Source organism: Carcharodon carcharias, chromosome 2, assembly GCF_017639515.1.
Source record: "Carcharodon carcharias isolate sCarCar2 chromosome 2, sCarCar2.pri, whole genome shotgun sequence".
Classification (NCBI taxonomy): domain Eukaryota; kingdom Metazoa; phylum Chordata; class Chondrichthyes; order Lamniformes; family Lamnidae; genus Carcharodon; species Carcharodon carcharias.
Genome location: NC_054468.1, coordinates 130975488 through 131036435, shown reverse-complemented (window position 1 = coordinate 131036435; position 60948 = coordinate 130975488). Strand labels below are relative to the sequence as shown.

At 42.4% G+C, this 60948-nt stretch overlaps 1 protein-coding gene across 1 annotated transcript; it reads right to left on the bottom strand.

Annotated features, from left to right (window-relative positions):
• Window positions 1-6672: 6672 nt before the first annotated feature.
• Window positions 6673-46727, bottom strand: pcmt (protein-L-isoaspartate (D-aspartate) O-methyltransferase). The gene is made up of 8 exons (XM_041182394.1): window positions 46553-46727; window positions 35783-35887; window positions 34397-34428; window positions 25198-25302; window positions 21923-22043; window positions 21556-21641; window positions 19297-19503; window positions 6673-7451 (listed from the first exon to the last, which is right to left on the bottom strand). The coding sequence occupies exons 1-7, from the start codon at window positions 46716-46718 to the stop codon at window positions 19324-19326; spliced, it is 795 nt and encodes a 264-aa protein (XP_041038328.1). The 5' UTR covers window positions 46719-46727; the 3' UTR covers window positions 6673-7451; window positions 19297-19323.
• Between the last annotated feature and the right edge of the window lie 14221 nt (window positions 46728-60948).

Here is a 60948-nt window from a genome sequence, read left to right as displayed (position 1 = left end):
TTTTAGCAGAGCCTTCCAGCTCACAACTCACTGTGTTAAAAATATGTTTCCTTATCTCCACCCAACCCACCCACATCTCGCCTCCGCCCCACCCCCACTCCCCACCCCACACCCTGGTTCATTTAGCAATTGCCTTCAATCTGTGTCCCCTCTAGTTCCAGACCTGTTTTGCTTTCTTTCTCACCCTCTCTTGTCTTGCTTTCTTTCTCACCCTCTCTTGTCTTCCTCTGCCTCCGTGTCCCTCTTCCTCCTTGATCTCCCTCTGTCTTTCTCCCCATCCCTCTCTCTCTGTCTCTCCATCCTCCTTTGTCTTCCTCTCCCTCTGTGTCTTTCTTCCTCTCCCTCCCTCTGGCTCTCTATCCTTTTCTCTCTGTCACTCTGCTATCTTTCAGATCTCGCACTGATTCCCAACCTTGTAAATTTGTCTTTTACTGTCTGTCTGTCTCTTCCTCTCTCTCTATCTCTACCTTTGTCAATATAATGTCAATATCCGCCATCTTCATATTCACTTGCAGGTGTCCTTTTAGCGGGCATGTGGATGCCTAGAAGGTTGTGACCCAGTGGCCAATTCAATGTACAGGAGGTCTTTGGGTATACTGCTGCCATCTATATGATGAACGTGGCCAAGCCAGTGTATGCCATTAGCAAAGAGTGTATGCTGATGGAATTATCATGCTCTAGGATCTCTGAGTTGGTGATCTTGCCCTGCCAGGAGATGCTAAGGATATGTCTGAGGTAACAAAGGTGTAAACTGTTCCTTTTCTCCTGCCTATTTTGTCCCAATCTCACACTATTAGGAGTGTACTGAGGATGCAGGCCTGGAGACTTGTGGTTTAATTAAGGATGAAATTAGTACAACAGAGAGAGAGATCAAGATGTACAATTTAGGTAGAGATCAGGAATAGTAAAGCTAGGAAGTCACTTGTGGGAGTAGTTTATAGGGCCCCTAACAGTAACCACACTGTATGTCGGGGTATACAGGAAGAAAGAATGGGGGCTTGTGAGGAAGGTAAGGCGATAATCATGGATGATTTTAATCTATATATAGATTGAGTGTATCAGATTGGAAAAGGTAGCCTGGAAGATGAGTTCATAGTGTGTTTTAGGGACAATTTCTCACAGCAGCACATGATACAGCTAACCAGAGAGCAGGCGATACAAAACCTGGTAATGTGCAATGAGATGGGATTAATTAATGACCTTATAGTAAAAGTGCTCTTGGTAGCAGTGATCATAACATGATTGATTTTCGCATTCAGTTCAAGAGAGAGAATGGTGGGTCTAAGACTAGTGTTTTAAACTTAAGGGAATTATGAGGGTATGAAGACAAAGTTGGCTAAAGTGAACTGGGAAATTAGGTTAAGGATGAGTCAGCAGAGATGCAGTTGCAGACATTTAAGGAGATATTTCGTAAGACTCAACAAAGATGCATTCGAGTGAGTAAGAAAGACTCTAGGGGGAGGATGTATCACCATGGCTAACTAAGGATTTAAGGATAGCATCAGATTGAAAGAAAAAACATACAATTCCACACAAAGATTAGTGGCACATTAGAAGGTTGGACAGGACATAAGAAGCAGCAAAGAATGGCTAAAAAGTAATAAGGGAGAAATTAGAGTATGAGAGAATGTTAGCTAGAAATATAAACACAGATAGTAAGAGTTTCTACAGGTAATTAAAAAAGAAGAGTTGGTCCTTTATAGAGAGAGTCTTGGGAATTAATAATGGAAAATAAGTAAATAGTGGATGAATTGAACAGATATTTTGCATCTGTCTTCACTGTAGAGAATACAAATAACATCCCAGAAATAAGTGTGAATCGGGAGATGAAAGTGGGGGGGGGGGGGGGGGGGGGGGGGGGGGTGCAAGGATGAACTTAAAACAATTACAATCAACAGGGAAAGACTACAGAGAAAATTATTAGAACTAAAGTCCCCAGATACTGATGGACTTCATCCTAACGTCTTTGAAAAAGTAGCTGCTAGATAGTAAGTTTTAATTTTCCAAAATTGCCTAAATTCTGTAGAGGTCCCATCAGATTGAAAAATAGCAAATGTAACTCCCCTATTCAAAAAAGGAGGAAGACAGAAACCAGGAAACTATAGGCCATCTTAACATCTGTCATAGGGAAATGTTGGAATCTGTCATTATGGAGGTTATAGTGGGGCACATAGAAAATCTCAATGTGATCAGGCAGCATCAACATGGGTTTGTAAAATGGAAATCATGTTTGACTAATTTATTAGAGTTCTTTGAGGAAGTAACAAGCAATGTGGATAAGGGGAAACCTGTGGATGTGCTGTACTTAGATTTCCAGAAGGCATTTGACAAGGTACCACATCAAAGGTTACTACGCAAAATAAGAACTCAGTGTAGGGGGTATCTTATGTGGATAGAGGATTGGTTAGCTAAAAGGGAACAGAAAGTAGGTATAAATGGATCCTTTTGGGTTGGCAAGATGTAATGAGTGGACTGACACAGGAATCAGTGCTGGGGCCTCAACTATTTACAATCTAAATTTGGATGAAGGGACAAAATGCTCAATTTGCTGATGACACAAAGATAGGTAAGAAAGTAAGTTGTGAAGAGGACATAAGGAGTCTGCAAAGGGATATAGATAAGTTGAGTGAGTGCCCAGAAATTTGGCAGATGGAGTATTAGTGGGAAAATGTGAACTTGTCAACTTTGAAGAATAAAAAGCAGCATATTATTTAAATGGGGAAAGATTGCAGAACTCTGAGGTACAGAAGGATTAGGGTGTCCTCGTGCGTGAATCACAAAATGTTGGTATGCAGGTACAGCAAGTTATTAGGAAGGCAAAAGGAATGTTGTCACTTAATGCAAGTGGAATGGAATAAAAAGGTAGGGATGTTTTGCTATAGTTGTGGAGGGTATTGGTGAGACCACATGTAGAGTACTGTGTACACTTTTGGTTTCCTGATTTAGGAAAATACATAATTGTGTTAGAAGCAGTTCAGAGAAGGTTCACTTGACTGATTCCTGGAATGAGGGGGTGATCCTATGAGGAAAGGTTGGACAGGTTGGGCCTGTATCCATTGGAGTTCAAAAGAATGAGAGGCGACCTTATTGAAACATATAAGATCCTGATAGGACTTGACAGGGTGGATGCTGAAAGGATGTTTCCCCATGTAGGAGACACCAGAACTAGGGGACACAGTTTAAAAGTAGGGGGTCTCCCATTTAATACAGAGATGAGGAGATTTTTTTTTCTTTCAGAAGGTCATGAGTTTATGGAACTCTTTTCCTTAGACAGCAGTGTAGACAAGGAAATCAAAGGGTATAGGGGTTAGGAAGAAAGGTGGAGTTGAGGCCACAATCAGATCAGCCATGATCTTATTGAATGGTGGAGCAGGCATGTGGGGCCAAATGGCCTACTCCTCCTAATTTGTATTTTCGTAGTAAGTTCTTACTCAGGTTGCTGTTGTTCCACACTTTCTAATTCAGCTTGGACATAACAGTTGCAGATATAGCAGTATGTGTGTTGATTTCGGCATCAAGTGACAGATCGCAGTTGATTGTAGAGCCTAGATATGTGAAGCTATCAACAACCTCCAGCTTCACATTGTTAATGTTGATAGATGGCGGGATGGCAATATCCTGGACCATGACGTTTGTCTTCCTGATGCTGAGAGAGTCTGTCTATTTACCGCTGCAGGTGTTCCTCAGTGTGGAATGTTAGTGTGGCATCATCATGGTGGAGCAACTCTGACGAGGACTTGGCGTAGTTTTGTCTTCGATCTTAGGTGAGCAAGGCTGAACAGCTTTCCACCAATTCTGGCATGTAAATAGGCACCCTCTGTACTTGGTCTGAAGGCATAAACAGCAAGCAAAGAGAATTTGCCAGAGTGTTGGTGCCAGAACACAACCCTGATTGACCCCACTGTGGATCTCAAAGGGTTCCAATGCTGCCCATTCATGGCTGACCTTACCCATTACGTTATCATAGAAAGAGGAGATCAGACTGAGTAACCTCAGTAGGCAGCCAATTTTCTCCCATCAGTTAAATAGATTGTCTCTCCACACATGATCAAATGCTTTGGTGAGATCAATGAAGGCAATATATAGTGGTCTCTTTTGTTCACAAAATTTCTTATGCAGCTGCCAGAGAAGATCATATCAAGTGTAGATCTTCCAGTTCTGAAACCACACTGGGATTCTGGCAGAAGCGTTCAGCTAGGATCTGCAGCTTGACAAGGGCAACACAGGCAAATACCTTTCCTATGATGCTCAGCAGGGAGGTGCCTCAATAGCTGTTGCAATCGCTGCAGTCGACCTTGTCCTTATACAAGGTCACAATCTCTGCATCACGCATATCCTGAGGCACTGCTCACTCCCTCTAGCATAGAGAGAAGTTTGTGCAGATCCTGCAGAAGTTTCCATTTCCCTTGCTTGAGAAGTTCAGGCAGTATCGCACCAACTTGCTATTGTGGATTCAATATCCAGCTTTGTCATGACGGGCAGGCTTTCTAGGCTGTCTAGAGCTTCCTCAGTGTCAGTGTTCTTCCTAGAGTACAACTCATGGTAATGTCCCACCCACCTTTTCAATTGTTTATTGCAGTGAGTGATGATCTCCCCTGCCTTTCTTTTCTTTACTGGTGGACCTGGGGCCTTTTTTATCCCTTCATACATGCCCTTGACATTCCGTGTGTCGAAGGACACCTGGATGTTCTGGCAGAGTTGTAACCAGTAGTCGCACTGCCTAGTCTGCTGAACTTTACTTCAAGTGGCATTCAGAGTTTCCTTGCTTGGATTTCTTTTGCGATTAGTGAGAGCAGATTGCTTGGCTTCAGTGACAGGTTCCATCACAGTGATGCTAGCCTCAAAACAGTCAGCATTTCTCCACTTTTTCTTCCTGAGAATGCGGTATTGTAACTGGTGACTCAAAGTATGTTTATTTCACTTCTGCTGTGTGGGAATGCCAGAAATACCTGTTCAATTGAATTGTGGAACTGTTGGCTTTTATCTAGTGCACACCAGAGAATGATCTGTATCACAGTCAGCAATCTGGTAACTGTGTTTTGAGAAGGATGTTCAGAGACTTATGTCTGGTGATGATCAGATCCAACTAGTGCCAGTGCCTCCAGGACACCTTGTGGCATAGTTTGTTCTGAAAGGTCTTAGTTACACAAAGCATATGGTAGCAGCAAAGCTTAAGTAGACGCTATTGGTTCTCATTTATCTTTCCCAGGCTATGATGTCCAAGGCAGGAAGGCCATGTCTCGTGGTGCTCGCGCACTTGTGTTGAAAACCTCCTGTAGGTAAAGATGTGTTGACTTTGGAATTCTGCTGCTTGCAATGTCAAGCTCCTCATGGAACTGGTCTTTTGCCTCTGTAACGGAGTACAGCATTGGACACAATGGTCCCTCCCACTGTCAAGAGACTTTCCGTGGCACCTGTTCTCTACAGTAATCAAGTTGGGTTTATCACTCGTAACTGCCGTGTAGTGTTGTGTTAACACTGCAGCAAAACTAGAGCATCCTCTTCAGGATGCAAGCCTGGGAAAAACGTATGGAGACCCTGAACTGCCTAAACGTGAAGGTCCCCGTCTCAACCTCCCCAGTTGAATCCAAAGGAATGGAAGTCACTACGTTTGGCACCGGTTTGGTTGCAGGAGTAGCTGCAAAGATATATTTAGACATCAGTCCACCTTGGGCTCCACTCCATATTTTTTGTCAGGGTTTGCTCCCTTTGCCTGGGGCTGCAAGTAACCCAGTTTCTCTGTGTTGCCATAGGGAGGCACTGCTGAGAATTGATGGACAGGCTGTGTACTGACAGGGAACATTTTTAAGCTCACCTTTTCACATTGCTGCTGGCCATTGATGTGGGCTGAAAATGAAAAACAAGATAGCACACAAAAGCAGAAAATATGATAACTTGTTCCACGCACATTAGATGCATCACATCGACTTACTGGACACATGCAGGATGAGTCAGTAACCAGAGGGCACAGATTTAAGGTAGTTTGTAAAAGAAATGGAGGAAAAAATTAGGAGAAATTTTATTAAACATCAAGTTATGATTTGGAATGCATTCCCTGAAAAGGTGATGGAAGGAGATTCAGTAGTAACTATCAGAAGGAAATTAAATAAATAATTGCAGGGAAGAATTGCCAAGCTATGGCGAAAAAGCTGAGGGGTTAGTTTTTGGGGGAGGGAGGGGGTTTGGGGAACGGATGAGCTTTTTAAAAGCCAGCACAGGCACTACGGACCAAAAGAGTCAAGAGATATTACTATGATCTGTATGCAGGGGCCTATGCACCCAAGACGGAGAGGAATTTCTTCTGATCTTCTTGAGTTTTTGGAATTCTCTACTGCAGAGAGCTGTGGAAGCGGGTTATTAATTCAGCCTGGAATATATTCAGACATTTTTGAACTAAGGGAGTCAAGGGTTATGGGGTACAGGCAGGAAAGTGGAGTTGAGGCTGTGATCTTACTGAATAATACAGCAGGCTCAAAAAGGTTGTATGGGCCTGGTATTTTCCTATTTCTTTCCTTATGATTTCCACACCATTCATTAAGGATCACTAAATTGATCCCAGGTTGATGAATTTGCAGGGAGAGCAAAGCACTGATTTAGCCAATTCTATCATATAGATTTTTATATCTCTGTAATATTGCTGCTTAGCATAGTTCAAAAAAAGTACTAAACAACTTATCTGCTTTTAAAATTTATTTCGCAAAGCAATAATGCATACATTGAGGAAATTTTAACTGCGATCCATAGTGTCATAAGCTTATTCAGCATGGGTTATATCATTTCTACTACATTCAACTGTGAAGCAACACAAAATGAAGGAATAGCAGCACAAAACTTAACTAATTTTGAAAGCATCAATATGTTCAAATCTGTCCGAGTTTACAATCAACAGTGCATTTGCCACCGTCAGCATGTAGTGCTTGGGAGGTTTGATTCCAGGAACAAGATGTGAAACATGGTGATCTTGTTGGCAACTCAAGGCACGCTACAATCTTCAATGTTTAGTGCTTAGTTACACCTGCATACAGAAAGGTCTTGCATATGTTATGTCATGAGTGCACAAAATAAGTTTAAGTTGTAATGGTGCAGGATTTGAACACCTATCAATTCAAAATGAGGGAGGAAAAAAAAACTAGCCACACCACACATCTGCTGGTACCTCCTTGCTGCAGCTTCACTCTTGCCAGTTAAAAACGAAACCAAGCCACGTAAAACTTCTTCCAACTCTGCACTTATTTTTTTTTAAAACCCTTTACGGCAGCATCTTCCCAGGTTAAGTTTGTTGAATCATTAAAAGAACACTGTTCCACACCAGTCATTAAGTGTGTGTGTGTGTTTTTTTAAGTCCAAAACAAGCTGCAATGCTGTCATTTTCAAAGCATTTAGAATTGGAGATATGTACTCCACATTAACATCAGGTTCTGAGCACACAGATGAAGCTTCACATTTCATCCCTGTAGATTTAAAAAAAAAAGTTAGAAACTGTAGCACAATCAGCTCAGCCAAGTGATCACAACAATAAAATAAAAAGTGGTTGCGTTTTATTTAGCAGATTCTGCTACAGGTACAGTGTCTCAAAAGCAGCAACCTCAGGACTGAGGCCGTGCTGGATTTCAGGTCAATCAGGTCAAGGGTCACTCAGAGCATGCGAATAGACCAGCACACAAGAAGCGAAGGAGGTAACTAGCCAAGAGCCACACCGGACCAATGTTAGCTGAATTGTCCAGCTAAGATTTTTCTATTTTATGCAATTAAAATTGATGCATCACACATTTTAAAAACGTCCAGTTCTCAGTCAGCTCTGGTTTTTGGACAGCCTGATGAGACACTGTACTGTAGTCATTGTTCTTGGAGCAGAGATGCTGAGGGGGGAGATATAATAAGTGTTCAAAAATTACAAAGGCTTTCAATACAAGTTGATTTAGAAAAGCTTTACACTGGCAGGAGGGTCAGTAACCAGAGGACACAGAATTAAAGTTAAGGAATCAAAGGAAAATGAGGAGAAATTTTATTAAACAGCATTCCCTGAAAAGATGGTGGAAAGAGATTCAACATCAACTCTCGTAAGGGAATTGAATAATAATTGAAGAGAAGAATTGCCAGGCTATGGGGAAAGAGCTCAGGTGAAGGGTGGAACTAACTGGAAAGCGCTAAAAGCCAGCATTGGCATGATAGACAGAAGATTGTATTTTACCTCCACATAGTTTTCACTCTGCATTGCACTCACCCCACTGGATGAAAATGTTTACCTATAAAGAAGCTGGTTCCAAAATAGAAGTCAATCAATCTTAGTGGTCCTAGAATCTTCCATCCTAAATGTACTCATGAACTCAGTCCACATGGATATGGGTCGGGGGAAACGGGGGGCTCTGAAATAAGTTACTAACTCATGCAGTGCACGCAGATTTGCTGTGCTCACTGATACCTGGAATGAATGGATTGTCTTATGAGGAAGTGTTAGACAGACTGGGCTTGTTTCCACTAGAATTCAGAAGAGTGATGGGTGACTTGATTGAAGTATAAAAGATCCTGAACAGTATTTACAAGGTGGGCATGGAAAGGATCTTTCCTCTTGTGGGTTAGTCCACAATCAGGGGACAGTGTTTTAAAATTAGGGGGTGCCCTTTTAGGATAAAGATGAGGAGAATTTTTCTCTCAAGGATTATGCAACTGGATCTCTTTGCCTCAGATGGTGGAGGCAGGGTCATTGAATATTTTTAAGGCGGAAGTAGATTGATTCCTTTGCCTAACCCGAATCTAAGGTTATCGGGGGGTAGAAGAGAATGTGGAATTCAAAACACAAACATAACAGCCATGATTTTAAGGAACAGCAGAGAAGGCTCAAGGGTCTGAATGGCCTACTTCTGCTCTTATTTTGCATGCTCATAAGTGATCAACAGGGATCAGATAATAACAGTGGTGAATGTTACACACAGGAGGATGGGTCACTGTGAGCTCACCTCAACCTTCCAGGACCATTGAGGAATTTCTCAGTTTATTTACCTTCAATTTATTGCCTTCTTCAAAAGATTGTGTGGTAGCAAGGGGAGGCAGATGGTGGAGGGTGACTGCACAGAAATTGCACTGTAGCAGTTTACACATGTGCAATGGATCAGTTTGTTCTTCACCTATACTTCTTTGGGTTAAAGCGAAGTCCACCTGGATTCAATTCTGGGGTGTGGGGAGTATGGAACACATAGATGAGTCATTAAATCATACCTTACCTAACAAACAGAACTTTAAATCAAGATCTTTCAAGAAGCAACAGAAAGGGCTGTTCAGGGTTGCTGTGGATATGGACTCTCAAAAGGCATGTGATGAAATATCACATTAGACATTTTAGCATAATTGATGTTTGTGAGATTAAAGGACAGACTGCACAAAGTAGTGGTAAACACTTATTTTTCAAGCTGGATGGAAGTATAAAAGTAGTGCTCCAAAGGGGGTCAGCCTTAGGATCTCTTTTTAACATATATCGAAGACTTGGACTTAGGTATATGGGGCATAATTTCAAAGTTTGCAGAGAATATAAAACTCAAATATAAACAATGAGGACAGAAGCAGACGTTAGGTCAGACCAGTAAAATGGGCACATGGTAAATGAAATTTAAACACAAATGTGAAGTGATACTTTTCCATATGAAGAATGTGAAGAAGCACAATTGCTAAGGAATTGTAAGGTCAGAGATCCGGTGCGTATGCACACAAATCTTTTGAAGGTGGCAGGATAAGTTGGGAAGGCTGTTAATATAGCATACGGGATCCTCGGCCTGGCCTTAATACAGACATAGGACTTAGGAGCAAGAGTAAACCATTCAGCTCTTCGAGCCTGCTTAACCATTCGATATGATCATGACTGATCTGATTGTGGTCTCAACTCCACTTGTCTGCCCCCTGTAACCCTCGACTCCCTTGTCAATCGAAAATCTAACTCAATCCTGAATAAATCCAGCGGCCCAGCCTCCAGTGTTTTCTGAGGAAGAGAATTCCATGGACCAACGACCCTCAGGAAAAAAAAAATCATTTCCATCTTAGAAAGGGAAATTTTATTTTTAAACTGTCCCCGAATTCTAGTCAGCACCACATGAGGAAATATCTACCTGGTACCTCACCCTATCAAATCTTCTCAGAATTTTATGTTTCAATAAGATCACCTCTCATTCTTCTAAGCTCCAACAGGTAAAGGCCCCAGCTTGTTCAACCTCTCTTCATAAGTCTTTCATCCCAGGAATAAGTCGAGTGAACCTTCTCTGAACTGCTTCTAACAGAGACTACAAAAACAATCAAGTTAAGCAAAACCTTAAAACGCTAGTTAGGCCTCAGCTTGAGTATTGTGTTCAACTCTGGGCAAAACACTTCAGGAGGTATCATGACCTTGGAGAAGGCTTACTAGAATGATAGCAGTTATGAGGGACTTCAGTTATGTGGAGACTGGAGAAGCTGGAGTTCTTCTCCTTAGAGCAATGAAAGTTAGGAGATTTGATAAATGTGTTCAAAATTAAGAAGGGTTTTGATTAGAGTAATTAAGGAAAAACTGTTTCCAGTAGCAGACTAGTCAGTAAGCAGAAATCACAGATTTAAGGTAGTAAACAAGCTGGGGCAACATAAAAAAATGTATTTTTTTTTTAAAACAGTGAGCTGCAGTGATCTGGAATGTACCACCCGAAAGGGTGGTGGAAACAATTTCAATAAAAACATTCTGAAGTGACTTGGATAAATTAAGGAGAGATACAGGGCAATGTGGTTAGTCAGATAGCTCTACCAAAGAGTCAGCACTGAATGATTCAGCACTGAAGGCCTGTGTTTCTAATGTTACAAAAGCGCATAAGATTATTTATTTGGAAATTGTCATTTTTAAATAGGACAAATAAAAGAATGCCTGGCCCAAGGGCAGGCCTGGCTAAGTACAGTTCAAAGGGAGGCCAATGTTATGTTTGTGAAGCCATGGTGTGAGGTGTTAAAAGTTAACAATGAGAGCCTCGTTAACTTTCTCTTAAGGAGTAAGTGTGGCTGTGGGGCATCTCGGGAGAGGGTTTGAAGTTAATACCCCATGGGAGTTTAAAATATTCATGATTTCCTCAAATCAGAGTGAATAAATCTGTTGCAATTTTAGATGATGGAACCTGGTGAGAGGGTAACGGTTCTTTGTGTTGATGTGGTTGGTGACTCTGGCATGCTTTGCTCATCCTCACTGTTTCGATATTGTTAATCCCTGTCCAATACAGTTTCCCTTGCCAGACATCTCATCTGCTCTATGCTCACATGTCCCCTGGTTTGACAATATGTCCTGGCAAAGAATTTAAGGTAAAAGCACCTGCTTTCGTTTGGAAATCATGCCTCTTGAAATACCTAGTTCATCTCTGTACAGCCAAAAATATCTCCAGCTGTCTGACAAATCGTGTATTGTATCAGAACAACCTTCTAGAATAATTCTTCATATTGCCTTCAGTCGTGGATCATTTGTTGTTTCCCTCAAAACTCAGATCGATATTAAGTACATCTTCTACTTTGATGATTCTATGCTGGCTACTTGTGGGTCCAGCAAAGCATCCAGTTACTCCCCCCAGGATTTGGTAACCTGCTCTGTGACTGAAGTAACCATTTTGCTACCCAGTTTCTAGCAGACTTCAAAGTCGTACCCATCCCTGCACGCTACAGTCTGGTTCAGTGGCTTACACCACATCATATCTAATGGTTTGTGGTCAGTTTCCACAATGAACTGTTCACCAAGTAGGTACGTGTGGAATTTAGTGATACTGAATACCAGAACAAATGTCTTGCACTCCATATTCAAATAATTAGAGTGCATTTGCAATAGACTTTAAGCCAAATGCAATTAGTTTCCCACCTTGCATAATGCGTGCTCCTAACCCTAGAGATACATCAACCTCCAAGGCTGTCTCCTTTCTTGGGTCATAGTTTTGTAGAACACATCTCTTCTGACAAAGCTTGTTAAGTGACAAATATTTTGATGGTCATCCTGCCATATATATGGAACATCCTTCCTTCAAAGCTCTCAAAGTGATGATGCTCTATTGGCAAAGTCTGACAGGTATGAAACTAAGTTGAATAATCCAAGGCATCGCTGCAAGTCCCCTCTGTCCTGAGGAGAGGATGAATCCCAGCATTTGAATAAATAAGAGCCAAAAAAAAAAACAATCTTCCCTACATTCACCAGGCATTTCTTGCTGTTGAAGATGAGCCCCTCATGACAAGCCGCTGCTATTGCAGTGTAAAATTTTGGGCATGCTATTTGGTTTTGCCCATAATATCATTGACACATCCAGGAACATTTTCTGTAATTCTGGCTATACGTTGCTGGAACAGATTCTGACTAATGAATAAACCAAAAGATAATCTGTGGAAGCAGCATCTTCCAAATGGTGTCCTGAAATTAGTGATCGAGATCCCTCTGCCAAATCAGCCAACCAATATGTGTTTGGGGTCCAACTTGGAGAAAAATTTTGCTGTGAATTTAGGATTCAATTCTTCTAATATTGGGATCTTGTGTGGACATCTTAAAAGTAGGATTTAAAAGGTTTTGGGTCCAAGCATACTGGGATTGTGCCACCTTTTTTCACAATATGATAAAGCTGGGCCAGTTGGTGTGATGCACATGACAAAGAAGGCCATTACTCTCCATGTCAACCAACTCGCTCTTAAGCTTCTCCTGAAAATGCAGCATGCACATTCTATAAGGATCGATTGATGGGATTACATCTTCTGAAGTTCAGTACAGCATCACCTCTGAAATTTCCTATAGCATCTGTCTGGCTATCTCTGTGGTAGGTCATGGACTGGCTAGACATTATTATTTTTGGCCTCTCTGCTGCAATTGGCACATTGTGACCATACACAACATTGGTGATCTTGAGGTCGGTACATGTCAGTGATCCTGCTACTGCTGGTCCGTTCATGACCAGCAGGTAGAATACTTGTAGTTTCCATGCAGATTTGCCATAGCTACATTTGAGATGACCCATTGTACACAGTTTGGCTGCTGCAGGTTGTATCATTGACTCCCAATGGTCTAGGTACATATCCTTCAGGATTCTGACTGGTAAGATGTCTGTGCTCGCCCATATCAATGTGTGATTTGCGATGTGTGTGCTGAATCCCTAGAGGTGAGCTCTTTATTGAGCTCTCCCGCAATGTGTGTTCCCATGCTGCTTAGTTAAGCAAGGGCTGTTGCACCTTAGGCCAGGTTCCTTCAAGGCACTTGAACAATTTGATCATAATGTGAAATAAGGTTGAGCAAAACATTATTTCTAGTTTATAATATCATCAGCTCTTTTCAAATACAAGCCACAACCCATGTGTTGGACTATAATTTCATTACATCAAATCTCCTCTTTGCCATAACAGTCCATCTGCTCCAATTGGCCCTGGGCAAATGATAGTTTAATTCAGTCTGCTATTTAAGTAGAAATTTACATTGGACTTTGACTCAATTTGGGTCAATATTGCAGAACAAACCAATTAACTGCATAAAGGCAGCATAACACCTGGCTCTCCTGTATTAAGGCCAATCAATAAAAGCTCTGTCAATACTCTCACTTGCTCATACATGAACAACATATATGAAGGTGCACATACTGAACCTCAATGTGATTCTCTTTCCTCCATTTATAGCAGGAATACATCTTACATTATCTTAATCCATGAATATAAATGCAATGGCCAAGTTAAAACCAATCTGTGCATTCCAGCCTTGTGCCAAATGGATACATGAATCATAGCAAAATACAATATGTTTCAATTGTCAAGAGCTGGAAGTAGCACCGCTGAAGGGAAAATTCAAAGTTAAAAAGGCAATCAGGTCATGACCAACATAAAGCGTTTCAGGGCAATATTTAGTGCAAAACTGAATTAAACTGCCTTGTTGACACAGCTTTTACAAAATCTTAAGATAGCTTTCTGGGTGATTTAACTCAAAATAAATACATATTTTGCTCATTGAGGGACAGCTATGCTCCAGACATTTTATTTACGCATTTCTACACCTGCATTGATACTAAGAATAAAGCCCCATCTGATCTAGTCAAACTAGGCACTTCATCTCCAAGATCAGAAAAGCAATTAGGGCATTTCCCAGTATAACAATTCCCACATCCCATCTTCCCATAACCTCTTTAAATTAGAGGCAGGTTTGATCAGCAAACTCCTGCCCACAAGGAGCCAGACTGAGTCTGGTTAAATTGATCTGAAGGACTGAATAGAATCTGGTTAAAGTGATCTGAGAAATAATAGCAGGCCATTCAGCCCATTAAGCCTGCTCCTGGAGAACTAGATCAAATTTGACTAATACAATCTCAGAGGAGAATCAAATCAAGACTTGGAAGAAATCTGAGAGGACAACTCAATTGGACTGCTGCTGAATCCTTCACCCATACCTTTGTCAGCTCTAGGCTTCACTATACCAATACTCTCCTGGCTGGCCTCTCACATTCAACCCTCTGTAAACTTGGTCATCTAAAAACTGCTGCCATCACCCATCCTCACTGACCTATATTGGCTCTGAGTCAAGACACGGATTTTAAAATTCTCATCCTCCTTTTCAAATCCCTCCATGGCCCCATCCCTACTTATATCTGTAATCAGGGTGATGGTGGTGTAGTGGTAATGTCACTGAACTAGTAATCCAGAGACTCAGGCCAATATCCTGGGGACATGGGTTCAAATCTCACCATTGCAGCTGGTGGAATTTAAATTCCGTTAATAAGATATGAAATTGGAAACTAGTCTCAGTAATGGCAACCATGAAACCATTGGCAATTGTAAATCCCATCTGGTTCACTAATGTCCTATAGGGAAGGAAATCTGCCATCCTTACCTGGTCTGGACTATATGTGACTCCTGACTCAGCAATGTGGTCAACCCTTAATTGCCATCTGAAATGGCCTGGCAAGCCACTTAGGGATGGACAACAAATGCTGGCCTTGTCAGTGACACCCACATCCCATGAAAAAAAAAGGAAAATTAATCTCCCTCTGCCCTACAATCTGCCTAGATTCTGCACTCTATCAATTCTGGCCTCTTTAAGAAATTCAATTTTAATTGCTCTACCACTGGTGGCTTTGCCATCAGCTACAAAGCCCAAGCTCTGGAATTCTCCACCAAAAACTCTCCAACCTCTATCATCTTTTAAGATGTACCTTAACATTCTCTGGCCAAGTTTTTGATTATCTGCCCCAATATCTCCTTGTGGTTTATTGTCAAATTTTGCTCTATTAATACTGCTCTGAAACAACTTGGGATGTTTTATTGTATTTGTATATAGCGCCTTTAAGAAAACTGGATCAACTGTGGTCAAATCTCAGCAGAACTAAATTGAGACTGAAGCCAGTTCTATAGGTGAATTTAATTGTTATGCGGGAAACATGGGTTTCTGCTACAAATTCAATTTACAACAACACAGACTAGTTACTAGAGAAACTAAGATGGAGAAAATTATTTGAAAGTATATATACAAAGCAACTTGAAGGGGAAAAGCAATCATTCTTTTACAAAAGCAAAATACTGCAGATGTTGGAAATCTGAAATAGAAAAAAAATTCTGAAGGAAGGTTTGAAGAAAGCTTTTTGATCTGAAATATTAATTCTGTTTCTCTCTCCACTGATGCTGCCAGACCTGAGTATTTCCAGCATTTTGTTTATGAGCCACTATTCTTGGGCTTGTTTGATTTTCATGCTCAATTTGTTTGCAACATCCTTCAGTCACCAGAAGTTTATTTACTCATTCATTCCTTACAAACCCCTATCTCTTTGCTTGCAAACAGTAAAGAATGACAAAGACCAATTTTGTATTTATTATAGCACTTAGTCATGCTTCTTGGCATTTGTGTTTGTTATTTTTGAAGGGCAGTTACTTACAAATTCATTATAAGTTTGTGTAATTTCAACCAATTAGATGTGAGATATAGAAAAATCTGCATACATTCATCAGTATGACAATTGAGTTTAATAGACAAAACAATAGATATTTGTACTTCCCCACTCTAGCACCAGCAGTGGCAAAATACTTTGAACTATCTCCCCTACATTTATTTCCTCAAAGCGAAGCTCCTTGTTTAGCATTTTTGTACTGCTATGAGAACTTGGCACAATCAATTCAAGTCCAGATATTGCTGTGGACAATACTGGGGGGCTATCAGTGTAATCTGAAACTGTCTTAATGCAGATTGTTTTAAACTGCATCTTCTGAGCACTGCTGAAAATGTCAGTGAGAAAGGAAACGGAAGCATGAAAATATAAGGGTTAAGTAAACTAGTGTCAATGATTGGTTGACCATGACATGGTCATGTGGGTAGTACATAGATCTAGGGGCATATGAAGGAATTGCCTTACGGAAAAGGGTGGAACAGGAGCAAAGAACAATTTCAATATAGTTGTCTGGATTAAGACAATATCCATCCTTTGTACCTAATGCCTTGTTACAGTGTGTAACAAATTATAAATTAAAATTATTCATATCTTATTGGTTGTCTTGGTTGAACTGATCCACATCAGGGACCAACAATGCCTTGGTCACAATTCAGTAGTTGTGCTGAGCGAAACCAAAATTTGGGCTGAATAATGATCAATGTTTGAGGAGGTGGGGTGGGACCCATCGGCATGACATGTTCTCCCAAGTCTTCTGAGCGGAGGCAGAACATGACTCAGCCAATGCAACCACCACCATGGTTTTGCAAACGTGCCTTGTTTGTGCTGAACTCTGCTTCTGAAGAGCAATGAAACAATTCTTCAAGCCAGACGGCATATCCCAAGGGCAGAGATGAATTAAACTCAAAATCTGGAATCTAGGATTTCCATCCAATAAGCAAATCACAACTGTAGAGAAATTGGATTTAGGTGTACACAACTTCCTAAAGGCTAGTGCATTAGTACAAAAAGTAATCAAAGATTTAATGGAATGTCGGCCTTTATTTTGGCTAGAGTGCAAAGAGGAGTTTGTGCATCGGTTATCCAGAGGCTTGGTCAAACTCCACCTCAGTTCAGTTTTAGGCACAGCATTTCAAGAAAAATATATTGGCTTTGAGGGAATACAAGAGAATTATACCTTGGCTTAAAGGATTAAATTGCAAGGACCGATTGCATGAATGAGTTTCAAAGATATAAATGAAGTATTTAAAATGATTAAGATAGATATGAAGGTACTACTTCCTCTGTTGAAGAATCCAGGACAAGGAGGCACAATCTTAAAATTAGAGCTTAACCAATTAGGAGTGAAATTAGGATTTTTCACATAAAGGGAATGGAAAACTGGAACTTTTCCCAAAAGACTGAATTCTGGTCAACTGAACTGAATACCAGAACAGGTTTGAGGGGCTGAATGGCTTATTCCTGTTCTGATGTACTGAAGCGCTGCATCTACAACAGGCTTCATGTGTGAAGGTCCTGTGAAACAATGGTCACTTGTAATGATTAGTATCATAATTATCTGTCATTTGGAATGACATGGCACTGGAAGCAAATTTACTGATGTCCGGCTGTACCTTCTGATGGGCTTCAAAATAATAGCATACAAACTAACTGAAGAATTAATTATTGAAGAAACAAAGCAACACAGCTTGGGACCAGAGATGACTTAAACTTGGTAACTGGTACACATGCATGGCTCTTCAAAATCATTCCGATTTACATTCCCCTTCTCCAAATGAGGCCATGTTTCTCTGCCATGTTGCAATTGTTTACTTTTGCCCAGTTGCTTCCCGCTCCATCTCCTATCTCTAGTATGAGAGAAACACTTTCACTTGTATCCAAATCTTGGTTATGGACAGAGTAAAGATAATAGGCTGAGAATTCTGCAGTGAGTAACCCGTGTCCAGAATCTCTAAAGACTCCCCACCGTTTACAATGCACAAGTTAGAAGGAATAATCCCTACTTGTCTGGACAACATAAACTCAACATCACAGGATAAAACAGCCCAGTTGATGGCACTCCATCCACCACCTTAAAAACATCATACACCATGACAGCAATGAGAACCATCTACAAGATGCGTTTTACAGCACCTTTCAAATATTTGGCCCCTCTCACGTAGAAGGACGAGGGCACCAGGTATGTGGGAACACCACCAATAAGTTCCTCTCCAAGTCACATGATATCCTGGTGAGAACATATACCACCACTCCATCATTCCTGAGTCAAAATCCTGGAATCCCCACCTAGTAAAATTGTGGAAGTACCTACACCAAACAGACTGCAATGGTTCAAGGTGACAGATCATCTCCACCTTCAAGGGTTGTGCAATAAGTGCTAGCCTTGGCAGCAATGCCCACGTCCCATGAACAAATATAAAAGAGCTTGGCTTTCAGATTGAAGAAACTTCACTGGTCTCATTTAATAACTTTTCTCTCCCTCATTCAACTTCCCCCATCTCAACAAGGCAAGCAACAGTATCTGTTGCACACTTTTTTAAGCTATGAATCCCAAAACCTCTCATGGCTGCATTTAGGGCTAAAGGCTGTGTCCATGCAGCTTGCTCATTCAGACCTACCACTCAGTCCAATACAGCTCAACTGACCACATATCAGAGCCCAGTTCCTTCTCTTACTTAAATATGGTTGTACAGTGGCAAAACATTATATTCTACAAGCCCCCTCCAGTAACAGAATTGCTATCTTTCCTCCCCACCTCAAAAGGGTTATCTTCCTCTCCACATTCTCTCTCAGCTTTCCACCACCCAGCCTGCAGGATTAGCTCCTCCCTTGTTTGAGATATCTTTCTCTTTCCCAACCTCTGTAGCATCTGTATTTTCTCTTCCGACACACACACTGCTATTCCTTCATTATCAATGGACCAAAATCTTCAAACTTCCTATCCAACAGCATTGTGGAAGTATCAACCCCCCAACCCATCCCCTTATGACCAACTATCATTGGCTTGCATCTTAGCTTTTTTCCATGAGGAATGTGAAGCTGAGACAATAGGCTGTGTAAGTGATTGAACACCTTCAGTGAAACATTTTAATTTAATTAGGCAGCAAATTATTAAACTGCTACATTCAAAAAATACAATGAAATCCTAGCTTCCAAAGCAGTCGGCTAATGTAAAGGTCTATCTTTCCCTTCCAGCCCTCTTCCCATCTTGCCTCTGTATACTTGAGCTGTTTAAAACAGATGTTCCAAAGCACACAACATTCATATTTTATTAATCCTAACCCTTACCCATACTTCTGGGGATAATAAATATCCAAATTAGTCCATTTATTAGATGGAATGGAGTTACAAAAAAAAAAAGCGCAAAAGCAGCAGCCAGGCAAATTACTGCAGCATGCGCCAATCCACACCACTTCACCTTGCTTCCGAGGAAGATTGCGTAGAGTCACTTCCACCTTGGCACTTGCTTTTCTTGATCTGTTAAAGGCACATAGATCACTCCCATCAGGGGTTTCATACTGATGCTGCCATTCGCTAGTTTGTCATGTTGCTCCAACATCTGGTTTCCACCCGGAGGGCCTACTGGCAAAATCATCCTCCCACCTGGCTTCAACTGGTCGAGCAGCTGGAGGAGGAGAGCGAGAGAGAGGGCGAGGTGTAGAGAACGAGAGAGAGGGCAAGGTGTAGAGAGACACACATAAGGAGAGAAAGGGTGACAGCGAGAGTGGGTGAGAATGAGAGTGAATGTTGGAAAGGGAGATGGAGCAAGAGACAAACAGAAAGAGAGAATAAGAGGGAGAGAGAGAGAGAATATGAATAAATTAAAGTTATCACCAAGAGGCACTTCTTCCTTAATTTGGATTAAAAACACAGCCCAGGCCAAGAAACTGTTTCCATGTACATCCCATTAACTTACAGAACCAGTAGATGCTTAGTGTCAGTCATGGCTCAGTAGTAGCACTCTCACCAAGTCAGAGGGTTGTTAGTTCAAGGTCTACTCGGAGACTTGATCACAAAACTCTTGGTTGATACTCAGTACAACACTCGGGGACTGCTACTCAGGCACTCCTTCAACCGGGGCAGTCAACTAAAACCCTATCTGCTCTCTCAGGTGAGATGAAAATCCCATGGCACTATTCAATGAGCAGGGGAAATATTTCAGAATCCTGGCCAATATTTATTCCTCAATTAACATCACAAACAGATTTCTTGATTGTTACATTGCTATTTGTGGGACCTTGTGTGCAAAATGGCTGTGTTCTCTACATTATAAAGTAACAACACTGCAAACTTACTTAATTGACTAAAGTGTTTGGGGATATCCCATGGTTGCAAAAGGTGCTATGTAAATGCAAGTGTATTTTTTTAAAACATGTTTTAGATGTAGCTTTTAACAATGTGTAGACTTAACAAATGCACAATGTGGTGCTAACCTGCTGAGAAACTATAAAAGTGTCGATTAGGTTACTCACATGACACTGCCTGCCACTTCAGCTGCCAGCAAATTGGCTCTTCAAAATTGCAGCTGAATTTAAAATACTGGCTGATAAACTGCTGTCACAGTGAAGTAGAATGGAGCTCTCACTTTGGAGCAGTTAAGCGGGTACATTAAGACTCATCTGTGCCTTGTAAAAATATGCTGACATTGTATTTATGTGGATTAGCCCCCAAGAGTCAATGTTAAGCAAAACGCTCCATTCAGCTTGCTGCATCAGTGATTCAAGCGATAGTCGCTAAGTCTCTGCTATCCTCAATCCAAAGTTTCAGTAAAGAATCCTCAAATGATACAACCTCTCTTGACATAAAATGTTACTGCATAATATTACTGTTTACAGCGAATCAGCAAGCCACCCTGCATGAAATTTATCCTGATTTGCCAGTTTTGTGTGAATGCAAGAATGTTTTAGCTAAAATCAAGTCATAGCATCCATTAATTCCATCTTTTTTGATTGACCAAGCCTACCTTTTACACCATACCCCTCTATTTCTTCTCACTTCATGGTTGCATCTAATTGTCTTGAATACATTTACTCATACTAGTTTCTCCAGCAACTTCTCAGGAGTAACTTATTCTGCAGTCTCACAAACAAAGTAGGAAATTTAGCCCAAGTTAAAAGAATAAAACAGATTGTTTTTTAGCCTCTACTTGAAGCCTGCTCACAGGCCCAAATGCTTTAAGAACCAAAAACTAGGAAAAAATTGGATTTGTTGCTTTAGGTGCTGAGTTCTCTGCACTTATTCTGTAATTCAACAATCTGCTCAGAAGGATGAATGTGATTAATATTGGAAATGTAACTTAGGGTGTCAGGTGAGGACAGATTGGTGCTCAAATGTGAAGTCTTGCATCGTCAAATAAATGATGTCCAGTTTAAGTTAGTGAAGAGGTATTTGCAGATGCCCAGGGATCTGAACTCAAACAGCCATTGCCTCCAGCAGGGGTGAAAATATTTGCTCAAATCTAAGGACTTTTGCATATGCAGGTGGTATGGATAACAGATCAGAGCCTAAAAATATATCAAAAAGTATTAGTCTCTTTTTTGGAGTTGATGGCTCTATGCTAATTCCAACCTCAGTTAGCTCAATTTGGTCAAAACTTTGAATAAATACAAATGGGATCTTAACCTGCACTGAAAGTGCATTATTCTCCAGCTTACGGTATGGTTTGAAAATGACTTACCGCCTGTGGTACCGTACTTGCTGCAGCCCCCACATGGATGGCATCGTATGGAGCTTCCTCTGGATATCCCTGTCTCCCATCGCCCACTGTGAACAAACAGACCCCCACCAGTTATAGGCAATTTTTAAAGGAGAAATATTAACATTTATGGTTCCAAAGCAAAAAACACATTTTACACACAAAAGTAATGTTCTAGAAATAGTTATTTGTCCCTTTTAAAATAAGGAAGTCTGATTTAATAAAGGATAGATTTTATCCACAATTTCAGACTAAAAATAAAAACGCTGATGCCAGACAATGGAAATTAAAACAAAGTCATTTGATGGAAGTACCTTTGGGCTGATCCTCTATAAAGTGGCTCACTCACCTAAAAACTTTATTCTTCCTGATGAAAGTAAAGACGGATCATCTTTCTTAACATTGTTTATGGAGTCATTAACCAGTTCCTTAATATGCTCAATTCCCACCACACTTCCACTTGCACCGACCTGGATAAAAAGGAGAGCTTTGCATAATTTTTGAATATGGAAGGGTTCATCCAATGTCTGCATTATGCTTCAATGAGGTGTTGGAAGGTTTGGGCTCAAAAATGAAAACAAATTATGAAAAATGTTACAGGGTCATACCCTATAAAACACCTACCTGCCAAATGGCAAAGAGCAATGAGTTTAAAGTGGTTGCTCAAGGGGGAGAAGTCCAAGAGGAAGGGTATTCTGTTTAAAGTAACCCCATTCTACTTACCATTTTCACAGAAACAATCTTATTTCCACCTTAAAAATCAAACTTCCTCGCTGTTTTGTGATGACACTGATAAGGGTATCCTATACATGTGCTAGGAGCCACCAGATGTCAAGAAATTATGATACCAGTTAGGGATAAAATGTGCGTGTCAGCCAGTTATTCCACCAGGCTGTAACTGGAGAAGGGATTAAGGTTGGGCAGATTTATTGCAGATTTTACAGTAGCACCAAATATGTGCAACAGGTAAACATTTAATATAAACAGCAGCAACTTGAAAGAGGTGCATTTCTTCTAGTAAGATCCTCACTGCTGTCCACTAATCCACTCCCCAAAAGTCTCTCAGAATGGGACCAGAGATTGCCTGAGATATGTGCATTCCACTTGGATCAGCTAAGATAACTCCCCAGACTGATCCCACCATTTAGACTTCTCTCTTTCCCCAGTCCCCCAAATCGTTCACTGTTCAAAGCAGTACCAGAAGAAAGCAAGTCCATCTACACATGTAAAAGTAGCTGCTTCAATCTGGATTCAAACTATTAGACTACTGATCTTGTATTTCAAACTCACCACTGTTTTCATTGCTCTATTAGTCAATTTATACATATCATGCTCAGTAATACTTCATGAAGTACTATTTTTAAAAGCTTAAATTTCTTCCCTTACCCATACTCTCCCAAACTCAGCAGCATCTGCTGAGCTATTGTTCAGAGGCTCCAGTAATTTCTCCCCTTAATGTAAATGCCAAGCTAATGAGCATTGCAGCACTAATTGACTGGACAGTAGCCCATCATAAAAGCTCCAGCAATAGTCACTGGACGGTAGTTAGGAGAAACGGCCATGATAGATGTTACAAGATAGAAACAGATTATCCACACCACCTGCCCAGTTCATATTGACTAACTCAGCCCCTCTCAGTAAGCAGTCTTCAACAAGGATTTCTGAAAGATCAGTGAAACTACACAGGGTTACATGCATGCTAGACATAAGCAGCATATTATGAACACAGCCAAGCAATCAGACAACATAACAGTTCAAAGCTCTGCAGTCCTGCCACATCCCGTCACGAACGTTGGTGGACAACTAAACAAAGGAAGGAGGCTCCACAAACATCCTCATCCTCAAATGATGAATGAGAATAGCACATCAGTGCAAAAGACAAAGCTGAAGTATTTGCAACTATCAACCAGAAGTGTTGAGCGGATGATTCATCTCAGCCCCCTCCTCAAGTCCCCAGCATCACAGGTGACAGTCTTCAGGTGATTCAATTCACTTCCCATGATGTCAAGAAACAGGTGAAGGTTCTGGATATAGAAAAGACATGGGTCCTAACAACATTCCAGCAACAGAAGACTTCAGCTCTACAACTAGCTGGTTCCCCAGCCAAGCTGTTCTAGTACATTTAAAACACATGCATCTACCCTACAATGCAGAAAATTCCCCAGCTATACCCTGACCACAAAAAGAAGGGCAAATCCCCAATCTGACAAGCATCAATCAATAAGTCTACTCTAAAAGGATGGAAGCTATCATTGATAATGTGTAATTGCTGCTTGATAACAATAATAACCCACTCATCGATGCTCAGTTTAGGTTCAGCCAGGGCCACTTGGCTTCAGCCCTCATTATACAGCCTTAGACCAAACATGGGCAAAAGAACAAAGTTCCAGAGATGAGTGCGTGTAACTGCCTTTGACATCAAGGCAACATTTGCCCAAATGTGGCATCAATGAGACCTAGCAAAACAGAAGTCAATAGGAACCGGGAGGGTGGCAGGGGGAGAACAGAAAGAGGGGGGCAGGTCTCCACTGGCTGGATTCATACTTAGCACAAAAGGGAAAGTGGTTGCGGCTGTTAAACACCAATCATCTCAGTGCCAGGATATTGTTGTAGGTGTCCTCGGGGTCATGTCCTAGGCACAACCATCTTCAGCTGCTTCATCAATGGCCTTCCCTCCATCATAAGGCCAAAAGTGGGTATATTTGCTGCTGATCGCAAAGTGTTCACCATTTATGACTCCTCAGATACTTAAGCAGTCAGTGTCCATATGCACAAGGCCTGGACAACATTCAGACTTGAGCTAAGTGGCAAGTAACATTTGCACCACACAAGAGCCAGGCAATGACCAAGTGAAAATCTAATCGTTGCTTCATGACATTCAATAGCATTTCCATCGCTGTATCCCCATCATCATCCTGGGGGTTTACCATTGACCAGAAACTGAACTGGGCCAGCCATATAAATACTGTAGCTATAGGAGGTCAGATGCTGGTGAGCAACTCATCATCTGACTCGAAGTGTTAACCATCTACAAAGTAGAAATTAGGATTGCGATGGAATACTCTACATTTGCCTGGATGGAGTGCCGCTCCAATAATCAAGAAGCTTTACACCATTCAGGACAAAGCCACTTGAATGGCACCTCGTCTACCAGCTTAAATGTTCACTCCCTCCACCACTGATGCATAGTGGCAGCAATGTGTACCATCTACAACAGGCACTGCAGCAACTCACCAAGTTGAACAGCACCTTCCTAACCCACGACTTCAACTACCTAGAAGGACAAGGGCAGCAGGTGCATGGAAACACCACTACCTTCAAGTTCCCCTCCAAGCCACTCACCATCCTGACTTGGAACTATATTGTCATTCCTTCATTGTTGCTGGGCCAAAATCTTGGAACTGCCTCCCTAATTGTACTGTAGGTGTACTTGCACCACACAGGCTGCAGCAGTTCAAGGCAGAGGCTTGCCACCACCTTCAAAAAGGCAATTACAGATGGCTAATGAGTGCTGGCTTTGCCAGTGATGCTCACATTCCATGAACAAATAAATTAACTTTAAAATAATTGAATTTTTAACATGCTAAATTACTTACATGGTACCTGAAAAAAAAAACTACTTACCATCCGTGCGAAGCAAGAAGTGAGAATTCCACTGCCAGATCCTACATCAAGTGCTTTAGCCCCCTCATATAATTGATCGTGAAGCAGTTCTAGGGCATATGCGTGCTGGGGAGGACAACATCACAATACACATTGATTAGGTGTATACACAATTATTTTGTAGTTACTAGATTTTAATCAAGACGGATAAAATGATTTCCTTAGCTAGTTTTGAATTATTCTAATTAAATCTTCTACTGAGAGCTGGGGAAATAAGGTGCATCAAGTTTCATTTTCGTTATCATGTTAGCAGTGTATCGTAACTTCTCTCACACACCACTCAACAATAACTAGTTACATTTACAAAATCTTCCCAAAGACCTGTACTGAAGCAGCAAACTTTCACTCAGCTGACTAGTCAATTTAAAAAACACATTTGGCCACAAGCAAAAAATTTAGTCTTGCAGAAAGCCAAGGATGGTCACTGCACTTCAGCAAATGCTAAATGACAGAAATTGTACCTTGGCAATAAGGCCAACAAAATTGAGCACGTGGTTTGGTCCAAGAGTTAGCTGTATCTACTTTACTATACTGGGGCACAGGCCCAAGTAATCACAATCCTTCCTTCAGTGCAACTTAAAACACATATACAAAAGACTCACCATTGCCATAGCTAAGTGATCCAGAGAATGTGAGCAAGTATAACAACTTTCACGTCCTACCATAAAGGATACTATACATTACTCTTTAATATCCAATTTTACAGCACAGAAAGACTATTCCACCCACAGGTCTATGGCAGTGTTTACATTCCGCACAAACCTCTTCCCACCTTGTGTCATTTCACCATGCCAGGATATCCTTCCATATTCCTCTCTTTCATGTACTTATCTAGCTTCCTCTTAAATGACATTCACCTTTACCACGTGGTAAGCGAGTTTCACATCCTTACCACCGAGTAAATAAGTTTCTCCTAAACTCCTTTATTGGATTTAATGACATCTTATGTTCATGGCCCCCAATTTTAAATTCCTCAGGTGGAAACATCTCGTTCATCAATATATTAATCAATCTTAGCAGGTCAGAAGTTATATTACTCTATAACAGGGGCACCAATGTCACATAGCACACACATGCATTATCAGGCCTGACTTCCAACGATTGGATAGGTTTTACAGTCATTTGGGTGCCCCTCACCCTTATTGTTTTGGGGGTCAATCTCCATAACTTTTTTCCATGAACATCAGTGGTCATTTTTTTTGAGATGTGTTCAGTGCTCATTTTTCCTGTTAAACCCCAGGACCAATAGAAGATGTGAACAAGGCTGTGTTATTTTGGAAATGGTGCTGAGCCCAAGGACTGGGAATTTCAGAAATTTGCGATACCGTGATGGAAAAGAGTGGGGTAGCTGGGGCATGTTGCCATGACTCACTGCTGCTTCAGTAGTCAGCAAAATACAGCACGAAACGGATTGCACAAGAAACCAGCTTCGAGTATCAGACCCCAAGAACAAGTGGGTGCTTTTGGAAGAGACATGCAAAGGCGGTCCTGACTGCAGAGAGTTTTAAGAGAATAGCTGACCAATTTAAAATGGGTAGCTCCAAATATTATTTACATTCTGCATTCTAGTTATATAGTGTTAAGAAAACGCACAATAGGCATTTAAATGAGGGAGGGAATAGTAGATAAAGCTCTTTCAAGGAGCACAGGAACAGGAGTAGGCATTCAGCGCCAGGCTGTTCTGCCATTTAAGTTACAGCTGATCTTAACACCCAGGTGCACTGCCCAGAACTGAACATAGTATGCCAAACAGGATCAAACCAGAGCTGTATGATAACCAACACACAAGAACTGACCAATCCCACTGGATTGTCTTCTCCTCACTTGGAAATTTGCACAGCAAACAAAGTAAGTTATGTGCAAGTGACAGAAGCAGCAGAAGCAGAACAAATCCAAGCTGGCACCTAGATTTTGGTAAGTTAACTTCATCAGTCTAAGTAGATGTATTGCTTTTATGGGAAAACAAACATGTACCAACAAATTATTCTATGAAGCTAAGGCATCCGCCCTCACACCTTCCTCCCCCTCCCGGGACCATGATAGGGTCCCCCTTGTCCTCACTTATCACCCCACCAGCCTCCGCATTCAAAGGATCATCCTCCACCATTTCCACCAACTCCAGCATGATGCCACCACCAAACACATCTTCCCTTCACGCCGCCACCCCAGTCCCCCACCCCCCCAACTCCCCGGCGGCATTCCGCAGGGATCGTTCCCTCCGGGACACCCTGGTCCACTCCTCCATCACCCCCGACACCTCAACCCCCTCCCACGGCACCTTCCCATGCAACCGCAGAAGGTGGAACACCTGCCCCTTTACTTCCCCTCTCCTCACCGTTCAAGGGCCCAACATTCCTTTCAAGTGAAGCAGCATTTCACTTGCACGTCCTTCAATTTAGTCTACTGCATTCGTTGCTCCCAATGCGGTTTCCTCTACATTGGAGAGACCAAACGCAGACTGGGTGACCGCTTTGCGGAACATCTTCGGTCTGTCCGCAAGCATGACCCCAAACCTCCCTGTCGCTTGCCATTTCAACACTCCACCCTGCTCTCATGCCCACATGTCTGTCCTTGGCTTGGTGCATTGTTCCAGTGAAGCTCAAAGCAAACTGGAGGAACAGCACCTCATCTTCTGACTTGGCACTTTACAGCCTTCCGGACTGAATATTGAATTCAACAATTTTAGATCATGAAATCTTTCCCCCACCCCTTTTCTTTCCAATAATTTATATAGATTTTTCTTTTCCCACCTATTTCCATTATTTTTAAAACAATGGATGGAAATACATTTATCTCTATCTTTTAGCCTATTTTGATCCCTTCCCTTCATTCCACCCCACCGCCACTAGGGCTATCTGTACCTTGCTTGTCCTGCTTTCTAACCTTAATTAGCACATTCCTTAGATAATATCACCACCTCTTTGTCCTTTTGTCCATCTCCACCTATCACTGGCCCTCTATCCAGCTCTACTTCCCCCCCACCCCCCCAAAACTAGTTTATATTTCACCTCTTCTATTTTTCCTTAGTTCTGATGAAGAGTCATATGGACTCGAAACGTTAACTGTGTTCCTCTCTGCAGATGCTGCCAGACCTGCTGAGTTTTTCCAGGTATTTTTATTTTTGAAGTCAATTATGAAACTGCATATACTAAAACTTTTATTGAGATATCTTGTTGCATAATCTGTCTGTCCATTCCAAATGACTGGATTTTAAAAACATTTCTCCCCCTGCCCCTTGTTCCTCACCCTACACTCCCATTACATGTGCCAGCAATTTGCAATAGATAAGAGAGTCAGAATTAGTGGCAAGATGAGCCCATGAGGCCCATTGAGCCCATGCCAGCACTTTGTGCAGCAACCCACTCAGTTCTGTTACCACCCACCGCCACCGCACCACCCCCCTCCCCCCCCAGTCTATCCCCATAACCCTGCAAGTTTATTTCCCTCAAATGCCTACCAGATTTTCTTTTGAAGTCATTTACCATCTCTGCTTCTATCACCTTCATAGGCAGCAAGTTCCAAGCCATTACCACTTGCTGCATAAAAAAAAATTCACATTTCCCCTGCGTCTTTTCCGCCAATGTCTGTGCCCTCCTAGTCCTTGTACGATCAGTGAATGGGAACAGCTTTTCCTTGTCAATCTTATCGAAACCAGTCAATTTTTTTACAACTCTTATCAAATCTCCCCTCAATCCTCCTTTGCTACAAGGAAAATAAACCTAGTGTTTCCAATCCAACCTTGTACCTAAATTCTCTAATCCCCAGAACCATTCTGGTTAAATTTCCCCTGCAACCCTTCAAGCAACTCCCCACTGATCCTAAAGTGTGACAACCAGAACTGGACACAATAATCTAGTTATGGCCTGACCAGAGCTTTAGAAAGGTTCAGCATAGCCTCCCTGCTTTTGCACTCAATACATCTGTTTATGAAGCCCAAGATCCCATCATGCTTTGCAAATTACTCAGTATGCCCTGCCAACTTCAAAGATCTATGAACCACAAGGTCCTTCTGTCCCTGCACACTTTAGAACTGTGCCACTAAGTACATATTGTCCCTCCCTATCTCTTTCGCCAAAATACCTTACGTTTCTCTGTATTAAATTCCACTTGCCACTTGTCTTTCCATTCTGCTAGCCTATGCCCTGCCGCAGTCAATTGGCATCATCCTCACTGTTTGCCACACTTCAAGCTAGGCATCAAGGCAAATTTTGCTCTTCATTCCAATAACTACATCATTTATCTATGTCACAATGTGCCACACTTGAGGTGATAGGCACACTTGAAACACTTCAATTTTCTCTACTAAGTTCACATGGAGTGAAGACTAAGTATGGTCTTCAAGGGGAAGTGTAGGTTAATTGGACAAAGGCACCCAGATATAATTCAGTCCCCATTTTACAATCATACATTCTCTTTAGAATGGAAACTGTCCACATAAACCAGCCACACTGTAATTACATCTCCCTACCAGTGATGGCACTCTACTATGTCCATTGGCAAGATGGTACATTTGCAGTGTGACTGGTTTATACACAAAAAAAAACTTAATGATGAAGGTGACCATGAGTTGTTGGATTGCTGTTAAAAATCTGATTTACATTTACCTTTCCTCTGAAGTAGCCTAACAAATCATTCAGATCTGTTAAACCACAAAGAACACACCAATGCCTCAAGGCAACTAAGGATACTCAATAAATGCTATCCTTTTACCAACACCGCCCAGGTCCCAAAATTGAATTAAAAAGAGTGCATTGCACGCCTGAAGAATGCTATAAGTGCATGTCATGCAATTTAAAATGAAATGTGAACAATTTCCTCAATCTTGGGAGTTATCCCACAACTCCTCTAAGTACATCTTACCATATATTTGCTACGGCACAAAGGTCAGCATCCGGTTTCCAGACCTCAACCCACGTTGTCCTCTAGCTGGTTACAAGACGGGAATGGCTTGTGAGTACACAGCTATTGTCATACATATTCCCTTGGGTATGGCAGTATCACCCAAATGCTTCAGGAATCTTGTGATCAGAGCTGTGACCATCCTAACAGCTATCTAACTATAAAATAGTACCACTTTCAGAGACAAACTGAATATTCATGTCTTTTGCATGCGTCCCTGCTTGGTTTCTCAATCATTTCAAACAGGTTCAGAAAACACCTGTAATGATATGAAACATAAGCTGCTTTGTTTATAACAAGTGACCATAAGGAGCAACGATTTGATCAGACCCATTTCAGTTATAACTTATCTTCATATCATAAAATAATGATTATGCCACACATTAGACTCTCTCCTGCACTATCCTTCTGAGCCTGGGCCAAACTTTCCTGCAGTTACCATTTAAAACTTCAATGACTATCTAAAATCACAGCTTCCATAGCCAGAAGGAAAGGCACCTGGTACCAGAGACTCCCCAACACAATGGCTTGGTGTCAATGTTAAAAAATGTATTCCCTTCATCGCCAAACTGGAGCAGTGACAAGTTCAGAAGACTGAACAGGTGAGAAGTTCTTAGACCAAGACAGACGGCTGCTTCTTCCAAGCTCCAGGATAGCTTTCAAATAGCACCAGCACTTTCCATCAGGTGGAACACACACTTGACCTCAGGAGCACCTGTGGAGGTGACAGAAGCCAACATCCGTTTATTCAGAATCTCAGGCAGGTACAAAGTTATATAAAAGGTGTGCATCTCCTCCACTAAACTGTGTGTATACACTAACCCACTTGACCACTTGATAAATACACACACAAATGCCAACTTCAACGTGTGCACTATATCCAACACATTTAATTACTACACTTAGGTTACAACACAACTCCAAGGGTTTCTTTGCAGCAGTATCACGAGGAAACACTTTTTTATTTAAGTCAAAAATTCTTTCAAAAAGGCTTTTACAATAAAGGGTAAGTTTATCTCACTGTTCAGAATCATATTACATGCAGAACAGCTTATGCAGCAATACTGTATTTATCCACTTGAAGGTGGGACTACATTCCCTGCTAACACTACCACTTCTGTACAGAAGACAGATAAACTATGTCCAATATCCTGTTACCCTAAATATGCTTCAATGTGATGGCACATGATAAGTGAATGCAACTTCACAATATCAGTCGCTCCATAAGACATTAGTGCACAATAAAGAGGAAGACAATACAGAACACTGGACAATTACATTGTTTTATAATTTGTGCAGTAACCTAGTGTAACTTTCTATAAAATGTATAAATTGCATCAAAAGTTTACTCCAACTTAAGATAAACAGGTGTTCTACATTAGAGGATCCATAAATAGAGAATCCACAGCTTGGTGATAAATTGGTGTTGAAAAACAGTTCGCATCAGAACCAGTACCAAAGTACATTAGGTGCCTTGAAAACTTTTGATTGAGTGAGGACCTGTCACTTATAAGCACTTCTGATGTTGTTTAAAAGGCAATGGAAAAAGACAAATTATAGATTACCACAGTTACTTCACAACACCTCCTAGCCCCATGACATCAATCACAATTAAGAACAGCAGTCACCTCCAAGTTCCCCTTCAATTCATCCACCATTCATACTTGTACATATATCCCCATTCCTTCACTGTTGCTGGGACAAGAGTCTGTAATCCATATGTAACATCACAGGAGTACCATTACGAGGACTAGTAATTCAAGAGAAGGTCAAGGACTACCTTCTTGGAGCGACTAGGGTTGTGGCAAAAAAAATATGGTCATGCTCATATCACTCACAGCCCAAGAATAAATAGAAGTTTCGGTGCTGTAGTTTTCTTTTTACTACACATTAGGCTATCTTGTAGGAAGATATCTGTGGTGCTTTTAAATCACATTAAATAGTAAAACTATTTTTAAAAGCAAAAGCACAGCATAGTTGCTGGTTCTAAACATTACCTGGGAGTCTGCTCAGACATTCACTCACTTATTATCACAAAGAAGCCCAACAATCTACTCATTTTACAGCATAGATGCAAAAACATCAATTGCCCTAAAGCTCATCAGAAAAGTATCAACACTAGAAACGTCTACAACTTTTTTTTTTAAATTTGCTCTCAGGACATGGCTGTTGCAGGAAAGGCCATAACTATAACTTATTTGTATTTGGGGTGGGAGTGGATTTTCTTCTTGTACTGCACTATCGTGGTGATGGTCACCCTGCGATGGTGCTCCTTCCTCTTTCCAACCATTAGCAGTCATGCCTTCATCCATCCAAACACCAAGCTCCGGAAGTCCCTCCCTAAACCATAGGAAACAGGACTTCGGAGCAGGCCATTTGGCCCTTTAAGCCTGCTCTGCCATTCAATAAGATCACGATCGATCCAGTTGTGATCTCAACTACACTCTCCTGTCTGCCCCTCATTAGCCTTACCTCCCTCATCAAAAATCTAACTCAGCCTTGAATGAATTCAATGAACCAGCCTCCACTGCTTTCTGGGGAAGAGGATTCCACAAACTAATGATTCTCAAACAAAAAAAAAATTTTCATCTGTCTTAAAAGGGAGACCTCTTATTCTTAACTGTGTCCCTAGTTCTAGGCACCCCCACAAAAGGAAACCACATTCCAGTATCTATCCTATCAAGTCCCCTCAGAATCTTGTGTTTCAATAGGACCATCTCATTCTTCTAAACTCCAATGGGTACAGGACCAACCTGTTCAACCTTTAAGGTAAGCCCTCTGTCCCAAGGATGAGTCCAGTGAACCTTATTTGAACTGCTTCTATTGCAATTTTATCCATTGAGACCAAAACTGTATAGTAAACAAGATTTGCAGTCTTCAAGGGCCTGTACAGCTGCAGTAAAACTGCCCTGTTATATTCCATTCCCCTTGCAATAAACCCCAACATTCTATTTGCCTTCCTAATCACTTGCTGTATCTGCATACTAACTTTTTGTGATCCATGTACCAGGACACCCAGATCCGTTTGCACCTCAGGAGTTCTGTAATCGCTCTCTATTTAAATAGTATACTGCTTTTCTATTCTCCCTGCCAAAGTGGACAAGTTCACATTTTCCCACATTATATTCCATCTGCTAAATTTTTGCCCACTCACTTATCTATGTCCCTTTACAGAGACTCTACAGCTCCCACCTTTCTCTCCCCCATTAAGATACTCTAAAACTTACCTCTTGGACCAAGTATTTAGTCAACTGTCCTAATATCTCCTTCTTTGCTTTGGTGTCAATTTTTTTTTCCCCAGTTATCCTTCTGTGAGGTGCCTTGGGACATTTCCTAAGTTAGTGATATAAATGCAAGTTGTTATTTGGCAGTAGGCATCTCAGGGTGGTAAGCTTAGGGAGTTGCTGTATTGCACCCTGCAGATCATACATGCTGTGCAAGCACACCAATAACAGAGGGGATACCAAGTCCAGTAGCAGGAATGCCACTCAAACCAACTGCTTTGTCCTAAAGTTGTTCAGCTTCTTGGGCACTTATGTAGCTACAACCCATCAAAATGAGTATTCCACCACACTCCTGAACTGTGACTTGTAGGTTTTGGGCAGGCGCAGGGCAGAGGGGGTCAAGAGACAAGCTACTTGTCAAAGTACCCAGCCTCTGTCCTGTTCCTGAAGATACACTATTGATATGGCTAGTACATTTCAGTTTCCGGGCAATGGTGATCTCTTCCTACCTCCTCCCATGGTACTGAAGGTCTAGATGATATTGCTGTTGCTTTGAAGGTCATAGGAAGATGGCTTGGCTTTCAACTGGCGCAAGATTGTCATTATCATTTACTTGACAATATTACATGATTCAGGTTACTTAACATTTGCATAATTGGCAAATAGTCTCACTCAATCTTATGATGGAAGGCAGGCCCAGGATATTTCCCTGCAGAAGTTGTGAAATGATGACTTAAGACTGATATGCTTGGCTTCTGACATCTAAACCCATCTTCTTTTACTTCAGGCATGACTTCTACTAGAGGATTTTCTATTTGACCACTGATTTCAGCTTTGTTTGTGCTCGTTGGTGCCATATTCTGTCAATTGCCACCTTGACATCAAGGCCAATGACTATCATCTCATATCCACATCTGAATCAAGGTTGTGATGAGATCTGGAGTATAGGCTCAATTAGTATTGTTGCAAATCTTACCGAAATTCAGATAGCCTTAAGTGCACAGGTGGCACTAAATCAGAAAATAACTTGCACTTACCATGTGTGGAGCACTGATTGTAGCTTGGAAACCTGTAAAACAAAGCAATGCCATTCATGTACAATGGCGAAACACAGCAAGTGTTGAGTTTGTGCCAGCCACAGTGAGATACCAGAATTCTGGATTTTCAATGAGGGAAGGGGGTTGATGAGCTGTGGACACTGCATGCACAAAAATAAAATCAGAAAAACAAAAACAAATAACAGCCATGTGAGGGTTTTCATCCAATAGTGCCACCAAAGAAAAAACATTTACACAGCAGGGAAAAGTATATTAAAAATCAGTGGAAACCACTCAATGCTATAAGGTGGCAGCCTGCTCATTGACTATTTCTTCACCTTTTCATTAAATCAATATGTCACCAAGCATTACTTATGCAAGCAAATAACATTGAAAAAGCATATCGGAGCACCACCTGTTACTACAACAGGCAATCCAGGTAAATGCTGGCAACTCAGTAGTTTTCCCCCATGGCCAGAACCTGACTCAGCATTTTGAAATAGAATGCTGCAACCCACTTATCTGTTTCAACAAGAAGCATTAACTGTTGATTTAATGCTGAGAATTGTAATATTAAATGTGTTGAACTAATCAGATGATGATTTTGGACAGATAGAATTTAGATGGACCCTAATCAAAACTGTAACTAAGCTTCAATGTGCCGTGCTTCCAGTCACACAAGCACACAGACCCCCCACCTCCAAACTCAACAACAAACTGAACCAAAAGAAAGTGCAGTTTGGCATTAAGGAGGTGCACAACATGTGCTAAAAGGATAATGTATTGAGTTCCAAATAAAACAAAATAAAATACAAACAACTTGTCATGTTTCACAAAAAACTCAAACAAGTTTTGCAGTTCCTCTGCTGAGGTGCTTCCTCCAGATAGACACCGTTGCATGCAGACCATTTAGAATGGGAGTCACAGCACGTAAAATGGTGCACTATAAAATGTGTAAAATCTGGGGTTATTAAACTGTTACAGTGAGAGTGAGGAACGATGATTTTCTATTTCAGAGCCAGCAATTTCTTTTGGGTGGGGAATGTGAAAGAATAGCCTTTGCAAAAACAATTGCACAATTTAATATGCTAGAATTTTGTTTTGTGATATTGGTGAACAATTGGTGAATAATATAAATAATACTTCATAAAACCACATTTTCTGTATTTTCATTTCTTTTCCTCAAACATAAATTAAACACAGCCAGCATAATTTCTGGAACACAAGGCATGAGGTTAATAGTTCAAATCTGCCAACACTAATTTGTTGTGACTGTCACAGGCCACTGCATTAGAAGGCAAAGTCAAAAACGTGAACAAGACAGTGGGGTGACATGATCAAGTTTACTGTTCGGAAGAGAGCAGCAAGTACTTTGGAAATTCTTACCTATAGATTGAGGGGAATCTGTGTAGGGGTTACTCTTTACATAGTGGCAACGGTCTGTGGCCAACATTACATGATAAACCTTCTCTGTCTTGACTATCCCATTCTCTGCAAAAGATGAAAAGTTAGCAGCATTCATTAGTTTTTCCATCTGAAGCAACACAGAGCCAATTACCATCAGGATTCAATTCAAACTCATGCAAGATCTATGTAAACCTCAAGATGTTTAGCAATCTTCAGGTGCTGTTGAAAGCGGGAACAAGTTAATCACATTCCTACAGGCTGGAGGGTGGCAAATGTAACCCCATTATTTAAAAAAGGAGGGAGAGAACAAAAGCAGAATTACAGACCAGTTAGCCTAACATTAGTGGGGAAAATGCTAGAGTCTATTATAAAAAACATGGTAACAGAACACTTGGAAAGCATTAACAGGGTTAGACAAAGTCAGCATGGATTTATGAAAGGGAAATCATGCTTAACCAATCTACTGGAGTTTTTTTGAGGATGTGATTAGATAAGGGAGAACCAGCGGACGTGGTGTATTTGGATTTCAAGAATGCTTTTGATAAGGTCCACATAAGAGGCTAGTGGGCAAAATTAAAGCACCTGGGATCAGGGGTAATATACTGGCATGGATTGAGAACTATTTGTGAGGAGGATACAAGGAGGCTTCAGGGCGATTTAGACAAATTGTGTGCGTGGGCAAATACATGGCAGATGCAGTATAAGGTGGATAAATGTGAAGTTATAGGCTTCAGTGTGAAAAACAGGAAGGCAGGGTATTATTTAAATGGTGATATATTGGGAAATATGTGCATACAAAGGGATCTGGGTGTCCTTGTACACCAATCAATGAAAGTAAACAGGCAGGTGCAGCAAGCGATTAGGAAGGCAAATGGTGTGTTGGCCTTCATTGCAAAAGGATTTGAGTTCAGAAGTAGGGATGTCTTACTGCAGTTATACAAGGCCTTGGTGAGACCACACCTGGAGTACTGCGTGCAGTTTTGGTCTCCCCACCCAGGAAAAGATAAACTTGCCATAGAGGGAGTGCAGCAAAGGTTCAGAAGTCTGATACCAAGGATGGCAGGACTGTTGTATAACTTGGTTCGACTGGGCCTGTATTACAAGGGTTTAGCAGAGTGAGAGGGGGGATCTGATTGAAACGTATAAAATTCTAACAGGGCTAGACGGACTAGATGCAGGGAGCATTTTTCCCTGGTTGGGGAGTCTAGAACCAGAGACCAGAGTCTTAGGATATGGGGCAGACCATTTAGGACTGAGATGAGAAAAAGTTTCTTCACTCAGAGGGTGGTCAACCTGTGGAATTCTCTCCCCCAGAAGGCTGTGGAGGCCGCGTTACTGATTATATTCAAAAAGAAATTGACAATTTTTTGGATATTGGGGCATTTAGGGGTATGGAGAGAAATTGAGAATATGGCATTGAGATAGAGGATCAGCCATGATCATAAATAATGATGGAGCAAGCTTGAAGGGCTGAATGGTCTATCCTGCTCCTAGTTTCTATTAATAATGTAAGCCACCTCCTGCAAAATTGCACTTTTTTTTAAAAAATGAAGTGTTCTGTCTCTAAGAGATTCAAACTTTGTAATTAGCTGAAAGAATGACCCAGGATTTCACCTTTTAACTTTTACTAATAAATGACTAAAAATACTAGTGACTAAACACTATTTTCTATTTGTAGGCAACGTATGCTGAAACTACAGAGAGGTATATAAGGGGAATGTTCCTATCATACATCAAACTCCCCACAGAATTACAGTCCTTCCAGTTACTCCCAACTGCCAATAGGATCCCACATCGGTAATTCAGAGTAGTAGCTTCGAGCAACCGTCTCCGAGCACTTTCCTTAGTTTCCGGAGATTATCTTAAATTCATCATTGGCTTCAAACCTGTCTCAATAATTCTTCTTCCCCTTGACCATGCCAGAACAAATTTTCCAGGATCTGTAGAAGGCTGCAGAATTCATCTCTTCGACTATGGAGACACTCTCTCCCGCATCCAGCTGTGGTAGCTCACAAAGTCAAGCAGTATTTTCTCTCTACTGACCACATAGAACCTCTGCTGTCTGTGATATTCACCAACTTGCAGGGAAGCTTGTAACCTGATCTCAAAAGTGGCTTCCTCTTCCTCCTTACCCATGGCAATGTGAAACATATTAGCATTTCTACCTCAACATGAGGCTCACTGGCTTTGACCTCAACTCCCTTTCATCTTAGAAGTAAATGGGTGATTTACAGTACAACTGTTCACAACCCAATGCCAACACGAACATTCTGGGACTTTTGAGTCTCAGGGTATACTCATGGTATACTCAGACTGCAGCCACTGTCTCCAAATGTGCACCTTCTCAGCAAAAGAATCCAAATCTTCTATCAATCGCCAGCAATCAAATCACATACGCTTACAGGCCCACTCCAGAACAGATCGCATGACCCCTTCACTTACCCTATATTTAAAAGGTACATTTTCAAAACGTAACTGTAATAAACCTCAATTGTAACACTAGACATCTGTACATTGGTAATCCAAGCTAAGAAGTTCCACATTAACTTTAAGAATAGATAATTATAACGCACCAATATAATGCTAATCTAGGTGTTTCCACTTATGGAAGACAAAAACTCTATACCTTAAATGCAAGATAAATCTAATAGGGAATTCAGGAGAGAGATCTTATTCAAAGAATGGGAAGAATGTGGAACTTAATACTACAAGGGGTAGTTGAAGCAAAGAGCACAGAAACACTTATGGGGAAGTTTAATTTTTTTTAAAAATTTGTTCATGGGATATAGGCATTGCCAAGGCCAGCATTTATTACCCTTAGACAAATGCCCTCAAAGGTGGCAATTGAGCTGCTTTCTATACCTGCAGTCCGTGCGACGCAGGTACCACCACAGTGCTGTTAGGTTGGGAATTATGACCTAGCGATGATTAGGATCGGTAATATTTCCAAAACAGAATGTGAGTGTTGATGGGGAACTTGCAGGACATGGAGCTCCCATGCACCTGCTGCCCTTGCCATTCTAGGCAGTCCTCCTGACTTGTGCCTTCTAGATAATGGAAAGACTTTGGGGAGTGAGGTGGCAAGTTATTTGTGGCAGAATACAGAGCCTCTCACATACTGTTGCAGCCACAGTACATGGGGCTCTTCCAATCAGGTTTCTGGTCATTGGTCACCCAGAATTTCAGTGACTGTTATCCCACTGAATGTCATGGAAAGGTGCTTAGAATTGCTTGTTGGAGATGGTCATTACCTGGCACTTGTGCTTATCAGGTAACATTCCTGACACACACAATGGAGGAAGGAATGGAAGGATATGCCAATAGGATAAGATAAAGAGAAACGGGAAAGAGGCTTGAATGGAGCATAAACAACAGGATAAATCAGTTATGCCAAATCCCCATTTCTATGCTGACAACGATATAATATGGAACATGTAACCAGCTGTCCTACTCACCATTACTTAATTTAGGGCAGAGTGCTGTTTACAAATTCTTGCAGACAATTTTATTTGTTAAAAACTGCAGTAAACTGCTCGAGACCAGTGTTCAGCATCCATTAACCTCACCTCCCCATTTGTGAAGTGGCTAGAAACATTTTACCATGTTAAAAGTTAGCAAACGATACAATTCCAAGTGATTTGAGTGGGTGTAAGTAGGGCAACTCATTTGGTACGGAAACCATTGGCTTTAAAAAAAATCCATCACCACACAAAAGGGGAAAAGTCACAATACAGCTGCAGGTACTAAACACAAGCTGACCAGTCTCCCTTCCACAACCTCCTTCTGTTTAACATTCCTTAAGATTCTTTCACTATACACCAGTTCCATGCTCTACGATCAAAGCTACCCACCCCATCTCCTCAAATAATTACACTTGATCAAATTACTCACTCCAAGAATGAAATCTTTAAGTCAAATCTGAGTGATAAACACAAAACAATATAAAATATCGGTACCAAAAATAAATGCTTACATAAACTTAGACCAGTACACAGCCACAAACTTAAAAATAAAATGTCACTAGAGCAAATTTGGCCTCAACATTCGTGTTGGGCCACATTACTCCTTGATCACTTAAAAACTTCTCAGCTTTCCAGATACATCTTCAATAGCTGTAAACTAAGTGGTGTCAGGTTTAGTGGGACTAGAGGAAAAGCCATTTCTAGAACGTACAATGACATCTAGTTTGTAAAGAAAACAGGAACTTGCATTCCCACAACCTAAGGGTGTCTCAATGCTTCACAGCTAATAAATCACTTTCTAATGTAGGTAAATTCAATTTTAGATTTTATTCCAGAGTACAACAAATCCTCAAGCCCCAGATGATAAGGTTTCATCTTGAACCTGACAAGCTGCAATCCAGCTCAACCCTTGGCACGTCAGTTCACCTGCATTAGTATCCACAGGCTAAAGTCTCAACTCTTAAGCTCATCAATTCACAATCTGCATACAGACTTAACAAGATTGCTGATCCAATGTTCTTCAGCACATATCAAAAATTCTACTCTGTCCACTCTGGAGTCAGCCGTACAATTATAACAGGAACAAGTCAGATTGGCAAGGCATCTTTAGGCATATCATGGAATTCTGCTGGCTCTAAGTTCCATCATTTCACTGCAGAACTTTGATTTAAAAACCTTAAAAATCATACCAGTTCCCCAAACTACTCTCAAGTTACAAGTTTCAAACCATATTTAAATAGAAGTCTGTGGTCACTTCAGGTAAGGAGCGCTTCATGTGGTCAAAGAGCACTCATTCCCTTGGCCATAATTTTTTCTCCATGCTAGCCATGGCCACAGCATTGCTCACAGCAAGTTAGATACAACATTATTGCAAGGATATCTCTAGCACTCATGTTTAGGAACAGAATTAGGTCGCTGTGATTAAGTACGATTATTCTGCCAGAGATATTTTATTGAGGTCAGTCCGTCACTTCCAGTTATAATAACAATTATACGTTAGTCACATGTATTGACACAGTAATAAACCAGGTTAGTTTATTATTTAGACTTGTCACAACAGCTTAAACATTTAACTTTGTTCTTTTCATAAGTAGAGGCATAAAAATATCACTCAAAACAGGACAAAAAAACTTTCCACAAATGCCTTTGCCTACCTAATATCAAATAAGGGTACTTTTTTTTTTGCAGTGAAAACCAAGGACGATAAAACTGAAAAGAATCAATTTGCACTTTTAATCATTTTACCAAATATCTTCAACATGTCTAAGAATTTTTATTCAGACCCTGCTAACTAGCTTGCCATTATTTCTGATTGAGTTTTCTCGAACAGAAGAACGTAGCAGTTCCAATATCTAGATTACATTCCAAAATACAAAATCAAACCGTTCCCAAGTATCAGTTTTACTTACAAGCTACATCTAATAATCAAATATACTTCATTTCCTATCAAAATTATCTCAAAAACAAAGCTTAAACAGGGATTGTGTGTCATTTAAAAAAATATTATTAGCAGCTTAAGGATATTTGTGATTCTTACTTCTCCACTGACAAACAACGAGGAGAAAGGAAGCAGGGCTTACACACCAAGCTCTGCCACAATGGGAGAATGACCAATCTTGCTGTAAATCAAATACATTTCTGTGGATTGTAGGCAGATGTGGGTGTTGAGAGCTGTAGTCTGGGACTGTGTCCAGCTTCCTCAGCTGAAAGTGATGGCTGCATTATGTCCCCATGAATTGTAGACCCTCATTCCTCAGAAGGCACAAGCTTAAAGAAAGTCATCAAGTCATTCAGTATTTTCATTGGCTTCTCAGCTTTCTATTGATAATTTCTCAACTCAATGTGAAGTGGTTTACCTATGTCTCTAGCAGTGTCCCTTACATGTGATCTGCATGCTCCATCCCTATTCAGTTGTTTTCTTTTACTTAATATGGATATATTAAAAAATAAATCCATCAGTTTTTCCCATTATAAATTCTTGGTTCCATCTTTATAATGGCAATTTGTCATCCTGTAATTAAACACTCCATTTGGTGCTGGGATGCAGTGGCGCCTCCATTGGCCAAAGGGTGCAATTAAAACAGCAAATTGATTTGGACAGCTCCCATTACAAACTTGGATATTGGAACTCAGAACAGGATAAAAATAAGGACAGATGCACAACTTCAAAATTGGAACACAAATATGTCTGCGCAAATTAGTCTTATTATTCTCTTCCCTCCAATATAAAAATAAGCACACACTAATATACACATACATAAATCAGGTCCAGGTATATAGACAGCTGGAGCCCTGAAATGTGATGGTTAAAACATGCTTATTTAACAGCTTTCCCATGGCATTGCTCACAATGTCAGAGTGCATTGACTTGTGCCCATAGACCATGCAGTACAAGTATCAGGAAACTCAATTACAGAGGAAATTTAGGAATATTAGCATTCTTTTGGGGTTTGACATGTTCAAGGAACTTATAAATCACTATTATATGTTTTAGTTATATACCCAACTTATCTAAACTAACCCAGCATACACAGCAAGATATTTCATTTGAAATGCATAGCAGCACTGTGGGGGTGGAAGGGGTGGTGGTGTGAGAGTACAGAGGGTGGCTTCAAAGTCTGAGATCAAAGAGGTATATCGGTGCGAGATCCGCAGAGACAATTATGAAATGATGGACTGGATTGTAGCAGTGGCAGACAATAAATTTTGGAAGTGTGGAAGCATTGGGATGAGGGTGTTTGGGTATGGTGACACTGGGAAGAAGCAATCTCTAAAGGTTGCACACTGGTAATGAGCCACTGCTGTGCAGATGCACAAAGAGTGATGTTTCAGAAGTGAGAGAATTCTGAGAAAAAGGTGTTGGGTTAGAGTACCAAACAGGATAAGGGGTTTAGGATGTGATGGCCTTTAAATCGCTGAAGGCAACAATCAGATTGGGATACTGGGGTGGGTGCACTGGAGCCCCAAGGTCACTAGTGGATCATGGGATCTAACAAGGGAGAAAGAGTACTAGGGAGAGGCAAAGAGGAATTGAGAAAGTGGTTGGAGTCCATATGCCAAAGAAAGGGAGCTGGAGTTTGGGACTTTTTCCAGTTGAAGGGTGGGAAGAGACTTGGATTCTGACAGCATGATAGGTGGAAGGGTTCAAGGGACCTGAGACCATCTATTTTCATGTGACCATCTTGAGATCACCTCTCATTCTTCTAAACTCTAGAGCATGTGCCCATTCTACTCTCTATCTCTTCATAGGAGGGAATTAATCTAGTGAACCTTCTTCCCCACTTCATTTTAAGGTGTTTTAAAATCTACTTTTGTAGAGCTAACCTGGGGATCAGCACTCAGTTCCTAAAAAAAGCTGAATGCAGTTGTGCTGTATTTTCCTAGTCAAACTATTTACATTTCTGTAACACCTATTAGACACTACTTACGTTTCTACAGCACCTGTAACATAGTAAAAACACTCCAAGGCATTGCACAGGGACATTTGTCAAGACATGACCATGCAACAAATAAGGAGATGATACACACCACTGGTGGAAGGAGTGAGGTGATAGATGGGATGCCAATGAAGCAGACTGCTTTGCCATGGTGTCGAGCTTCTGAAGCATGTTGGAGCTTCACTCATCCAGTCAAGTAGAGAGTATTCCATCACGCTCCTGACTTTTGCCTTATAGATGGTGAAAGGCTTTGGGGTGTCAAGAAGTGCAAGTTACTTGCCTCTGACCTGCTCTTGTACCACAGTATTTATATAGCTGGTCCAGCTATGTTTGCAATCAATGGTGACCCGCAGGGCATTGCTGGTGGGGCTTTCAGTGTTGGCAGTGCCACTGAATGTCAAGGGGAGATGACTAGATTCTCTCTTGTTGGGGATAGTCACTGTCTGGCTTTTGTGGCATGAATGTTACTTGCCACTAACCTGCCCAAACCTGAAATATTGTCCAGGTCTAAGTGGGCACAGACTGCTTCAGAGAAGATTATACTCAAACTGTATTAAACAGTGGTTAGGTTATAGAGTACTGCAAACAGTTCTAATCGCAGCATTGCAGGAAGGATACAATCACATTCGAGGGAGAGAACAGAGATTTACAAGGATGCTGCCAGGATCAGGGAATTTCAGCTATGAAGAAAGACTGGATAGGTTAAGGTTGTTTTCTTTTGAAAAAAAAGGAGGCTGAGGGTATATTTAATTGAGATGTATAAAACTAAGCGGCCCAGATATAGTGGACAGGAGGAACACATTTCCCCTTGGGTGAAAAAATTCTTTCCTGAGGGCGGTGGGGGTCTGAAACTCACTGTCTGAAATGGTGGCATTTTAAAATACTTGAATATGCTCTTGAAATGCTGTGACATACAAGGTTACAAACCAAGGGCTGGAAAATGGGATTCATCTGGATAGGTCAGTTTTTGGCCAGTAAGGTCACAATGAGCCAAATGGCCTCCTCCTGACCATATATTTTGATGGTTCGCTGTGTTCTATAGATCATTTCCTGCTCTTATCTAAGATTATCTACTTCCTCCTCTAGTACTATCCAACACTCACTGCTTTGTGCACCTTATTCCTCTTTTCAACTTATATATGCTGGTACCCACACCCTGCCAATTTAATTTAAACCATACTAGCAAACATCAGTTTATAGGTTCAATTTCCACACCAGGAACTTGAACACAAAATCCAAGCTGATAATATGGCATAACACTGAGGGAAGTACTGCATTAGAGATGCAGTCCATTGGATGAGATGTTAAACTGAGGCCCACATGCCCTCAGTGGGTTCAAAAGGTCTCACTGGAACATTTAAGACCATGGGAATTCTTCCTAGTGTCCTAGATAACATTTATCCATAAACAAATACCACTAAAATAAATTATCTGGTCATTATCACATTGGCGTTTGTGGCAAAGTTCCGCACACATTAGTTGCCACAATTCCTGTGTTCCTCCGTTAATTGTAAAACATTTCAGAGCTTCCTGATGGCTGGCAAGGGAACTTTATAAATGCCTTAACTTTTTTTCACGGCAAGTTTGAGCATACTGTGCTGTGCTGACCCTCCATTAGCCTTTCTGCTCCCTCCCCCAATTGCTTTACTTACCCTCCCCTTGACTCATGGGGAGAACCAATGATTAGGGACTCAAGTCTATAACTACAGAAAAGGCTACATGTCCTTCTAATGGTGGCATTGTTTAAAAAGCAAAATGGGGTTCTATCACCTCACCACCAATATTAGCATTGTGGGTCTGTCTTACAGGGATTCAGAACTATATGCCAGTGCTAAATAGCCTGAATTTCAGGCCCCCAGCAATTTCCTCCTCTGTCTTTACCCAATCCCACCATTCTGAGCTTCCCCCTCATTCAAATGTCACTCACTTCCCCTCTGTGGATTGGCAACTTCAGCAACATGCTATCCAGGAGACCACCTTCTTTCCTTATAATTTTGACTGTCTGCAAATGTTTCAAAGCAAGTCCACCCAGGAAACACCGACTGGTGTGTTATTTCCCAAAACACTCAGCTTCCAGAAAATGCAGTATCACAATGTGTATAAATCCAGATTGTTCAGCCATCCCAATTATTAATTTCCTTGACCCCAGCTTGATGGGCAAACTCACTCGCCAATTTCTTCTGTCTGAAGACTATTCTTCAAAAGTAATTCACTGGTTTTGAAGCACTCAGAACATCCAGAAGGCATGAAGGATGCTGGATGAATCTCAGCCTGGTATTTCTCCCTCAGGTACTCAACCTACTTCGAAGGGGAGATGACGACTGACCAGTCAAAGTTACTGGTTAGTGATGTCCAGTGCACCAGTGAAAATTTCTACTCTTCAAGGAATAAGATCCAACACCCACCTGAACAAAGAGCAACTCCTCAGTGGACAGCTGCCACCTCAAACGACACTGCACAGCGCTGAACTGGAATGTCAGCAAGATTATACACTCAAAAATCAAGGAGCAGTCAAAATAAGCATTTTGAAATTAAACTTGCTCTTCCAAACTTGACATAATATTGCTCGGTTCTCCAGAATTTAAAGGTCAAATAACAGATTAAAACATAAGTTCACAATTACATCATCTTCTAAAGAGGAAAAATTTGCAGGGCTCTATGGAAAAGGCAGGGGTGTGGCACCCAGTGAATTACCAGGCTACCCGTTACCATGACACACCATATATGGAAGAGTCATAAGCATAAGAATTAGGAGTAAGCCAAAAAGCCCTCCAAACCTGCTCCACCATTCAGTAATCATGGCTGGTCTGATCTTGGCATCAACTCCACTTTCCTGCCTGTTCCTCCTGACGCTCGAAAATCAAAACGCTGCCCATCCCAGCATTGCACACATTCAACGGCAGCCTCAACACGACGGCAACCGAGGAGAATGGACCCACTCCCCAATGGCAGCAGCAACCACTGGGTGCTTCGGAGCACCTGATGAAAACTGTTATGGGACCATTGGCCGCTGTACAGCCACAGCTTGGCCACTGTCCGCACTGCAGTGACCAGCAGGTTGCTTTGCCCAGCCAGCACCTCCCTGCGCTGGCCACCAGGGCTGGCAGAGCCAGCGAGGACGCGGCCCGGTGTCAGGGCGCTGCAGGGGGCCCCCAGCCCAGCCATCCTCCCGACACCCGCAGCCTCACACGCCCTTCGGAACCAAAGAAGCGATTAGTGGCCTGGACTGGCTGTGCTAGCTGTGGGGGGGGGGGGGGTGGGTGCTGGGTACTTGCTCGCCGGAGACTAGCTGCCCCGTCTCTCTCTCACTCACGCCTGCCCACCCGCTCCTCGCCTCGCCGAGCACTCACTCCGCAGGTTGTTGACGAGCTCCGCTTGGCTGTCTCCTCCGCACTTCCAAGCCATCCTCTGACACAGCGCGCGCAGCAAATACAAGGCCGCCGTCAGCAACACGCCTGCGCACACAGCTCTACCCACAATGCTTATCACCTCCAGCGCCTCATTGCCCGCCTCCATGACGTCACCCCAGAGGGGTGGGCCCGCCCACTGCGAGCGGGAAGGAGAGCGGGGGGTGGGGTGGGGCGGGGAGCGATTAATCTTTTAAAATCAGAGCAGCCCAAGACACCACCCAAACAACCAACAAGCTGTTCGCACGATCGAATAACATAGTAGCGCTCTTTAGGTTCTTGGGATGCGTATGACTCTGCCGCATGTATGAGATACGAAGTGCCAGTTGACGCGCATATCCCCCTTTAGTGATTAAGGCAGATTAAACAGGGATCCGCTTTAGTACAGGCCGGCTACTGGACACATCTGCCCCACGTGATGTAGCACAATGAGGAGGGGCGCGTGAGGGGAGTGCACTGCGGCATCGCCTCTACAGCTAAACATAGCCTCAGTGCAGGAACTCAGACCCACATTGGCGCCCAGGGAGGAATATTAATATCAGCTCACCTTCCGCGGCATTGCTCTAGGCACATGGTACTAATATCAAAAGAAAATAATAGCAAAAAACTACGGATGCTGGAAATAAAAAACAAAAACAAAAATACCTGGAAAAACTCAGCAAGTCTGGCAAAATCTGCGGAGAGGAACACAGTTAACGTTTCGAGTCCGTATGACTCTTCAACAGAACAAAGTAAAAATAGAAAAGAGGTGAAATATAAGCTGGTTTAAGGGGGTGCTTTGGGGGGGATGGAACAGTTAGAGCTGGATAGAGGGCCAATGATAGGTGGAGATAACCACCTTTTGGCTAACTCCAGGCAAACTCCAGCGTTGCACCAGGCAAATAGCATTAATATCAACTAACCTCCTGCAGCATTGCACCAGGCACATGGTATTAATATCAACTGACCTCCTGCAGCACTGCATCAGGCATATGGTATTAATATCAACTGACACACTGCAGCATTGTACCAGGCACATGGTACTAATGTTAAATGATCCCCTGCGGCATTGCACCATGCAAATGGTATTAATAGCAATTGACCCCCCATGGCATTGCAGCAAGCAAATGGTATTAATATCAATTGACCTCCTGTAGCATTGCAATAGGCAAAAAGTATTAATATCAAGTGACCTTCTGCAGCATTGCACCAGGCATACGGTATTAATACCAACTGACTGCCTGCAGCTTTGTACCAGGCACATGGTATTAATATCAACTCACCCCCCCATGTCATTGCACCAGGCAAATTGTATTAATATCAACTGACCCCTACCGGCATTGCACCAGGCAAATAATATTAATATCAATTGACTTTCTGCAGCATTCCACCAGGCGAATTGAATTAATATCAACTGACCCCTAGCAGCACTGCACCAGACAAATAGTATTAATATCAACTGACCTCCCAAAGCATTATAGCAGGCACATGGTATTACTGTCAACTGACCCAATGCAGCATTGCACCAGGCACGTGGTATTACTATCAATTGACACCCAGCAGCATTGCATCAGGCACATGGTATTAATATCAACTGACATCCTGCAGCATTGCACCAGGCACATGGTATTAATATCAACTGACCTCCTGCAGCATTGCACCAGGCACATGGTACTAATATCAACTGACCCCCTGCAGCATTGCACCAGGAAAATTGTATTAATATCAACTGACCCCTAGCGGCATTGCACCAAGCGCATAGCATTAACATCAACCAACCCCCTGCAGCATTACACCACGCACATGGTATTAATATCAACTGCCCTCCTGCAGCATTGCACCAGGCACATGGTATTAATATCAACTGACTCCCCGTGCAGCATTGCAACAGACACATGGTATTAATATCCAATGATCCCTTGCAGCATTGCACTAGGCACATGCTATTAATATCAACTGACCGCCCCCCGCCGCATTGCACCAGGCATATGGTATTAATATGAAATGAACCCCCATGGCATTGCACCAGGTACATGGTGTCAATATCCACTGATCCCCTGCAGCACTGCACCAGGCACATGGTATTAATATCAACTGACCCTCCGTGTCATTGCACCAGGCAAATTGTATTAATATCAACTGACCCCTACCGACATTGCACCAGGCAAATAATATTAAAATCAACTGACCTTCTGCAGCATTACACCAGTCACATGATATTACTATAAACTGACCCTCTGCAGCATTGCAGCAGGCACATGGTATTACTATCAAATGACCGCCTGCAGCATTGCAACAGGAAAATAGTATTACTATCAACTGACCCCCTGCAGCATTGCATCAGTCACATTGTATTAATAACAACTGACCACCTGCAGCTTTGCACCAGGCAAATAGTACTAATATCAACTGACCTTCTGCAGCACTACACCACGCACATGGTATTAATATCAACTGCCCTCCTGCAGCATTGCACCAGGCACATGTTATTACCATCTACTGACACCCTGCAGTATTGCACCAGGCACATGGTATTAATATCAGCTGAACACCCCCGCCACATTGCACCAGGCCTATGGTATTAATACCAACTGACCTCTTGCAGCATTGCACCAGGCACATGGTATTAATATCAACTGACATACTGCAGCTTTACACCAGGCACATGGTATTACTATCAACTGACTCCCTGCAGCATTGCACCAGGGAAATGGTATTAATATCAATTGACCTCCTGCAGCATTCCACCAGGCAAATGGTATTAAAATTAACTGAATCCTGCAGCATTGCACCAGGCACATGGTACTAATATACACTGATCCCCTGCAGCATTGCACCAGGCACATGGTATTACTGTCAACTGACACCCTGCAGCATTGCACCAGGCACATGGTATTAATATCAACTGACCTCCTGCAGCATTGCACCAGCCACATGGTGTTACTATCAACTGACCCCATGCAGCTTTGCACCAGGCACATGGTATTAATATCAACTGATCTCCTGCAGCATTTAAGCAGGCACATGGTATTACTATCAAATGACCATCTGCAGCATTGCAGCAGGCACATGGTATTAATATCAACTGACATCCTGCAGCATTACACCAGGCATATGTTATTACTATTAACTGACACCCTGCAGCATTGCACCAGACACATGGTATTAATATCAACTAACCTGCTGCAGCATTACACCATGCACATGCTATTAATATCAACTGACAACCCGTGGCATTGCACCAGGCAAATGGTATTAATATCAACTGACCTCCTGCAGCATTGCACCAGGCAAATGGTATTAATATCAACTGACCCCCTGCAGCATTGCACCAGGCACATGGTATTAATATCAACTGACCTCTTGTAGCATTTCAATAGGCAAATAGTATTAATATCAACTGACGCCCTGCAGCATTGCAGCAGGCACATGGTGTTAATATCAACTGACCTCCTGCAGCTTTGGACCAGGCACATGGTATTACTATCTAATGACGCCCTGCAGCATTGCACCAAGCACATGCTATTAATATCAACTGAACACCCCCTGCCGCATTGCACCAGGCATATGGCATTAATAACAACTGACCGCCTGCAGCTTTGGACAAGGCACATGGTATTAATATCAACTCAACCACCGTGGCATTGCACCAGGCACATGGTACCAATATCCACTGATCCCCTGCAACATTGCACCAGGCACATGGTATTAATATCAACTGACCCCCCATGACATTGCACCAGGCAAATTGTAATAATATCAACTGACCCCTACCGGCATTGCACCAGGCAAATAATATTAATATCAATTGACCTTCTGCAGCATTGCTCCGTACAAATTGAATTAATATCAACAGACCCCTGGCAGCATTGCACCAGACAAATAGTATTGATATCAACTGACCTCCTACAGCATTACAGTAGGCACATGGCATTACTGTCAACTGACCCCATGCAGCTTTGCACCAGGCACATGGTATTACTATCAATTGACCTCCTGCAGCAGTGCATCAGGCACATGGCATTAATATCAGCTGACATCCTGCAGCTTTGCACCAGGCACATGGCATTAATATCAACTGACCTCATGCAGCATTGCACCAGGCACATGGTATTAACATCAACCAACCCCCTGCAGCATTACACCACGCACATGGTATTAACATCAACTGCCCTCCTGCAGCATTGCACCAGACACATGGTATTAATATCAACTGACCCCCCATGGCATTGCACCAGGCACATGGTATTAATATCAATTGACCCCCTGCAGAATTGCACCAGGCAAATAGTATTAATATCAACTGAATCCCTGCAGCATTGCACCAAGCACATGGTATTAATATCAACTGACCCCTACCGGCCTTGCAACAGGCAAATAGTATTAATATCAACTGACCTCCTCCAGCATTACACCAGGCACATGGTATTACTATCAAATGACCGCCTGCAGCATTGCAACAGGGAAATAGTATTACTATCAACTGACCCCCTCCAGCATTGCATCGGGCACATTGTATTAATATCAACTGACCTCCTGCAGCTTTGCACCAGGCAAATAGTACGAATATCAACTGACCTCCTGCAGCACTACACCACGCACATGGTATTAATATCAACTGCCCTCCTGCAGCATTGCACCAGGCACATGGTATTAATATCAACTGACTCCCCCTGCAGCATTGCACCAGACACAAGGTATTAATATCCAATGATCCCTTGCAGCATTGCGCTAGGCACATGCTATTAATATCAACTGACCGCCCCCCCCGCCGCATTGCACCAGGCACATGGTATTAACACCAAATGACCTCCTGCAGCTTTGCACCACGCACATGGTATTAATATCAAATGAACCCCCATGGCATTGCACCAGGCACATGGTATTAATATCCAACGAACCCTTGCAGCTTTGCACCAGGCACATGGTATTAATATCAAATGAACCCCATGACATTGCACCAGGTACATGGTATTAATACCAAATGACCTCCTGCAGCTTTGCACCAGGCACATGGTATTAATATCAAATGAACCGCCATGGCATTGCGCCAGGCACAGGGTATTAATATCAAATGAACCCCCATGGCATTGCACCAGGCACATGGTGTCAATTTCCACTGATCCCCTGCAGCACTGCACCAGGCACATGGTATTAATATCAACTGACCCCCCCATGTCATTGCACCAGGCAAATTGTATTAATATCAACTGACCCCTAACGGCATTGCACCAGGCAAATAATATTAAAATCAACAGACCTTCTGCAGCATTACACCAGTCACATGATATTACTATAAACTGACCATCTGCAGCATTGCACCAGGCACATGGTATTAATATCAGCTGAACACCCCCGCCACTTGCACCAGGTCTATGGTATTAATACCAACTGATCTCTTGTAGCATTACACCAGTCACATGCTATTACTAAAAACTGACCCTCTGCAGCATTGCAGCAGGCACATGGTATTAATATCAACTGACCTCCTGCAGCATTACACCAGGCACATGTTATTACTATCTACTGACACCCTGCAGCATTGCACCAGGCACATGGTATTAATATCAGCTGAACACCCCCGCCACATTGCACCAGGCCTATGGTATTAATACCAACTGACGTCTTGCAGCATTACACCAGTCACATGCTATTACTATAAACTGACCCTCTGCAGCATTGCACCAGTCACATGGTATTAATATCAACTGAACTCCTGCAGCATTACACCAGGCACATGTTATTACTATCTACTGACACCCTGCAGCATTTCACCCGGCACATGGTATTAATATCAGCTGAACACCCCCGCCACATTGCACCAGGCCTATGGTATTAATACCAACTGACCTCTTGCAGAATTGCACCAGTCACATGGTATTAATATCAACTCAATCTCCCATGGCATTGCACCAGGCACATGGCATTAATATCAACAGACCACCTGCAGCATTGCACCAGGCAAATTGTATTAATATCAACTGACCCCTACCGGCATTGCACCAGGCAAATAGTATTAATATCAACTGACCCCCTGCAGCATTGCACCAGGCACATGGTATGAATATCAACTGACCTCCTCCAGCATTACACCAGGCACATGGTATTACTATCAAATGACCGCCTGCAGCATTGCAACAGGGAAATAGTATTACTATCAACTGACCCCCTGCAGCATTGCATCGGGCACATTGTATTAATATCAACTGACCTCCTGCAGCTTTGCACCAGGCAAATATTACTAATATCAACTGACCTGCAGCACTACACCACGCACATGGTATTACTATCAAATGACCTCCTGCTGCATTGCACCAGGCACATGGTATTCATATCAACTGACCCCCCTCGGCATTGAACCAGGCACATGGCATTAATATCCAGTGATCCCCTGCAGCATTGCACGAGCCATATTTTATTAATGTCAACTGACCTCCTGCAGCATTGCACTAGGCAAATTGTATTAATATCAACTGACCTACTGCAGCATTGCACCAGGCACATGGTATTAATATCAACTGACCTACTGCAGCTTTACACCAGGCACATGGTATTAATATTAACTGAACCCCGCGGCATTGCACCAGGCAAATAGTATTAATATCCACTGATCCCCTGCAGCATTGCACCAGGCACATGGTATTACTGTCAACTGACCCCCTGCAGCATTGCACCAGGCACATGGTATTATTGTCAACTGACCTCCTGCAGCATTGCACCAGCCACATGGTGTTAATATCAACTGACCCCATGCAGCTTTGCACCAGGCAAATGGTATTAATATCAACTGACCCCCCATGGCATTGCACCAGGCACATGGTATTAATATCAACTGACTCCCTGCAGCATTGCACCAGGCAAATAGTATTAATATCAACTGACGCCCTGCAGCATTGCACCAGGCACATGGTATTAATATCAACTGACCTCCTGCAGCAGTGCATCAGGCAAATGGTATTAATATCAACTGACCCCCCATGGCATTGCACCAGGCACATGGTATTAATATCAACTGACCTCCTGCAGCATTGCACCAGCCACATGGTGCTAATATCAACTGACCCGATGCAGCTTTGCACCAGGCACATGGTATTAATATCAACTGACCTCCTGCAGCTTTGCTCCAGGCACATGGTATTAAGATCAACTGACCTCCTGCAGCTTTGCACCAGGCAAATTGTATTAATATCAACTGACCCCTATCGGCATTGCACCAGGCAAATAGTATTAATATCAACTGAATTCCTGCAGCTTTGCACCAGGCAAATAGTACTAACATCAACTGACCTACAGCAGCATTACACCACGCACATGGTATTAATATCAACTGACCACCTGCAGCATTGCACCAGGCATATTTTATTAATGTCAACTGACCTCCTGCAGCATTGCATGGGGCATATGGTATTAATATCAACTGACCCCCTGCAGCACTGCACCAGGCAAATTGTATTAATATCAACTGACCTCCTGCAGCATTGTACCAGTCACACGGTGTTAATATCAACTGATCTCCTGCAGCTTTGCACCAGGCACATGGTATTAATATCAACAGACCTCCTGCAGCATTACACTAAGCACATGGTACTAATATCAACTGATCTCCTGCAGCATTAAAGCAGGCACATGGTATTTCTATCAAATGACCACCTGCAGCAGTGCACCAGGCATATGGTATTAATATCAAATGACCGCCTGAAGCAATGCAGCAGGCACATGGTATTAATATCAAATCACCTCCTGCAGCATTACACCAAGCACATCGTATTAGTATCAACTGATCTCCTGCAGCATTAAAGCAGGCACATGGTATTACTATCAAATGACCACCTGCAGCAGTGCGCCAGGCATATGGTATTAATATCAAATGACCTCCTGCAGCATTGCAGCAGGCACATGGTATTAATATCAACTAACCTCCTGCAGAATTACACCAGGCACATGCTATTAATATTAACTGACACTCCGCGGCATTGTACCGGGCAAATGGTATGAATATCAACTGACCTCCTGCAGCATTGCACCAAGCAAATGGTATTAATATCAACTGACCCCCCCCATGGCATTGCACCAGGCACATGGTATTAATATCAACTGACCCCCTACAGCATTGCACCAGGCGCATGGTATCAATATCAACTGACACCCTGCGGCATTGCACCAGACAAATGGTATTAATATCAACTGACCCCCTGCAGCATTGCACCAGGCAAATAGTATTAATATCAACTGACGCCCTGCAGCATTGCACCAGGCACATGGTATTAATATCAGTTGACCTTCTGCAGCATTGCACCAGGCAAATAGTATTAATATCAATTGACGCCCTGCGGCATTGCACCAAGCACATGATATTAATATCAACTGACCACCTACAGCATTGAACCAGGCACACGGTATTACTATCAACTGACCTCCTGCAGCATTGTACCAGGCACACGGTGTTAATAGCAACCGATCTCCTGCAGCATTGCACCAGGCACATTGTATTAATATCAACTTACCTCCTGCAGCATGGCACCAGGCACATGGTATTAATATCAACTGACCTCCTGCAGCATTGTACCAGGCACATGGTGTTAATATCAACTGACCCCCTGCAGCATTACACCACGCACATGGTATTAACATCAACTGCCCTCCTGCAGCATTGCACCAGACACATGGTATTAATATCAACTGACCCCCCATGGCATTGCACCAGGCACATGGTATTAATATCAATTGACCCCCTGCAGAATTGCACCAGGCAAATAGTATTAATATCAACTGAATCCCTGCAGCATTGCACCAAGCACATGGTATTAATATCAACTGACCCCTACCGGCCTTGCAACAGGCAAATAGTATTAATATCAACTGACCTCCTCCAGCATTACACCAGGCACATGGTATTACTATCAAATGACCGCCTGCAGCATTGCAACAGGGAAATAGTATTACTATCAACTGACCCCCTCCAGCATTGCATCGGGCACATTGTATTAATATCAACTGACCTCCTGCAGCTTTGCACCAGGCAAATAGTACGAATATCAACTGACCTCCTGCAGCACTACACCACGCACATGGTATTAATATCAACTGCCCTCCTGCAGCATTGCACCAGGCACATGGTATTAATATCAACTGACTCCCCCTGCAGCATTGCACCAGACACAAGGTATTAATATCCAATGATCCCTTGCAGCATTGCGCTAGGCACATGCTATTAATATCAACTGACCGCCCCCCCCGCCGCATTGCACCAGGCACATGGTATTAACACCAAATGACCTCCTGCAGCTTTGCACCACGCACATGGTATTAATATCAAATGAACCCCCATGGCATTGCACCAGGCACATGGTATTAATATCCAACGAACCCTTGCAGCTTTGCACCAGGCACATGGTATTAATATCAAATGAACCCCATGACATTGCACCAGGTACATGGTATTAATACCAAATGACCTCCTGCAGCTTTGCACCAGGCACATGGTATTAATATCAAATGAACCGCCATGGCATTGCGCCAGGCACAGGGTATTAATATCAAATGAACCCCCATGGCATTGCACCAGGCACATGGTGTCAATTTCCACTGATCCCCTGCAGCACTGCACCAGGCACATGGTATTAATATCAACTGACCCCCCATGTCATTGCACCAGGCAAATTGTATTAATATCAACTGACCCCTAACGGCATTGCACCAGGCAAATAATATTAAAATCAACAGACCTTCTGCAGCATTACACCAGTCACATGATATTACTATAAACTGACCATCTGCAGCATTGCACCAGGCACATGGTATTAATATCAGCTGAACACCCCCGCCACTTGCACCAGGTCTATGGTATTAATACCAACTGATCTCTTGTAGCATTACACCAGTCACATGCTATTACTAAAAACTGACCCTCTGCAGCATTGCAGCAGGCACATGGTATTAATATCAACTGACCTCCTGCAGCATTACACCAGGCACATGTTATTACTATCTACTGACACCCTGCAGCATTGCACCAGGCACATGGTATTAATATCAGCTGAACACCCCCGCCACATTGCACCAGGCCTATGGTATTAATACCAACTGACGTCTTGCAGCATTACACCAGTCACATGCTATTACTATAAACTGACCCTCTGCAGCATTGCACCAGTCACATGGTATTAATATCAACTGAACTCCTGCAGCATTACACCAGGCACATGTTATTACTATCTACTGACACCCTGCAGCATTTCACCCGGCACATGGTATTAATATCAGCTGAACACCCCCGCCACATTGCACCAGGCCTATGGTATTAATACCAACTGACCTCTTGCAGAATTGCACCAGTCACATGGTATTAATATCAACTCAATCTCCCATGGCATTGCACCAGGCACATGGCATTAATATCAACAGACCACCTGCAGCATTGCACCAGGCAAATTGTATTAATATCAACTGACCACAACCGGCATTGCACCAGGCAAATAGTATTAATATCAACTGACCCCCTGCAGCATTGCACCAGGCACATGGTATGAATATCAACTGACCTCCTCCAGCATTACACCAGGCACATGGTATTACTATCAAATGACCGCCTGCAGCATTGCAACAGGGAAATAGTATTACTATCAACTGACCCCCTGCAGCATTGCATCGGGCACATTGTATTAATATCAACTGACCTCCTGCAGCTTTGCACCAGGCAAATATTACTAATATCAACTGACCTGCAGCACTACACCACGCACATGGTATTACTATCAAATGACCTCCTGCTGCATTGCACCAGGCACATGGTATTCATATCAACTGACCCCCCTCGGCATTGAACCAGGCACATGGCATTAATATCCAGTGATCCCCTGCAGCATTGCACGAGCCATATTTTATTAATGTCAACTGACCTCCTGCAGCATTGCACTAGGCAAATTGTATTAATATCAACTGACCTACTGCAGCATTGCACCAGGCACATGGTATTAATATCAACTGACCTACTGCAGCTTTACACCAGGCACATGGTATTAATATTAACTGAACTCCGCGGCATTGCACCAGGCAAATAGTATTAATATCCACTGATCCCCTGCAGCATTGCACCAGGCACATGGTATTACTGTCAACTGACCCCCTGCAGCATTGCACCAGGCACATGGTATTATTGTCAACTGACCTCCTGCAGCATTGCACCAGCCACATGGTGTTAATATCAACTGACCCCATGCAGCTTTGCACCAGGCAAATGGTATTAATATCAACTGACCCCCCATGGCATTGCACCAGGCACATGGTATTAATATCAACTGACTCCCTGCAGCATTGCACCAGGCAAATAGTATTAATATCAACTGACGCCCTGCAGCATTGCACCAGGCACATGGTATTAATATCAACTGACCTCCTGCAGCATTGCATCAGGCAAATGGTATTAATATCAACTGACCCCCCATGGCATTGCACCAGGCACATGGTATTAATATCAACTGACCTCCTGCAGCATTGCACCAGCCACATGGTGCTAATATCAACTGACCCGATGCAGCTTTGCACCAGGCACATGGTATTAATATCAACTGACCTACTGCAGCTTTACACCAGGCACATGGTATTAATATTAACTGAACCCCGCGGCATTGCACCAGGCAAATAGTATTAATATCCACTGATCCCCTGCAGCATTGCACCAGGCACATGGTATTACTGTCAACTGACCCCCTGCAGCATTGCACCAGGCACATGGTATTATTGTCAACTGACCTCCTGCAGCATTGCACCAGCCACATGGTGTTAATATCAACTGACCCCATGCAGCTTTGCACCAGGCAAATGGTATTAATATCAACTGACCCCCCATGGCATTGCACCAGGCACATGGTATTAATATCAACTGACTCCCTGCAGCATTGCACCAGGCAAATAGTATTAATATCAACTGACGCCCTGCAGCATTGCACCAGGCACATGGTATTAATATCAACTGACCTCCTGCAGCATTACACCAGGCACATGGTATTACTATCAATTGACCGCCTACAGCATTTCCCCAGTCACATAGTATTAATATCAACTGACTTCCTGCAGCTTTGCACCAGGCATATGGTATTAATATTAACTGAGCCCCTGCAGCATTGCACCAGGCACATGGTATTAATATCAACTGACCTCCTGCAGCTTTGCTCCAGGCACATGGTATTAAGATCAACTGACCTCCTGCAGCTTTGCACCAGGCAAATTGTATTAATATCAACTGACCCCTATCGGCATTGCACCAGGCAAATAGTATTAATATCAACTGAATTCCTGCAGCTTTGCACCAGGCAAATAGTACTAACATCAACTGACCTACTGCAGCATTACACCACACACATGGTATTAATATCAACTGACCACCTGCAGCATTGCACCAGGCATATTTTATTAATGTCAACTGACCTCCTGCAGCATTGCATGGGGCATATGGTATTAATATCAACTGACCCCCTGCAGCACTGCACCAGGCAAATTGTATTAATATCAACTGACCTCCTGCAGCATTGTACCAGTCACACGGTGTTAATATCAACTGATCTCCTGCAGCTTTGCACCAGGCACATGGTATTAATATCAACAGACCTCCTGCAGCATTACACTAAGCACATGGTATTAATATCAACTGATCTCCTGCAGCATTAAAGCAGGCACATGGTATTTCTATCAAATGACCACCTGCAGCAGTGCACCAGGCATATGGTATTAATATCAAATGACCGCCTGAAGCAATGCAGCAGGCACATGGTATTAATATCAAATCACCTCCTGCAGCATTACACCAAGCACATCGTATTAGTATCAACTGATCTCCTGCAGCATTAAAGCAGGCACATGGTATTACTATCAAATGACCACCTGCAGCAGTGCGCCAGGCATATGGTATTAATATCAAATGACCTCCTGCAGCATTGCAGCAGGCACATGGTATTAATATCAACTAACCTCCTGCAGAATTACACCAGGCACATGCTATTAATATTAACTGACACTCCGCGGCATTGTACCGGGCAAATGGTATGAATATCAACTGACCTCCTGCAGCATTGCACCAAGCAAATGGTATTAATATCAACTGACCCCCCCCATGGCATTGCACCAGGCACATGGTATTAATATCAACTGACCCCCTACAGCATTGCACCAGGCGCATGGTATCAATATCAACTGACACCCTGCGGCATTGCACCAGACAAATGGTATTAATATCAACTGACCCCCTGCAGCATTGCACCAGGCAAATAGTATTAATATCAACTGACGCCCTGCAGCATTGCACCAGGCACATGGTATTAATATCAGTTGACCTTCTGCAGCATTGCACCAGGCAAATAGTATTAATATCAATTGACGCCCTGCGGCATTGCACCAAGCACATGATATTAATATCAACTGACCACCTACAGCATTGAACCAGGCACACGGTATTACTATCAACTGACCTCCTGCAGCATTGTACCAGGCACACGGTGTTAATAGCAACCGATCTCCTGCAGCATTGCACCAGGCACATTGTATTAATATCAACTGACCTCCTGCAGCATTGTACCAGGCACATGGTGTTAATATCAACTGACCACCTGCAGCACTTCACCAGGCAAATTCTATTAATATTAACTGACCCCTAGTGGCATCGCACCAAGCAAATAGTATCATCAACTGACCTCCTACAGCATTGAACCAGGCAAAGAGTATTAATATCAACTGACCTCCTGCAGCATTACACCAAGCAGATGGTATTAATATCAACTGACCTCCTGCAGCATTGCACCAGGCATATGGTATTAATATCAACTGACCTCCTGCAGCATTGCAGCAGGCACACGGTATTAAAATCAACTGACCTCCTGCAGCATTACACCAGGCACATGGTATTACTATCAATTGACCGCCTACAGCATTTCCCCAGTCACATAGTATTAATATCAACTGACTTCCTGCAGCTTTGCACCAGGCATATGGTATTAATATTAACTGAGCCCCTGCAGCATTGCACCAGGCACATGGTATTAATATCAACTGACCTCCTGCAGCTTTGCTCCAGGCACATGGTATTAAGATCAACTGACCTCCTGCAGCTTTGCACCAGGCAAATTGTATTAATATCAACTGACCCCTATCGGCATTGCACCAGGCAAATAGTATTAATATCAACTGAATTCCTGCAGCTTTGCACCAGGCAAATAGTACTAACATCAACTGACCTACTGCAGCATTACACCACACACATGGTATTAATATCAACTGACCACCTGCAGCATTGCACCAGGCATATTTTATTAATGTCAACTGACCTCCTGCAGCATTGCATGGGGCATATGGTATTAATATCAACTGAC

Excerpts from the sequence above, each read along its gene's own strand:
- pcmt (XM_041182394.1), bottom strand. The coding sequence starts at position 46,718 with ATGGAGGCGGGCAATGAGGCGCTGGAGGTGATAAGCATTGTGGGTAGA. Across the intron at positions 34,429-35,782 it reads AGATTCCCCTCAATCTATAG|GTTTCCAAGCTACAATCAGT; the intron begins GTAAGAATTTCC and ends TTTGTTTTACAG. Across the intron at positions 25,303-34,396 it reads CAATCAGTGCTCCACACATG|CACGCATATGCCCTAGAACT; the intron begins GTAAGTGCAAGT and ends TGTCCTCCCCAG.